The sequence below is a fragment of the Dipodomys spectabilis genome, unplaced genomic scaffold (genome assembly GCF_019054845.1).
Source record: "Dipodomys spectabilis isolate Male_0828 unplaced genomic scaffold, ASM1905484v1 ptg000147l, whole genome shotgun sequence".
NCBI classification, from domain to species: Eukaryota; Metazoa; Chordata; class Mammalia; order Rodentia; family Heteromyidae; genus Dipodomys; species Dipodomys spectabilis.
In genome coordinates this window covers 5,672,575-5,743,562 of record NW_024870824.1, presented here as the reverse complement: position 1 = coordinate 5,743,562, position 70,988 = coordinate 5,672,575, and the positions used below count along the sequence as shown (strand labels likewise).

General features: G+C 41.9%; 2 protein-coding genes and 1 non-coding gene across 3 annotated transcripts; all 3 read left to right on the top strand.

Moving 5' to 3' along the window:
- The first annotated feature begins 8,999 nt into the window (after positions 1 to 8,999).
- Positions 9,000 to 25,396, top strand: Hspa9 (heat shock protein family A (Hsp70) member 9). Its single transcript, XM_042691920.1, has 17 exons — positions 9,000 to 9,185; positions 10,582 to 10,640; positions 11,366 to 11,453; positions 12,756 to 12,937; positions 13,756 to 13,880; positions 14,753 to 14,826; positions 14,971 to 15,077; positions 15,805 to 15,967; positions 16,470 to 16,562; positions 18,164 to 18,373; positions 20,076 to 20,303; positions 21,100 to 21,204; positions 22,516 to 22,633; positions 22,975 to 23,069; positions 23,779 to 23,871; positions 24,009 to 24,149; positions 24,632 to 25,396. The coding sequence occupies exons 1-17, from the start codon at positions 9,105 to 9,107 to the stop codon at positions 24,707 to 24,709; spliced, it is 2,040 nt and encodes a 679-aa protein (XP_042547854.1). The 5' UTR covers positions 9,000 to 9,104; the 3' UTR covers positions 24,710 to 25,396.
- Positions 20,725 to 20,792, top strand: LOC122118288. The gene has a single exon (XR_006149322.1). It is a non-coding gene; the product is annotated as a small nucleolar RNA SNORD63 (small nucleolar RNA).
- Positions 25,397 to 37,183: 11,787 nt separating the features above from the next.
- On the top strand, positions 37,184 to 65,532 carry Etf1 (eukaryotic translation termination factor 1). The gene is made up of 11 exons (XM_042691917.1): positions 37,184 to 37,324; positions 37,484 to 37,587; positions 53,997 to 54,172; positions 54,363 to 54,502; positions 59,594 to 59,732; positions 59,936 to 60,126; positions 60,893 to 61,022; positions 61,587 to 61,742; positions 61,860 to 61,924; positions 62,831 to 62,978; positions 64,109 to 65,532. The coding sequence occupies exons 2-11, from the start codon at positions 37,502 to 37,504 to the stop codon at positions 64,189 to 64,191; spliced, it is 1,314 nt and encodes a 437-aa protein (XP_042547851.1). The 5' UTR covers positions 37,184 to 37,324; positions 37,484 to 37,501; the 3' UTR covers positions 64,192 to 65,532.
- Positions 65,533 to 70,988: the final 5,456 nt, after the last annotated feature.

Sequence of the window (70,988 nt, the reverse complement as noted above, 5' to 3'; positions counted from 1 at the left end):
TGATTTGAGTTCTGAACTGTAGCTTGCTTTGAGAGATATTTTATTTTTATTTTTTGGTCGGTCATGGGGCTTGAACTCTGGGCTTGGGCGCTGTCCCTGTGCTCTTCAGCTCAAGGCGAGCGCTCTACCGCTTGAGCCACAGCGCCACTTCCTGAAATGCAGCACATCTCTCCCTGTACCCTGCTAAAAAAAATAAAATAAAATAGAAACAAGGGAGTCAATGTAATAAACTCAGATATCTCAAGAATGAATAGGATTGTATAGACAGCAATTAAAATGACAAGCACATAGGCATGCAAAAATCTTTAAACAAGATAATGCTGGAGGAAAAAAAAACCTCACAAAGTGACAGAAAGAAAAAAAAAAGAACACAAAGTGACAGAAAAAATACTACTGAGATTTTCAGTAGTATAAAGCTAAGCGAAAACAATGAAACTCTAAGTAATTTGCTTTCCCAGTACCCTATCAATCAGAAACTAGACACTTATACATAGCTACTAACTGTCCTGAATGCAAGAATCATCCTGTTTCTCCCTGCCCTGAACAGCTCTGCAGTTTTTCCTTACCTGGCCTTCAAGAATATAGAACCATCACTATTCAAATACTTAAGTTCAGGCTGGGAAGGTGGCTCAGTTGTTGAGTGCTTGCCTTACATGCATGAGGCCCTGGGTTTGATTCCTCAGAACCACATAAGCAGAAAAAGCTGGAAGTGGCACTGTGGCTCAAGTGGTAGAGCACTAGCCTTGAGCTGAAGAGCTGAGGGACAACGCCCAGGCCCAGAGTTCAGGCCCCATGACCAACCAATAAATAAATAAATAAATAAAATACTTAATTTCACAGAAAAAAAAAGCTGAAAATGTAAAAAGTCTTTAGAGTAGGGATCAAACAATTACTTGTAAAAAATGGAAGGTAGGGGCTGCCTAGCACATATGAGGCCAATGTTTCATCTCCAGAATGTTCTCCCCAGCAAAAGAAGTACAAAAATGCTTTTTTCATTGTGTGAGAAACATACAAAGTGCTGAAAAAAGTGATACTTTAATGATTAATGCTAGTCTTGCAAGAGTGGATGTCTGCCTGCCAGACACTCAAAGCACTTAAGTAAGCATTTTATCCTCTTAGTGTGCAAGTTCCTCCCCTATTTCCTCATTGGCTGAGGGCTATGGGGTGTACAATCTTCCTGGATATCCCCAAAGTTTCCTTCCTCCTATCCTTCCTCCCTCCGTCCCTCCCTCCCTCTGTCCCCCCCACCCTCTTGCCAATCCTGAGACTTGAACTCAGGGCCTGTCCCTAAGCTTATTTTGCTCAAGACTAGAACTCTACCACTTGAACCACAGTTCCACTTCCAGCTTTTTCTGAGTAGTTGATCGGAGATAAGAGTCTCACTGACTGGCTGGGCGCTAGTGGCTCATGTCTGTAATCCTAGCTACTCAGTAGGCTGAGATCTGAGGATCACAGTTAAAAGCCAGCCTGGGCAGGAAAGTCCTAGAGACTCTTATCTCCAATAAACCACTAGAAAACCGGAAGTGGCACTCTGGTTCAAGTAGTAGAAAGCTCACTTTGAGCTGAAGAGCGCAGGGAGAACACTCAAGCCCAGAGTTCAAGCCCCATGACCGACAAAAAAATGGATTGCCAATAATTATTTCTTACAGTGGTATTGGGATTTGAACTCAGGGCCTGTGAGTTTGGTAGACTGGTGAGATACTACTAAGCCTCACCTCCAGTCCTGTTTGTCACTGGTTATTTTAGGATAAGGTCTCTTTTCCTCACCTGAACCTCAATCTACCTACTTTTGGGTTTTCCATAGTCACTGGGATCACAGACATGTGCCACTGAGTCCAGCTTCCCTATAGAGATGGGTCTCAGGAACTTTTCTGCCCAAGCTGGCCTTGAATCACAACCCTCCCCTTTTCAGCCTCCTAAGTAGCTAGGAATTCAAGTGTGAACCACCAGCACCCTGCCTTGGAGTGATTCTAAATAAGATATAGTTCTTAATCTCCACTCTTGTAGAATCCTCTGTGAAACTTGTTAAACATTCAGGCACATTGACTTACCTCAGATCTGTAGCATCTGAATGTCTATGAGTGGGATGCTTTGGCTCTCCATTCCTAATGAACTTCTCAGCAATTCTAACTTCTATTGAAGTTTAGAGACCACTGCTATAGAAGAATTAGAAAAGTAGACATAAATAAAGAAGTTGAGCTGGGGCTGGGGGTGCAACTCAGTGGTAGACTGCTTGTCTAACAAACCTGAAGCCCTGGGGTTGGTAGTCCCTAGCACCCAAACATATGTGCACACACACACACACAGAGTTCTTTACAATACCATCCTGGTCACGAATAAATGAAAATCCTGGAGTTTTATATTTTATTTTACCTCTTGAGACAGGGTTTTGTTATTGCTATATATCCTAGGCTGGCCTTAAATCACTATTCTCTCACCCCAATTTCCCGAGGTCTGGGATTCTAGGCATTAGGCATTGTGGCCAGTAAATAGGCTCTTAAAACTAACTAACTAACTACACACACACACACACACACACACACACACACACACACAAGGCCTCTACATCCTTAATGCTTGTGTGGTCCTTGGTCTGTCCTATAACCAACTGTTTTCCACATCTGAATGAAAACCCAGAGTGTGACTAACTGCTTTCTTCCTTTGCAGTGTGACTACATTATCACTGGAATGTAAACGTCCTATCTAATCAAAGAGACATCTTATTTTGATTTATTGCTGCCTTACTTTTCTTTCAAGATCATTCTCGAATTCTCCTTTCTTCTACCAGAAGAGGGCTGGCTGGTGAACAAAACCTGCTAATTGTCCCTACCCCAGGGGACAGAGGTATCACAAGACATAATACTTTATACATTCATTGGGGCAAACTCTGTTGAACTAGGCTTGAATAGAGCAACTCTGTGTAATATTCACCATAATATTCACAAAGCCCTGAAGAATACTACATTTTTATTTCCGTACGTGAAAGGCCCTGAGGAAAAGAGAATGATGGAGGACAAATAATATTGAAATACCTATATGCAAAGATAGCATAAGAAAACTCACTGAAAGCTACTGAACAATAGGGAAGTGTGGGGGAAAGAGAACAACACATAAGTTAACCTGACTAAATTAAAATTATAAAACATGCACTTACAAATCACCGTAGTGAAACCCCTTTTAAAATCAATATTTGTGTGTGTGTGTGTGTATGTGTGAGAGAGAGAGAGATGGGGGGGGGGGGAGGAGAGTGCCTGGTGCTGTCCCTGAGGTTTTATTTGCCAAGGCTTATCATTCTACCATTTCATCCACAATTCCACTTCCAGCTTTTTGGTGTTTAATTGGCGATAAGAGTCTCACAGGCTGGGAATGTGGCTTAATGGTAGAGTGTTTGCCCAGCATGCATGAAGCCCTGAGTTCGATTCCTCAGTACCACAACAGAAAAAGCCAGAAGTGGTGCTGTGGCTCAAGTGGTACAGTGCTAGCCTTGAGCAAAAGAAGCTCAGGGACAGTGCCCAGGCCCTGAGTTCAAGTCCCAGGATGAGAGGGTTACAGGGGGGAGCGCACACACCTCACAAACTTGCTAAGGATGGCTTCCAACTATAACTCCTCAGATCTTAGCTTCTTGAGTAGCTAGGCATGAGCCACCAGCTCTGGGCTTAATATATACTTAAAAAAACAAAATAAAATGAATCACAGGAAAGAACAGACTAAGTAGGAAGGGCAGGAAGCAGCAAGAGAGGGAAGGGCTGCTAGTGAAGGTGGATGTTGGTGATTATAGCTAAAGTAATTTTATGCCTGTATGAAAATAAAGAATGAAATGTTGAATTTTATTTTATTTATTTATTCATTTTGTCGGTTGTGGGGCCTGAACTCTGGGCCTGGGTGCTGTCCCTCAGATCTTCAGCTCAAGGCCAGCACTCTACCACTTGAGCCACAGTGCCACTTCCAGCTTTTTCTGCTTATGTGGTTCTGAGGAATCAAACCCAGGGCCTCATGCATGCAAGGCAAGCACTCTACCACTGAGCTACCTTCTCAGCCTGAAATGTCGAAATTGTTATAAGAAGGGGACGATGAGAAATGAGAGAGAGAATGAGAAGGTAATTTGATTAGAATACATTGTTTATCTGTATGAAAATGTCACAATGAAACTCCCATTGTATAACTAACATATACTAGTAAAAAATAAATATGGAAGAGGCCATAGCATGATATTAATCTTCTGAAAGATTGAATAAAAGCTGGGTGCTGGTGGCTCACACCTGTAATCCTAGCCTTATATGGTGGTAGCTGCTCCAGAGGAGTGCTATCTCAAGGTAAATTGTGGTTAGAGGCTGATTATTTACTGCCTTTACTACATGGGCCTAGTTGCCAGGAAAGGAGCATGCTAAGCTGGGGAAAGGGGAAGGAGCATGCTAAGCTAAAGGAAGGAAGCTCATTGGGCTAACAGTATGCTCACTACATGATCTCAAGTAAATACTGCTGGTATTCCCAATTTGCAAATGTGGAAAGTGAGGCTTATGTGAATCTGTGGTTACATAGCAATTGAATGGTAAAACTAGAATTCTTTTTTTGTTTTTGAGACAGGATCTCACTATATAATTCATGCTTGCCTCAAACTCTCAATCTTCCTGCTTCAATCTCACAAGTCCTGGGATTACAAGTGTGCACCACTCCAGGACTTACACTATTAACTGCTAGGCTTTGATATACTTCTGTTGTACTTCTGTGTTTTATAATGCTGGTCTAATCCATTATTAACAGCAATGGGAATTTTTTTTAGGCAATGGGAATTTTTTAAAGTTACAATACTTTAAAATGTTTAAATATAGTTTAGGTTCCAGGACAACCTTAGAGAAAATTTAGTACCAGGCTGTTGTTTAATAGTAGAGTGCCTTCCTGGCATGTTCAAGGTTCTGAGGTTCAGTCCTGAGTACTGCAAAAGAACAAAAAAAATTGAAAGTTCATTCTGTAATATAATTTATAGGATCAAGTTTTATATTTTTTGTCAGTTGTGGAGCCTGAACTCTGGGCCTGGGCGCTGTGCCTCAGCTCTTCAGCTCAAGGCTAGCGCTCTACCATTTGAGCCACAGCACCACTTCTGGCTTTTTCTACTTATGTAGTGCTGAGGAATCGAACCCAGGGCCTCATGCATGCAAGGCAGGCACTCTACTATTGAGCCACCTTCCCAGCCCATTGTTTATATTTTTAAAGAAAAGTTTTTAAACAGATGACATAGAAACCATTTTATTCACTTTTTTTTTTTTTGGTGTGGGGCTTGAACTAGGGGTCTGGGTGCTGTCTCTGAGCTTCTTCATGCTCAAGGCTAGCAGTCTACCATTTTTGAATCACAAGTCTACTTCTGTTTGTCTGGTGGTATTGGAGATAAGAGTCTTAGGAGCCTAGAACCTGTGGCTTACACTATAATCCAAGCTACTCAGGAGGCTGAGCTCTAAGGATCAAGGTTCCAAGCCAGCCCTGGCTGGAAAATCTATGAGACTATCTCCACTAAACTACTCAGAAATAAGTGGCACTGTGGCTCAAGTGGTAGAACAATAGCCCTGAGAACACAGAGGCTCAGGAACAGCACCCAGCCCAAGGACTGGGAGAAAAAAGTCTCATTTTCATGGACTTTCCTGCCTGAGCTGGCTTCGAACCCTGATTTTCACATCTCAGCCTCCTGAATAGCTAGGATTACATGCATGAGCCACAGCATTTGGCTGTGATTACTATTCTTATGACTATTAATGGCCAGAAATAAATTACTTTATCTTTGTTTTTTTGGGTCCGGTCATGGGGCCTGAACTCTGGGCCTCGGCGCTGTCCCTCAGCTCTTCAGCTCAAGGCTAGCGCTCTACCACTTGAGCCACAGCGTCACTTCCGGCTTTTTTCTTTTTGCTTATGTGGTGCTGAGGAATCGAACCCAGGGCCTCTGGCATGCAAGGCAAGTGCTCTACCACTGAGCCACCTTCCCAGCCCCAAACTACTTTATCTTGAAACCAGTTAGCTGTTTTAAAATACGTTTAAAATAACAATCATGCCTCTTAGAATATTATATTCTTATTATATTTCTTTTGGGAGGTACTGTAGATTAAGTCTGGAGTCTTGTGAGTCTGGAGTCTTGTGCATGCTAAGCATTCACTCTACCACTGAGCTGCACCCCCACCCCCAGAATGTTGTTAAAAATATAGTATGAACAAATATTGGAATAATCACCTGTTCTGTTTGCTGAATATTTATCCTCATACAAATTTTGTACCAGCTCTTTCCATTTCCTAGTGACAGTGAAATGCCATCAGAGGAAACTACAAAGCAGCATATTGAAGAATTATACTACTTGACTGTGAATCTGTCATTTTTATTCAGTCTTTATGTTTTCTTAGATTCATACTAATTTCTTCTAGCCTTCAGGCTGTAGGCCATGTTCATTTGCACAGCAGCCCATAAGCCTGTCCTTCACACTTACAAATAGGAGAGGCCCTCTTCTGGGGCTAGTATTAGAGCCCTCTTGTGGTCATGGAGAGTATTTGCAAGGAAACTGGAGCAATACATATAAATAGTCTATAGAATACTAATCTCATATTTCTTTTAGGGGAATCAGGATGCTGAGGATCAAACCCAAGGTCTTGCATCTTCACAAGTGTGTGATAGATTACAGAGATGCACCACTAACTGGGTTCAGACACTCTTGATTCCAGTGTTAACACTCTAGTTTGTTTTTTTTTTTGTCAGGTCATGGGGCTTGAATTCTGGGCCTGGGCGCTGTCCCTCAGCTCTTCAACTCAAGGCTTTTGCTCTACCACTTTAGCCACAGAGCCACTTCCAATACTCTGGCTTTTTAGCTAGAAAGAAGAACAAAAGTCCAACTCCTAACTCTCAAAGAAAAGAGACATGAGAATACAACAACTTCAATTATTTTTCACGTTTTCTTTTCTTTCTCCCTGCTGTGTACAACATAAAGATGTAATGTTCTCAACTTTTGCTTCCATATTTAGTAGTATTTGTTGTTTCTGTGTTCTCTTGCATCAACATATTGCTTTACAAATATAAATCTCCACAAACAGGGTCATGGATACTTTAACTTTGATGACCTTTAGGAAAACATCTTTGAGGGAATTCTTTTTTAAAGTATGCTAAGTAAATAAGTAAGGATAATAGCAGTTAATACTTGATGAAGTGGATTTTAAAAAAAAAACACAAAATTTTGAATTGTACTATTATTTTTGGCTAGTACTGGGGCTTGAGTTCCAGGCCTCATGTTCACATTTGGCTTTTCTGTTCAAGACTGGCCCACTACCACTTGAGCTACAACTCCACTTACAACATTTTGCTAGTTAATTATAGTCTTGAGGATTTGTGGTTTCCAGCTGCCATCCTCATGTCTCAGCCTTTTTATTTTTGCTTGTCCTGGAGCTTGAACCTGGGCCTACGTGCTGTCCCTGAGCTTCTTTTGCTCAAGGGGAGCACTCTACCACTTGAGCCACAGTGCCACTTCCGACTTTTTTTTCAATAGCTTATTGGAGATAAGAGTCTCATGGAGTTTCCTGCCCAAGCTGGCTTTGAACCGTGATCCTCAGATCTCAAGACTCCTAGGTAGCTAGGACTACTGACTTGAGCCACCAGTGCCCAGATTTAGAATCTTCGAAGTCTATGGCCAATGTTATGTTTGAATTTATTTTTTGTAATGCTAGAGATTAAACTTTAGAGTCTTACAATGTCAAGCAAGCACATCAGCACTGAATTACATCACCATCTCTGGTTTTCAGAGCCACTGACTCATTATGTAACACAAATCAGCCTGTACCTCCCGCTTTTCACGGATGCTTGGACTGGGGATTGCAGACAAGTATTGCAATGCCTATCTTTTTCTTATTCCAATTTCCAACTCGAGTGTAAATGACTCAGTTATCTTCCCTCCCAATTTCCCTCATTTCCTTCATAATTCACCACACAGTGATGATCACTAGTAATACAGTATTTATCTGAAGAAGGTAGAGACCTAAAGCATTTTTTTCCTCCTATTTTGAAAGAGGACAAATCTGTTTCATCTCCAAAACCAAATTCAATATCAGGCTTCTCACCAGTGAGCTCATGTTTTGCTTTTATTGAATTCCTATTGCCCCCCCCCACCTGATTAATAAAACATGGTAGTTTATTTTAATTACTAGAAACCCGACACCGGTCACAGGTTGCATGGCAACTGAATCTTGCAACCAGTAAGGTTAGAAAATGGCCAGAAAAAGAGCCCCTGGCCCAGCACAGATCTCGAGGTCACTTGATTTCCTCTAATGGTTGAGTAATTAGCCTTAAACCAACCTAAAGCTGTGTAAAGGAAACACTCCTTAAAAGGCTGGCGAACCGAGATTCCGTGGTATAACGCAGCTCGAATTTGTCCAAGGTGGGCAAATCCAGGTATATTAACAAACGGTGGAACCAAGTAACCAATGTTCTAACGCTCACACTTAAGTACGCCCCAGGACAAGATGGCGCCCTCCGCGAAGAGCTGGAGCCAAGGAAACCGTCCAAGCGCGCGCGCCACGTGTACGCGCCCGGGCTCGCACCCTGAAGCGTGCCGACCAAAGCCTGTGAGCTGAAACGTCCAATGACTGCCACGCCCCCCGCACATGCGCTCCAGAACTTTAGCGGGACACCACCTGCGCAGGCGCAACAGGCTCCACCTTTCGCGCAACTGACGCAAGGAGACTGTAATCCGTTCGCAATTTATCCCGTGTGACCTTGAGTCTTTCCTGCCACCGAGGACCAGGACTATCTGGAGTACTGCCTGAATGGTCTCGTCTCTTCGCGCTCTTTACTGAACCCACAGCCTATGCACGTATAACTAGAGGGTTGCAGTTTTCTACACTTCTGCTTTAGAGCTCATTACTGCCACTTTGTGGTACCAGAAGCGTAAGTAAAGTAGTTTTTTTTGATCAGGCTGTGCTGAGGACACCTTAGCGGAAAAGCGGGCCTTTGGGGCGCAGTGACCAACCCCCGCCCCCCCACCCCACGTGGTTGGAGGTTTCCAGAAGCGCTGCCTCCACAGTGCTGCGCAGCTCCGGGCCTACGAGGTGGTTTCTTGCCTCTAGAGCTCCATCCGTCCCGCCACCATGATAAGCGCCAGCCGAACCGCAGCAGCCCGGCTCGTGGGCGCCGCAGCCTCCCGGGGCCCCACGGCCGCCCGCCACCAGGTAAGGAACTTCCGGGCATTCCTTCGGAACTCAAAACCTCAGCCGTCAGCGGAGCAGGCCGCGTACGCCCTTCGAGGTCAATGAGTAGGAAAGGAAGAGAGCGAACCACATAACGAACCGCCTAACAGTTTGTGCTGCCGGATCAAGGCCTTCTTCAGAGTTCTACCGCTGTGCCTTGGGCCCTGCTGAGTCACACTCCTCCTGATGTAGATTCTAATAATTAGAAGATAAGTGGTCCTGGCAGCCCCAATCTGGAGGGTTGGATGGATTTTACCCCCAGAACAAAGATGAGTGGGAGAGCTAGTATAGGTTCTATTTTAACCTGAGAGTACGGTTGGCTTTTTCTGTAAAGCAGCGCCCCCGATGCTCTCGTTATTGCTATTAAAAGAGCGGGGGCGGGGGGGGAGCTCATTAAACAAGAAGTGGGAGATAGAGTCTCAGTCCGATTTTTGACTAAGGAGCATCTTTTCAAAACGTTTTCTGTGGGATAGTACCCATTGGCTATTTGGAACATGGCAGATTGGGTGAAGGGAGTTACCCGTTATCAAAGAAAAAAAGTGCTTCTTGGGGGAATGGGAACTGTAGCTCTCCAGTCAGTGGTGGGCATTGTGGAATGCTTGAGACAGTCAGGTTAAGTTGTGAAAGTAAGGGTTTTTATTCCGTGGAAGGCCACTACTTAATCTTTTTTGAATTTTTTAAATACTCCACCAAATTAGTAACCGTGGTTACTCTAAACTTGAGTACACACATGCAGGGTAAGATACACACTTCTACAAGGACAACTGAGAAGTATGTGTGCATTAGTCCCTAACCAGAAGTACTCTGTCCCCAGAGGCTTTTTGGCAAGGGCTTGAGATAAGTTATTGTGACTTGAGGATAATATATTCTAGCTTCTAGTTGAGTAGAGGTCATGGTTGCTTCTGAACATCCTAAAATTCAAGAACAGCCCCCACAACAAGGAAAAATTTGTCTTAAGATCAATAACACCAAGGTTGAATAAAGCCCTATTGTAATGTGCTTCAAGACAACTGTATTTACTTTTTACCTATGCTAAGCATTTTTGTCTGTGTGCTTTATATTGGCTGCCTACTCAGGATAATCCTGAGGAACTCAGTTCCTCTGGATAATAATTGGAACAAGCCAAAATTTCCTCATGTAGGGTTGGGAATGTGGCTTAGTGGTAGTGCTTGCCTAGCAATGCATGAAGCCCTGAGTTCAATTCCTCAACACCTGAAGTGGTGCTATGGCTCAAGAGGTAAAGTGCTAGCCTTGAGCAAAAGAAGCTCAGAGACAGTGCCCAGGCCCTGACTTCAAGGCCCAGGACTAACAAAACAAAACAAATTTCCCTTATGTAGTTGATAAATGATGACGTTTTTCTTTTTTTTTAATTTTTCAGGATAGCTGGAATGGCCTTAGTCATGAGGCTTTTAGATTTGTTTCCAGGAGGGATTATGCGTAAGTATAATTTCCTTTTCTTTTTGTTGTTGGTTGTGGGGCTTGAACTCAGGGCATGGTGCTATCCCAGACCTTTTGTGCTCTAGGGTAGTGCTTTACTACTTTGGAGCCACAGCTTGGCTTCAAGTTTTCTGGTGGTTAATTGGTGATAATAGTCTCACAGACTTTCCTGCCTGGGCTAGGCTTTTGAACCGCAATCCTCAGATCTTAGCTTCCTCAGTAGCTAAGATTACAGGCATGTGCCACAGGTGCCAGGCATAACTTTCCTTCCTTCCTTCCTTTCTTCCTTCCTTTCTTCCTTCCTTCCTTCCTTCCTTCCTTCCTTCCTTCCTTCCTTCCTTCCTTTCTTTCTCTTTCTCTCTCCTTCCTTCCTTCCCTTCCTTCCTTCCTTCCTTCCTTCCTTCCTTCCTTCCTTCCTTCCTTCCTTTCTTTCTTTCTTTCTTTCTGTCGACCATGGGACTTGAACTCTGGGTCTGGGCGCTGTCCTTGAGCTCTTAACTTTCTTTGAAGGAAAGTAATAGCTATTAAACATCCTCTCTCCTCCCCCCCCCCCCATCACTAGTCTCTGCATTTGTTAGTAACTGTTGCTCTCAATTACCCATTTATTTGTATTACATAATGTGTCATTATCAAGTCCCATATCAAATTTTCAGTATATTTTCTCTAGTCATTTTGGAGATAACTTTTAATATAACAATCATGATACTGTTTTAAATGTCTTATAGGTCAGAAGCAATCAAGGGTGCAGTGGTTGGTATTGATTTGGGCACTACCAACTCTTGTGTGGCAGTTATGGAGGGCAAACAAGCAAAGGTAAGTATGATCAGAAACTCTGAGTCACTTTCTTTAATCCAACATTTTGTACATAAGGGATTCTGAGACCTGATTGGCACTCTAAAAGCTACTTTGGGTTTGGATTTATTTTTGTTTATTTTACAGTATTTTTGAGATGCTGGAGGTAGAACTCAGGCCCTCATACATCTTAGATCAACTGCTCTAAATTGCACCCTCCTTCCCAAACCTTTGTGGTGCTGATAATCAGAAGCATTTTACTTCCTGGTATAGGATTTAAATGTATTTTCCTGAGATGAAAAGATACTGGAATGTCTTGCTCTCTATATAAAGTCTTGCAATTTTAGAGGTCACTTGGAACAGTTTTGGATGTGTGGACCAAATGGAAGTAGATTTCCATGTCTAACATGTTCCTGCTACATAGAGGTGAAGTGATGTACATGGAACTTTTATTCTCTGGATTGTTACTAAGATTTAGAGTACCTGAGACTGCAGTCTTGCCTCTTCCGTTTATGAAAGTTTAATGCTTCCTGTTTGTACCATGCCCTCCTCTGAGACAATCTGAGCTGTGTATAGGAATCTTACTGCACTTGGGTACCAAGCCAGAGTAATAATCCCTTCCTTAGTCGTAATTTATACTTTTTTGGCATTTTTTTCTATATGCTTGAAATTTGTAGCCACCACAAAAATGTGACATCCATATTGAAAGAGAACTTTTCTAGCACTGATTTTTTTGGCTTTTACTAAGGTTCAAACTCAGAGCTCTAGTGCTTTACTACCTGGTAGCTTTTGTGGTCCCCCCCCCCTTTGGTTTCTGTTATAATTTGTAAGTTAGGGAAAAGGATTAAAAACAATAAGATATATTAAATTCATATAGTCTTCAAAATTGGATATTTAGTGAATCTACATTTACAGTAACAAAACATCCAAATTAGTACTGTTATTCATAGGCATTTGTTTCATGGTTTAGGACCAGTTATATAACGGTTTTGTTTTGGCAATACTGGGGCTTGAACTTGGCCTTGAGCTTGTTAGACAAGGGCTGTACCACTAGACCCATATCCTCCCTCCTGCCCACCCCCACTGCTGCCCTTTTTATTTTAGTTATTTTTCAAATATCGGGTCTCCAGCTTTAGCTGGGAGCAGTCTCAGAACTTGATCTTCCCACGTTTTTCTCCTGCACAGCTGAGCTGGCCATCTTTAGCCATCTTTGATTTTCTTTTCTGTACCTTCCATGTGGCTGTTGCTTTGTATCCTAAGCAATTGCTATAAAGATGACAGTGATAGCTGCAAGCATATTTTGTCTTACTTTGGAAATTTTAGGTGCTGGAGAATGCTGAAGGTGCCAGAACCACCCCTTCCGTTGTTGCCTTTACAGCAGATGGTGAACGCCTTGTTGGCATGCCAGCAAAGCGACAAGCTGTCACCAACCCAAACAATACATTCTATGCCACCAAACGTCTCATTGGCCGACGATATGATGATCCTGAAGTACAGAAAGACCTGTGAGTACTAGCTGAATCACAAAATTTCAGTATTTTGAACAGGTTCCTGTTACACCTTAATTTAATCACTTTATTGTCCTTGGGGAATCTGCATATCTTTACCAAAGGATAATTCCTTAATAAAATCTTTTTGCTTTTACAGGTTAGGTCTTTATATTGACCTACATGATAGATCATATAGATAAGATATATGAAGGTAGTAAGGCATTCCTGACCTGAACTTTGTGGTCCATCCCATCCCAACCCCGCTCCCCACTTGGAGACGATGGGGATTCGAACTCATTATCTAATGCTTTATGCTCAAGCACCCACTGTGGGCCTGAATGCTGTCCCTCAGCTATTCAGCTCAAGGCTAGCGCTCTACCACTTGAGCTACCACGCCACTTCGGTTTTCTGGTTGTTTATTGGAGATAAAGAGTTTCACTGACTTTCCTGCCTGGTCTGGCTTTGAACCGTGATCCTCAGATCTCAGCCTCCTGAGCAGCTAGGATTACAGGCGCGAGCCCCTGGTTGCCAGACTTAAGTTAATTTTTGGTTTAAAAACCAACCAATGCTTGCTGGGCTCCGGTGCCTTGAGCTGAAGAGCGTAGGGACAGCGCCCAAGCCCAGAGTTCAAGCCTCACGACTGACAAAAACAAAACAAAAACAATGCTTGATCTGGGCACCAGTGGCTCATGCCTTCATTTTCCAATGGAATTGCCGGCAAGGTAGTTAAAATCTTTTTGATTCCTTTTAGGGTGGAAAATAGACATAGTATTATATGCTTGTCATAACAGATTATAGTAGCTAGCTTTCTCCATATAATTTGTGTCTTTCAGGAAGAATGTTCCTTTTAAAATTGTCCGGGCCTCTAATGGTGATGCCTGGGTTGAGGCTCATGGAAAACTCTATTCTCCAAGCCAAATTGGAGCATTTGTGTTGATGAAGATGAAAGAAACTGCAGGTGAGTTGACTTAATTCACGCCTGGGAAAAGTTCAAAGAATTGAATGGTTCCTGTCACGTTACTAGTTCTGTAGTGTCTTATAGATGAATCATTGTGCCTTGTGTACAGAAAGCCTAGGGATAAAAAAGTATATATATATTGTTACTCTTTAAATGTAGCCTGCAGAAAGAACTGAAGTTTTCCCAATGATACTTGGCATGTTTTTTTTCTTATTAAAAGAGAGGGTTCTATATTAAGAGCCAAAGGTTATACATTAAGCCTTTTTCCCTTAAAAACTAGCGGTTATTTCAGTCTAGATGTTACTGTATAACGGTGAACCTTCACTGAAATGAAGATGAGGTTTTTGAGTGTTAACTGATATGATATCCTGGGCTTTTTTGTGTGTGTGTGCCAGTCCTGGCCTTGAACTTAAGAGCATGGGCATTAGGCCTGAGCTTTTTGTGCACTCTGTCCACATTGGCTTTTTTTGGTGCTTACTAGGAGATTTAAGAGTCTCACTGACTTTTCTACTTGGTCTGGTTCAAACAACAGTCCTCAGATCTCAGCCTCCTAAGTAGCTAGGATTATAGGCATGAGCCACTGGCACCTGGCTCAAATCCTTTTTTACTGCCTCTGATTCAGCATTGGGCCTAATGCACAGTAGGCAAGGATTCTACCATTAAGCTATTCTTGCCTCTTTTCTCCTCCCCTCAGATGTTAACAATATCTTTACTGTTAGTGTTATCCTACAAGGTCTCCCTACCTGTTACTTTCTAACTGATTAATGATGTCTTTGGTTTCAAAAAGGATAACACTTGGTTATGAGGATACATATTGCTTATTTTACCTGGAATAATGCTGTGGTGAGCTTTATTCTTTGATTCTTTTCCAGAAAATTACTTGGGACATGCAGCAAAAAATGCTGTGATTACCGTCCCTGCTTATTTCAATGATTCACAGAGACAGGTAAGGCCAGTTACCTATCTTATTCACAGAAGATAATAGTACTTCTGACACAAGGGTGAAAGTGCTTTTTTAAAAAAAAAACAAAACCTATCTACATATATCTTATCAATCTATATATATGTATATAATCTCTATCTTTTCTAGGCTACTAAGGATGCTGGCCAGATATCAGGACTAAATGTGCTTCGGGTGATTAATGAACCCACAGCTGCTGCTCTGGCCTATGGTCTAGACAAATCTGAAGACAAAGTGTAAGTTTATGCTGTAAATTATGACCTGAGTTAAGATTAGGCAGCCCTAAGACTTAATTTAAGTCATTGCTTATTTCAAGACCATTCTACTGTTGAAACGTGGTAATTTTTTTTTTGTTAGTAAGCATATTGGCAAGTACCCTTCATAAACACTGGTTGACTGAAAATTTTGAAACCTGCCCATGTGCTGATAGCTCACGGCTGTAATCCTAACTAGGAGGCTGAGGTCTGAGAATTGTGGTTCAAAGCCAGCTTAGGCAGGAAAGTATGTGAGACTTTTTATTGCCAGTTAACCACCAGAAAACCAGAAGTTGAGCTGTGGTAAAAGGCTAGCCTTGAGCAAAAGAGCTCAGAGACAGCTTCTAGGCCCCGAGTTTAAGCCCACACCAACAACAATAACAAAAAATCTGAAACCTGGTTGCTCACACCTTTAATCCTAGCTACTGAGAAGACTGAAATCTGAGGATCCATGGTGTGAAGCCAGCTAAGGCAGAAAAATTCCTGACCCTCCTAGCTCCAAGCTAACTCCAAGCTGTAGCTCAATTGTAGAGTTCCAGCCGCGAGTGAAAAATTAAAAGCACTCAGGCCCTGAGTTCAAGCCTAATACTTAGGCAGTTAACATAATTATTCCTCGTGGAAGTAAAGAGGTTTATCTTCACTTGATGTTGAGCTTCATTTCCTCCTGATAACTTTTGTTCCTTAAAGTTTTTTTTCCCTTTCTTTCTAGCATTGCTGTGTATGATTTAGGTGGTGGAACTTTTGATATTTCTGTCCTGGAAATTCAGAAAGGCGTATTTGAGGTGAAATCCACCAATGGGGACACTTTCTTAGGTGGTGAAGACTTTGACCAGGCTTTGTTACGACACATTGTAAAGGAGTTCAAGAGAGAGGTCAGTTCAATACATAGGCATTGCAACTTTGATGATTTCTCTAGGCATTGCAACTTTGATGATTTCTCTATTCAGGTTGTTTTTTGCTTTCTTACAGTTTTTTGTAGTGAAATAATTACATTTCAAGTTCATGGGTGAATTGAACTATGCTGATTATTTTTTTTTGGGGTGGGGGTCAGGTCGTGGAGTCTAAACTCTGGACCTGGGCACTGTCCCTCAGCTCTTCAGCTCAAGGCTAGCACTCTACCACTTGAGCCACAGCACCACTTCTGGCTTTTTTTCTTTTTGCTTATGTGGTGCTGAGGAATCGAACCTGAGGAATTGATTCCTCAGAACCCAGGGCCTCATGCATGCAAAGCGAACAATCTACCACTGAGCCACCTTCCCAGCCCCTGTGGTGATTATTGTAGCTTGTGGTTGGCAACAAACACAAGACTGTTATAAAGTATAAATAGTACTTATCAGTTCACTAATGCTAGTATTGTGTGTCTTCATTTTGTAGACAGGGGTTGATTTGACCAAAGACAACATGGCACTACAGAGGGTACGGGAAGCCGCTGAGAAGGCTAAGTGTGAACTCTCTTCATCTGTGCAGGTGAGACATGGAAGATTCCCTTAGTCTTGATGTACCCATTTAGCCTGAGCGTGTGTTTATTTCCTTACTTCATTCTTTTCTTCCTAATTTCTTTCCTTCATTTATTTATTGGTGCTTATACTGAGGCTTGAGCTCCAGGCCTGGCCACTGTCCTTTAGGGTTCTTTTGCTGGTGCTCTACCATTTGAACCACAGCTATACTTCTTTCTGGTTATTTCATGATTAATTGGTGATCTCATGTGTTTGTTTTGTTTTTTTTATGGTCATGTGGCCTGAACTCTGGGCCTGGGTGCTGTCCCTCAGCTCTTCAGCTCAAAGCTAGCATTCTACAGCTTGGCCACAGCCCACTTCTAGCATTTTCTGCTTATGTGGTGCTGAGGAATTAAACCCAGTGCATGCAAGGCAAGCACTACCACTGAGCCACCTTTCCAGCCTTGCTTTTTTTTTTTTTTTTTTTGCCCCAGATCTGGCACCAAAAAAGAAAAAAAAATTATTTGTTCAGCAGGAGGTTCTTTGTGACTTTTTTTTTTTTTTTTTGGTCAGTAGTGGGGCTTGAACTCAGCTTGGGCGCTATCCCTGAGCTCTTCAGTTCAAGGCAACCACTTTACCATTTGAGCCAAAGCACCATTTCTGGTTTTCTGGTGGTTAATTGGAGATAAGAGTCTCACAGACTTCTTGTCCAGGCTGGCTTTGAACTGATTCAGACATGAGCCACCAGCTTCCTGCTCTTTTGTATTCAAATCAGTCTCACCTCCATCCCTCTCCTTTACTCATCCGTCTCCTTTATTCATTCCCCTTGAAAACAGTTTCAACTTTTTTGTGTGTGATGGGCCTTGAACTCAGGGACTGAGCTGTCTTGAGCTTTTTTACTCAAGGCTAGTATTCTACCACTTTGAGCCACAGCTCCACTTTGAGTTTTCTGGTGGTTAATTGGAGTCTCCTGAGGGCTGGGAATGAGGCTTAGTGGTAGAGTGCTTGACTAGCATGCATCAAGCCCTGGGTTTGATTCCTCAGTACCACAGAAACAGAAAAGACTAGAAAGTAGTGCTGTGGCTCAAGTAGTAGAATGCTAGCCTTGAGCACAGAGAGGCTAGGGACAGAGCCCAGGCCATGAGTTCAAGGCCCAGGACTGGCAAAAAAAAAAAAAAAGTCTCATGAACTTTCCTGCCTTGGCTGGCTTTAAACGGTACTTAGATCTCCGCCTCCTGAGTAGCTAGGATTACAGGCATGAGCTGCCCACGTCCAGCCATTGTTCTGTTTTCATACAAGAAGAATACCAGATTCATCCTTCCTTGCCTCCTCCCCCCACTTACTGGCCAACCCATCCCTCAAGTACTGACCCATAGTTCTTTATCTCTGAGGAATTTTTTTCTTTTGTCTACACAGGAAAAACTTGTAGGCATCATTAAAGCAGATTCTATACTGTTGATATCTGGAGTAGTAAGAGGTTGCATCTTAGGAGTAATTGCCTTAAAGTCTCACCCTTCCTGAGACTTTTTTTCAAGACATCGTAGGTTATGGTCGCCTTTTAACTGGAGTATTAAAGAAACTTAACTACCATTTGGCCTTCCCGCTGACATTTAATTAAACATTTCCTGACAGACTGACATCAACTTGCCATATCTCACTATGGATGCTTCTGGACCTAAGCATTTGAATATGAAGCTGACACGGGCTCAATTTGAGGGAATCGTCACTGATCTTATCAAGAGGACTATTGCTCCCTGCCAGAAAGCTATGCAGGATGCAGAAGTCACCAAGAGTGACATAGGAGAAGTGATTCTTGTTGGTGGCATGACTAGGATGCCTAAGGTATGGACCTAAGGATCCTTATCATGGAGGAAAAAAATGTACACAATGTATTCTTGGGACCCATTCTCTTTCCCAGGTCATCTTGAAAAGATGTAGTCCTAGTTACGCAGGAGGCTGAGATCTGAGGATCACAGTTCAAAGCCAGCCAGGACAGGAACGTCCGTGAACCCTTATAAATTCCAATAAACCACTAGAAAACCGTAAGTGGAGCTGTGGCTCAAGTGGTAGAGCGCTTGCCTTGAACTGAAGAGTTGAGGGTCAGTGCCTAGGCCTAGAATTCATAGGTCAAGCACCACGATTGGGGAAAAGAAAAGGGAGATGAGATTTTTGTCCCAGTTTTTAGCTTCATCCTTTAATTGAAGGGTATAAATAAAGGGTTTAGTAAGAGCAGAATGTCTTTAGATGTGGGAAAAGGGAGCATCCTGAACATGCATCTTTTAAGCTTTTAAGAATGAAAATTTGAGGCCAAAGATTATGTAAATAACTTTGTACAGTCAACTCCTAGAGGGGAGGGTATTTGGTCATAAGTCTTTTCTGCATAGTATGCATTTTATGTATTCACATCATTCTGAAAACTGTGCAGAAAATAATAGGCACACTTTTTAAAATTGTGCTAATACTGGGGCCTGAACTCTAGTCCTGGGTGATGCCCAGTTTTTCTTGTCAAGGCTAGTGCTTTAGCACTTGCCATAGCTCCACTTCTGGCTCTGGGAGTAGAAGAGGGTATTACTTGGAGATAAGAATCTCAGACTTTTTGTGACCAAGCTGGCTTCAAATCATCCTCATATCTCAGCTTCTTAACTAGCTAGGATTATAGACTAGTGGTGCCCAGATAAACATAAACTTTCTGAATTTCTTGACCCTAGGTTAATGATGTTGGCTTTTTATTAGTTTTTCTATTGAAATACATTGACTTGGGAAAGTAAACCCAGAGGGAAACCTGGAGGGAAAAGTGTCAAGGAGAATCTTTTTTTTGGGGGGGTGCGGGGGTGCGGTCTGTTGTGGGGCTGAACTCTGGGCCTGGGTGCTGTCCCTCAGCTCTTCAGCTCAAGGCTAATGCTCCACCACTTGAGCCACAGGGCCACTTCTGGTTTTCTGGTGGTTAATTGGAGATAAGGACTCTCATAGACTTAATTGCCTGGGCTGGCTTTGATCATGATCCTCAAATCTCAGCCTCCTTGAGTAGCTACTAGGATTACAGATGAGAGCCACTGGCACCTGTCTTATGTCCCCATTTTAACATTGTTTAACATATTTAACTATTAATGCTGTTTTAAGTTGGTTTTAGTAATGCTGTATAGAACAAGAGATAGCCCTCTCAATTGATAAGTCCCCTTGTCTTGTACCCTGTTTCACTTGATTTAATATATGGAGAAACATACTATATTTTCCAAATTAAAATAGACAATGAATAAAATATTCTATGACTAAATTGTATTACCAAAACATTTAACAATTCAACTGAAAGAAGTAATTTGAATAAATAATATTATCAATTGTACAAAGAAGTTATAGTTCCATAATTCAGGTTAGTACAATGCTTCTTGATCAGTGTTGCTCCTTCCATTATCCCTCCGAGTAAGCATTCTTCCATTTGAGTTAATATGTTGAGATCTGGCTGATATTTTAGGACACATTCTCTATCTTACTCTTCTGTGCCAGTTGCCCTGAGAGTTGAGTAACAGATTCTTCTTTATATTAGGTTCAGCAGACTGTGCAAGATCTTTTTGGCCGAGCCCCAAGTAAAGCTGTTAATCCTGATGAGGCTGTGGCGATTGGAGCTGCCATTCAGGGAGGTGTGTTAGCTGGTGATGTCACAGATGTGCTACTTCTGGATGTTACTCCCCTGTCTCTGGGTATTGAGACTCTAGGAGGTGTGTTTACCAAACTTATTAACAGGAATACCACCATTCCAACCAAAAAGAGCCAGGTAAGAACCATCCTTCATCCTCCTTGCAGAAGTGTTCTGTGAGTGATATGATTGGAGTTATTTTTACTTTGTTTACAACCCAGACAAGTTCTTAGCTTTGTTTCCCTTTTTTGTTCCTGAAAGTTACTACATCAGGAGGCAGCAATGCTTTTAGAATAGACATTGATAGTCATCTTCTAAACCATCTCATTGTTTGTATTCTCTTCTGTTCTCAAAGCAGGAAAAACACTGCTGTGGCTAGACTATATGAGACTGCTTGTTTTCTGGGTGGAATGATAGGGGTGGATGGTGTGGTGGTGAGCTATCAAACAGTTTTATGGGTATGGCTTGGTCTTGGATTAAAAATTATTTCAGCGTAGTGGTATATACTTTTGCTAACCAGTAAATATTGTACTGCTGAAATACTGTATTGCTCCTGTTTGTGCAGTGATGTTTTGTCAACACATCATTCTGAAAAAAGTATGTGGTGACTTTCTATAACTGAGCACATGATAAATCATCTACCTCTGATCCTTGTTTGCCCAGATTAGCAAACTTCAGTATTTATCTCCTTATTTTGATGCCTTTCTTTGCTACTGCTATTGCTTAGTTGAAACAATAGCTGTTATATGCCCTTCTAGTACACTAATCCTACTCTTATTCTCTGTAAAGACATTAGATAGGCCTTTGTTCTAAACATATTGTACATTAGGACCCAGTTAATGTAGGAATGAGACTGTAATTACTTCCCTGGTTTGTCTTCTATATAAAGAGCGTAGTTTAATCAGATTGACAACCCAAGAAATTTTCTTCCTAGGTATTTTCAACTGCTGCTGATGGACAGACTCAAGTGGAGATTAAAGTATGTCAGGGTGAGAGAGAGATGGCTGGAGATAACAAACTTCTTGGTCAGTTTACTTTGGTAGGTACTATGATAGTAATACTCTACACCTTGATTTCTTTGCTATAAAAGTTCCATAGTTTCCAACTCCTATAAACTCAAATACATACATACTATATTAAAATTAGAAATGCAGAAGAATTCTGTCCATGATTTCCATTATTACCTGGATGCCTTATTTAATGCATTAGAACTTCTGTCTCGTTTATAAGATTCTGTGAAGTGTTCAGAAACAGCATGAACTTAGAGAAATTCCTTATTTCACCTAAGAGATAACTCTAGCTGGGTGCTGGTGGCTCACACCTGTAATCCTAATTATTCAGGAGACATATCTGAGGATCATAGTTCAAAGCCAGCCCAGGCAGGAAAGACCATGACTAAAACAACCACCAAAAAGCCTGAACTGGAGCTGGGGCTCCAGTGGTAAGAGTACTAGCCTGGAGCAAAAAAGCTCAGGGAGCCGGGCTCTGGTGGCTCACGCCTGTAATCCTAGCTACTCAGGAGGCTGAGATCTGAGGATCGTGGTTAAAAACCAGCCTGGGCAGGAAAGTACAAGAAACTCTTATTTCCAATAAACCATTCAGGAAACCGGAAGTGGCTCTGTGGCTCAAGTGTAGAGCGCTAGCCTTGAGCTGAAGAGCTGAGGGACAGGGCCCAGGCCCAGAGTTCAAGCCCCACAACCAACGAAAAAAAAAAAAAAAAGTTCAGGGACAGCGCCCAAGCCCTGGGCTCAAGCCCCAAGATTGGCACCAAAAAAAAAAAAAAAAAAAAGATACATCTAATAATTATTAGTTTATTTGTTTCTTGTCAGTTATGGGGCTTGAACTCTGGGCCTGAGCGCTGTCCCTGAGCTCTTCAGCTCGAGACAAGCAATCTACCACCTGAGCCACAGGGCCCTTCTGGTCTTCTGGTGGTTAATTAGAGATACGAGTCTCATAGACTTTCCTGCCCAAGCAGGCTATGAACCATGAGCCTCAGATCTCAGCCTTCTGAGTAGGATTACAGGCATGAGCCCCCCTAATAATTAGTTTCTTATCAGCATTACTTACCAATTTTTGGTGAGCTATAGTGGGGAGTTTGCTTTTCATTCTCTGTGTCCCAAGGTACATCACCATTGTAGTCAATACAGCAAACTTTTAGCTATTTTATATCTTGTTAATTTTAAGCAGCAATGAAACTACAACCCTCAGTTAACAAACTTGCTTTTGTACATTAAGTGAAGATATTCCTTCCAAAAAGCAAATTATTTTGTTCACCCTAAGACCATATAGATAGGGAAATGGTAATACTGAACCAAATCTTTCATGAAGTTTACTCTGGATGTTATTCTAGATTGGAATTCCTCCAGCCCCTCGTGGAGTCCCTCAGATTGAAGTTACATTTGACATTGATGCCAATGGAATTGTACATGTTTCTGCCAAAGATAAAGGCACAGGACGGGAGCAGCAGAGTAAGTCTTCATTTATCAGACAATGAATAAGATGGAGGACATCTGTTGGTAAACAAACTCGTAGCATTATCTTTTCCCCTTCATTCTAGGGGAAGGATGAAATCTTTGCCCTTTCTTAGGTACCAGATTTGCTTTTGGAAGTGTGATGTTTGGGAGGAAGGAGTAATAATAAGTCTGTAGATTAGACAGGTTTCAGTAGGCAGGCAGACCAGTTGATCTTCCTATATTTTGGACTCTTGGTTTGATTATAGGGCAATAGGGAATTCCTTTCTAGGTAGAGGACAAAAGCTGAAGAGATTCTTCCTTCTTTCACCCTTTTTCCATCTCTTTTTAAATTACAGTTGTAATCCAGTCTTCTGGTGGGTTAAGCAAAGATGATATTGAAAATATGGTTAAAAATGCAGAGAAGTATGCGGAGGAAGACCGTCGAAAGAAGGTGATTGCTTTGGCCTTTCTTCTAAATTTAATATTAGTAAGACTTGGGCATGGGGCATAGATGTGAGTTTGGGCCATATCACTGATTTTTATTTTGCTTTCCTCAACCCCAGTTTACTATTCCTTCCCCTTATAACTGTAGAATGTCTGAGGTCTTGATATATTTATTGGTCAAGTTGGCTTCAAACTCCTGTACTCAACCCATTTGTTTAAGCCTACCTAATTAATAGCTGAGATTACAGACAAGCTACCATGTCTGGCTTGTGGTTTGTGTGTTTGTCAGTTTGTAAGTCCTGGGTACTATCCTGGGTACTGTCCTTGAGCTTTTTACTCAAAGCTTGAGCCATACTCTACTTCCAACTTTTTTGGTGGTTAATTGGAGGTAAGAGACTCACGGTCTTTACTGCCCTGGCTGGCTTGTGATTCTCAGAAGATCTCAAGACTCTTGAATAGCTAGAATTACAGAGTGAGCCACCAGTGCCCAGCCTTGTCGTATGTGTGTGTATATGTGTGTATGTGTGTGTGTGTTTTGGGGGGGGGAGGGGTGGTTACTTTGTTTTTGGTCTTTTAGAGTTTTATCAAAATTTCCATGTTACAGAATCTAGCTCAGATCTCTGAAAAGCCATTCTACCTCGAAGCACAGTGAATTCTCCATTTTTACTGTACCTGTATGCAGTAGGTACTAACTGCTTAAAACTTTTTTCTCTAAGGAACGAGTTGAAGCAGTTAACATGGCTGAAGGAATTATTCATGACACGGAAACAAAGATGGAAGAATTCAAAGACCAACTGCCTGCTGATGAGGTGGGTTATTTTTAAAAAAGAGCATTATCACCAATGGCATCAAAGCTTGTTTCAGTTTTCATTTTAATGTTTCTGAAAATTACGGTTACAAGTGATGGTGGTATGGGAAACTTATATTCTGATTTTTGTTTTTTAAGTGCAACAAGCTAAAAGAAGAAATATCCAAAATGAGGGAGCTCTTGGCTCGAAAAGACAGTGAAACAGGAGAAAACATTAGGCAGGCAGCATCTTCCCTTCAGCAAGCATCACTGAAGCTCTTTGAAATGGCATACAAAAAGGTAAAGGGAAGGACGGGCTGGGGTACAAGTAGCTCAGTGGTAGAGTATTAAAAGGTTTTGCCTTTCAAGCCCAGCACTAAGGAGGAAAGGACAAACAGGTGGCTCAAGTGGTAGAGCACTAGCCTTGAGCTGAAGAGCTGAGGGACAGCGCCCAGGCCCAGAGTTCAGGCCCCACGACCAGACCCAAAACAAAAACAAGTGTTTGGTTAGAACTTAATTCAGATTATAATTGGAATTGCTCTTAATAACTTGTCAGTCTCCCTTCATAATCAGATAGGGAATCGAGTATTATAGTTTAGTAAATCCCCTGCCCTCTTGACTGTTGGAGTGAGTCTAACTGGCAAAAGAAATCACAGGGAACACCAATAATGTACAATTGAGTCTAGAATTGTAGGATAGGATGTTTCTTCATTTTTGGTACTCAACAGAGAAAACAGCCCTACTGTGTAAGTTTGAATGGTTTTCAAATATTTTCTTAACAGATGGCATCTGAACGAGAAGGCTCTGGAAGTTCTGGCACTGGGGAACAAAAGGAAGATCAAAAGGAGGAGAAACAGTAATAGTTACAGTACATTTTGGAGTGGAGAGGACAGCATACTATGAAGCTTGGGAGTGAAGGGACTTCTGAGCAGAAATGAGCAAATGTCAGTCTTTTTACTGTGTTTTTGCAGTATTCTATATATAATTTCCTTAATGTAAATTAGCTAACCAATCATTAATGAGTGATAAATCTAACGGTAGAAAGTTCACAATGTTCTGTCCCTAGCCTGTCACTTTTAAGCATGTAAGGGGGTAGGGAGACAGTTTATTGATCACTTAACGATCAGTTTGTGCTGAAGTGGCCATATTTTCAAGGGATGAAAACATTTCATACAGAATGAAGGTAGTCTGCCATGTACCTAGCATGAGACCATATGGAAGTTAAGATCCTTTTAGTTGGCCAAAAGTGATACTGTAATGAATGACCTGTGTGTAAATGTGGTCCTTCAACTGAGGCCTTTGCAAAGCAAGCCAGCTAGCTATGCCACATTTGTAGGTGCAGAAGCTAGGTCAGTGGAAAACAAAGCTATTTATGTTAGGTTATAGCTTTTAAAACTAAGGTAGAGATGAAGTCCTGAATGTTCCCAAGGCATACTTTTCTAGCTATTTTCTTGGCCTGTGTCTGGCACCTACATCCTTGATGATTGTTCTTTTTGATCCATTCTGGATTTTTTTTTTAAAATAAATAAATTTGAAAAACATCTTGATGTTTGTCAGTGAGTGGTTGACTTTGGGACTATGACATGTCATACTTTCTATATTTCCCAATGGGAGAAGTTAAACAGGATTTTCTAACTGGCTAAAATGGAAACAAATTCAGGAGTTGAAAGGATTGGTGCAAAATGGTGTTACCAGCATAGACAAGCCTAGTTAGTTACAAGGCTCTTTTGAGATTTCTGTAATGTGAAAACTTGGGACTGACATTTTCAATTTATTTCTAGTTTTAATAAGCAAAAGACGCAACCAGAAATGTTTAATGAAACTTATATGCTGGGAGCTTTATGGCTCACTTCTGTAACCCCACCTACTTAGGAGGCTAGGATTTGGAGAAGTCTATGAGATTCCATCTCCAAAATATCCAGCAAAACAATGATCTGGAAGTGGCAGAGCACAAGCCAATCTCAAGTGAGGCCCCACATTCAAACCAGGATTAAAGGAAGAAAACCCCCCAAAATATTATTCATTAGTATAGATTAGTAAGATTTCAGTTAGTCAAAAATAACAGGAGGGCTTAACGGTAGAGTATTTGCCTAGCATGTGTGAAGCCCTAGGTTCAATTCCTCAGTACCACATACACAGAAAAAGCCAGAAGTGGCACTGTGGCTTTAGTGGTAGAGTTAGCATTGAGCAAAGGAAGCTCAGGGAGAGCTGGGCGCTGGTGGCTCAGGCTTGTAATCCTAGCTACTCAGGAGGCTGAGATCTGAGGATCGCGGTTCAAAGCCAGCCCGGGCAGGAAAGTGTGAGACTCCTATCTCCAATAAACCACCAGAAAACCGGAAGTGGCGCTGTAGCTCAAGTGGTAGAGCGCTCACCTTGAGCTGAAGAGCTGAGGGACAGCACCCAGGCCCAGAGTTCAAGCCCCACGACCAACCAAAAAAAAAAAGGAAGCTCAGGGACAATGCCAAGGCTCTGAGTTCAAGCCCAGGGCTGGCAAAATAATAGGAGCCCGGATTTTTTTCCTTTTGGTGTTTTTCCATTCCCCAGTGTGTTGGACTGTCCCAAATATTAACAAGCCAGGCCTGGGCTGGCTTCCACTTCTCATGCTGTATTACAGATACGGGCCACAAGGCCAGTAATATAGCTCTTACAATGCTAACAACCTCAGACAGAAAAGGTGGCTATATATCACCTTTGCATTTCAAATGATCAGAATTCTCACATCGACAACTTTCCCTGTCACAGACATGGAGAATGGGTTTAAACCACTCCTTTATATAGTGTTGCTATCTTTTAGTGTTTCTCGTGTGCATGTAGGTCCTAGGGCTTGAACTCGGGCCTAGGCACTGTCACTGAGCTCAAGGATCATGCTACCACTTGAGCCACAGTTCTGCTTGCAGCTTTTTTGGTAGTCGCACTTTCCTTCCTGGACTGGCTTTTAACTACAATCCTCAGATTTAGGCCTCCTGAATAGCTAAGATTATTACAGACGAGCTACCAACACCTGGCTTAAATGATTGTGACAAATTCTCAACATGTTCGCCTGGAACTTGCCATCCTCCTACCTACTTTTCCCTTCCCCAGGTGGTAGGATTATAGTTATGTACTTGGCATTAAATTCCTACTTAAAGTAGGAATATTTTTAAAGAACACACGCAGGAGGAGGAAAAAGATAAAGAGGGAAGGAAGAAAAGCAGTAATAGTGGCATCTTAGAGTTGAGGATATGGTAACATATCCTCATATTTGTCATATTTGATCTTTCAGCATGTAGAAAAATAACATGTCTGTCACTACCATCAAGTGAGGCTTTATGAAGAACAAGTGATATAAAAGTAATCTTTTACATAAGTAATCTTTTTACATAATCTTTTACATAAGTAATCTTTTACATAGGCTAAATCAGCAGATAGAAGTAATGAGTCCTATTTTTGTATATTTACAGATCCCTCCTTACAATAATAATTGTATAGGTATTAGATAATAAATGGCATTTAAAAATAAAGTGGAAACAAAAGTTTAATATTTTACTATGAAGTTTTTTGGGTTTTTTTTGGGTCCGGTCGTGGGGCCTGAACTCTGGGCCTGGGCGCTGCCCCTCAGCTCTTCAGCTCAAGGCTAGCGCTCTACCACTTGAGCCACAGCACCACTTCCGGCTTTTTCTTTTTGCTTATGTGGTGCTGAGGAATCGAACCCAGGGCCTTGAGCATGCAAGGCAAGCGCTCTACCACTGAGCCACCTTCCCAGCCCCTACTATGAAGTTTTATACAGTGACAGCTCAGTGTACTTAACACCCATATAAAAGATTCTTGGGCTCTCTTATGTGGTGACACCTCCCCTCCCCAAACTTTGGAGGTAAGACTTTAGGCTAGGATAGGCTACTTGGCAAGATTCTGTCTCAAAAAAAAAAAAGGGGGGGGGGTTATGTAAATCAATTTAGGCTTTCATCCTTAAGAACACTTGATGGAAATCTTGTAGAGTTATACAGTAATTCTTAATTATGAAGAATTTTTAATAGTATTGGGAGACAGTATTTCTGGTTGGCTGTCACCTGCTGAATGCATGTACTATGTCTCCCAGAATTTCTGAAGTACCCCAATTGAGTTACTGGCTTAGTTAAGATTCATCCTTGTGAACCAGGAAAAGGAACTAAGCATTCCCTGAAAAGAATCTGATTCTATGAGAAAGGAAGAGCTACTTGGCTGGGTAGGGGGAACAACAGTACCTGCCCTGTAGGTAGAAATGAACATGTAGCATTTTGCTTACCTGTAAAGTTGATAAAAGTGCAAATGGCCTTGAAAGATTTTTGTATATGTATATGTGTGTGTGTATATACACACACACATTTTGTAATTTACTTGGGGGTTGGGGGACAGATAGGGTTGTTGCTGGTACTGGGGCTTGCACTCCAGGCCTTGCAACTGCTCCTTTGGTTTTTCCCACTCCAGGTTGGTATTCCACCATTTGAGCCACACCTGTACTTCCAGTTGATTGGAGATGAGTTTCACACTTTTATGCCTAGACTGGCTTCAAATTGCAATCCTCAGATCGAAGTCTTCTGAGTAGCTAGGATTACAAGCATGAGCCACTGCTGCCTGGCCAGCTTTGAAAGTTTGTTAGAATTTTCCAAAAAAACACAAGACATACATTCAGTCAGATTTGGTGTAAGGAATTTGCTCACAATTATATAAGCAAATATCAAGAACAATGAATGATGTGGGTTTAAGGTTCAATGACAGACAAGTGTCAGCTGAATCAAGCATATTTGGACCCTTACCCCATTGGATGATACCCATACACACTGTAGAGAGCAAAGTACTTTGAAGTCCCCCTTTTATTTAGTTTAAAAAAGACTATTATTATAAAGGTGATATACAAAGGGATTACATAGGTAAAGAGTATTATTTCTTTTTGGATAATGTCACCCCTTCCCTTCCGCTCTTCCAGTTTTGAAGTCTCCCTTTTAATAGTGATAAATACTCCATCAGATCTCTAAAGTGCCTTCTAATTTTCCTTACTCTTACCCATTTCCCCCAGTACTGAGGCTTGAAGGCCTCAGCTTCTATACTTATGGCTAGCACTCTACCACTTGAGCCACAGCTCCACTTCTGGCTTTTTGCTGGTTAGCTGGAGATAGTCTCACATACTTTCCTACTGAGCTTGTTGGACTTTTAATACTTTCCAAGTAAGCTGCTTATGATTACTTCAAACAAAAACCTACAGTCAACAAAGCAAGTACGTTAAGAATCACATCTCCACTCCTACTTACTAAGTTATCATTTGTATTATACTTTTTTTTGTTGTTCGTTATGGGACTTGAACTCTTGGCTTGGGCACTGTCCCTGAGCTCTTCAGCTCAAGGCAAGCACTCTACCACTTGAGCCACAGCTCCACTTCTGGTCTTCTGGTGGATATTGGAATTAAGAGGCTCATGGACTTTCCTAACCTGGCTAGCTTTGAATCTCAATTCTCAGATCTTGGCCTCCTGAATAGCTAGGACTACAAGTGTGAGCCACAAGCACCTGGCTCAGCAAATTTCTTTTATTGTATTCTCTACCTTCTCTTGGATTATCTTAAATTCCAGAAACCATACTTTACCAAACTTTTAATTATGTACATCTACAGTGATTTCACAAAATGTAGCAAGCATATTACACCTAAAAATTTAGCATTTTTGCCAGTCCTGGGCTTGAACTCAGGGCCTGAGCAGTCTCCCTTTTGCTCAAGACTAACACTCCACCACTTGAGACACAGTGTCACTTCCGGCTTTTTCTGTTTATGTGGTGCTGAGGAACTGAACCCAGGGCTTCATGCATGCAAGGCAAGCAGTCTACCACTGAGCCACATTCCCAGCCAAAAATTACCATCTTAATAGCAAATAAATATTGAATACTTCATTTGTCCCAATAGTTTTATAACTTCTCAAAAATGTTTTATAAGGGCTGGGAAGTTGGCTCAGTGGTAGAGTGCTTGCCTTGCATGCATGAGGACCTGGGTTCAATTCCTCAGCACCACATAAACAGAAAAAAGCCGGAAGTGGCGCTGTGGCTCAAGTGGGTAGGGCCCTAGCCTTGAGCTGAATAGCTGAGAGACAGCGCTGAGGCCCAGAGTTCAGCCCCCATGACTGACAAAAAATAAAGATGGTTCCAAGGATCACATCTAGATTGGTTGGCATGTCTCCCAGTTCTCGTGTGTGTTTCTGGGGCATGAGCACTGCCCTGAGCTTTAGGTTCAAGACTAGCACTCTACCACTTGAACTACAGCTCTACTTCCAGCTTTTTGGCAGTTTACTGGAAGTTAAGAGTCTCATGGACTTTCCTGCCTGGACTAGCTTCAAACCATGATCTTCAGATCTCAGAATCTCAGAGTAGCTGAGATTACAGGAGTGAGTCACTGGGACCCACCCAGCTCCGCAATTCCTTTTTATCCTTTAATATACTAGGAACCAAATTCAAGGTTCTAGAGTGTGGTAACACACTTTAACACTGAGCTATATCGCTCAACTCTCTTTCCCACCCATCCCTCCTACTGCCTTTTTTTTTGACCAGCCCTGGGGCTTGAACTCAGAACCTGGGTACTATCCCTAAGCTTCTTTTGCTCAAGGCTAACACTCTTATCACTTGAGCCACAGCACCACTTCCATTTTTTGTTCATGTGGTACTGCAGAATTGAACCCAGGCCTTCATTCATGCTAAGCAAGCACTCAACCACTACCACTAAGCCACATTCCCAGCCATCCCAACTTTTTTTGGGGGGTGGGGTGGGGGTGAGGAGAGGCGGTCAGTCATGGGGCTTAACTCTGCGCCTGAGCACTGTCCCTGAGGATTTCAGCTCAAGGATAGATCTCTACCACTCGAGCCACAGTGCCACTTCCAGTTTTCTGGTGGTTAACTGGAGATAGGAGTCTCAAGGATTTTCCTGCCTGGGCTGGCTTTGAACTGTGATCCTCAGATCTCAGCCTTCTGATTAGCTAGGATTACAAGCGTGAACCACTGGTGACTAGCTCGCCACTTTTTTTTTTTTTTTTAAAGACAAGCTGGCCTTGAACTTATATTCCTTTAGCTTCCTAAAGTTGCTAGAATTACAGACATGCACCATTACATTTATTTTAATCCTAAGTTTATTTTAATATGTATGATTCCTTGCCTTTTTTCACCTTTGCATTTATCAGTTCAAGAAACTGGATCACAGGTTCTGTAGCAACTCTTTTATGGATTATTACATCCATGTAATGTTATTTAATGTGTTTCTCCATCCCTGCTTATTCTGATTAAAATTGGGTATTTTTTTTGTTTTGTATACAACTATCAGAAGGTAAATAATTCTGCTTTGGTCTTGTTATCAATATCAGCAGGTTCTGATGATCAATCAGACATATAATTTCATTAAATGCATGCTGGCAAGTGCTCTGCCATTTGAGTCTTGTCCCCAACCGCTCACTAGGCAAAGGTTCTAGCTTTTGATACAAACTCCTAGGCCTTTATTTTGCTTTTGAAAGATCTCACCTGTGCCTGCACAGGCCTCAAGTATGATTCTCCTGCCTCCAACTCCCAGGTAACTGAGATTTCAGACTACCACGACCACCACACCCAGTCTAGAGCAATCTCTTCCTATTGGCTGGTATCCGTTTAACAAGACCTCAGTAGTCTTTGTTAGTTTTGTTTGATACAAAAGGTGGTCCAGGTTAGCCTCAGTCTCAGCCTCAGGTGTAGCTGGGAATTCAGGTGTGCACCACTATGCCATTTTTTTCACTCTCAACACAGAACACTTCTTGATGAGATGTATGGGTTTTTCATAAATGGGAAATTCCCCAATTGTTTTCATACCAGCTAGGCATTCCACAGTTCAGTTCTAACACTATATACCTAGAATTTCAGTTCTAACATTATCTGTCTAGCTAGAATTACCATCAAGAGTTAGGGGCTCAGGGGGTAGGGTGTGGGGGGGGGGGATGGGAAGGGGAAACGAGGAGGCAACAATGCTTGATAAGAAATGTACTCATGGGCTGGGAAGGTGGCTCAGTGGTAGAGTGCTTGCCTTGCATGCCTGAGGCCTGGGTTCGATTCCTCAGCACCACATAAAGAAAAAAGCTGGAAGTGGCGCTGTGGCTCAAGTGGTAGAGCGCTCGCCTTGAGCTGAAGAGCTGAGGGACAGCACCCAGGCCCAGAGTTCAGGCCCCATGACCGGACCCAAAAAAAAAAAAAAAAAGAGGGGTTCAGTCTTGTAAGACTACCTCCACTTCAGATGCCTATCACAAATTTCAGGTTGTAACCCATGCTTTCTTCTTCTTCTTTTTTTTTTGTTAGTCCTGGGGCTTGAACTCTGGGCCTGGGCACTGTTCCTGAGCTTCTTTTGTTCAAGGCTAGCCCTCTACCTCTTAAGCCACAGCACTACTTCTGGCTTTTTCTGTTCATGTGGGTACTGAGATATTGAACCCAGAGCTTCATGCATGCAAGGCAAGCATTCTACCACTAAGGCACATCCCAGCCCGACCTGTGCTTATTTTTTTCCCCCAGTCATGGGGCTTGAACTCTGAGCTCTTCAGCTCAAGGGGAGTGCTCTACCACTTGAGCCACAGTGCCACTTCTGGTTTTCTGGTGGTTAATTGGAGATAAAGAGTCTCACAGACATTCCTGCCCGGGCTGGCTTTGAACTGCAATCCTCAGATCTCAGCCTCCTGAGTTGCTAAGATTACAGGTGTCAGCCACTGGCACCCAGCTTGTGACCTGTGCTTTTAATTGGATATAAACCAAACCATGTTCCTTGGGTTTGATAATTTGCTAGAGTGGCTCACAGAATTCAGGGAAACACTTTACTTAATGTTTACCCAGGCACTGTAAAGCCTACTATATAAAAGGAGGACAGTCCATAGATAGGTACATGGAACAAGCCCCAGGAGCACAAGAGCTTCTATTACAGTACTTCACGCTACTTGCACATGAATGCATTAAAATTCAGAAATTCAGCAAACCATGTTTTTCACGAGTGTTTTAGAATTTAGTGTATCTTAGTCTCTAGCACTTCCCCCATTCTCCCAGAGGTCATTGGGTAGACTAAAAGTTCCAACTCTCTAACTACTTGGTCTTTATTTGTTATTAACTCTTTTCAGAGGCATCTAAGTGCTCCCACTCTAAATCCCCAAGCTCACTAACACAAACTAAGGGGTAAACAGAAGAGGCTCATTACAAATAACCAAAGACACTCCAGTTAAAATTCCAAGAGTTTAGGAGCTATGTCAGGAACTTGAGAGAAACCAAATAAATACATAACTATATAATATAATAACTATATAATACTTAAAACACCACTTCTAAGAAGCTCAAGTTTTTAATTGTTACATATCAGCCTCTTAAACAGAACAAAATATCCCTACTATTTTACTGATGCCAACCTTACAACAAGAGAAACAAACTCCTAGGAATTGTACTTTAGATTTGTTCCATCCTAGTCTCTTTTAATTTTAATTTCTGCTGGAGAATGATATAGTGAGTAGTACTTCAAGGTCTCAATAGACTTACAGATTATAGTGGAAAAGAACAAATTATTAAAGATATAGCTCAGTGGTCACTTGTGTACTTAGAATGTACAAGCCCTGGATTAGTTCTCAAGCATTGCAAAAAAAATGTAAAACAAAAAATTAAGGAAACTAACATTTATTAATAACAAAAAGTAGTATTAGGCACTTAGTCTATCATTAATCCAACTATCAGCCCTTAAAGCAAGCAGTATTTTACAAAGAAAAGACAAGATTCTCCTAGCTACTCAGGAGGCTGAGATTTGAGGATCACAGTTAAAAGCCAGCCCAGGCAGGAAAGTCCATGAGACTCTTATCTCCAATTAACCACCACCAGAAAACTAGAAGTGGTGTTGTAGCTCAAGTGGTACAGTGCTCACCTTGAGCTGAAGAGCTGAGGGACAGTGCCCAGGCCCAGAGTTCGAGCCCCACGAGGGGAAAGGGGGAGGGCACTAATTGTAGAAATCAATCCTATAACAACATACTTTCAAAAGAACCAAAAGTATTGCTCTTAACTTTCACTGCTTTCCTCATCTTAGCTACTCATACAATGGCCTTCACCTTCTTCAGAAACCACTTACTTAATTCTGTACCTAACAGCACTGTGTCCTCAAGTTGGTAGTTGTGCTTTCAACTTCAAAATTTGTAATAATCCATCCCTTTTCTTTCTTCTCTATCCCCATTCATTAAATAGGAGTGTCATCTATATTCCACTATTATCTAACGTAGGAAATGAGAAGGAAATTCTGAGATCACTAACAATTCCTTCATTTTTTTCAAAGAATCATTGCCTACAGGTTATATATTCTATTCTCACCCTACAGCAGTTTGAAAATACTGAATCACCCTTGTATCACAGAAGTTTCCTCCTCAACACGGAGTGGGCATGGCCCCACTTAGAAAGCATTTACCTATTTGAAGATCTATTCCATTCCTCCCAAATTCTTTTGTCTAGAAATCTATCTCTGCCTTTGCCTTTAATGTACTGAATTTCTCACTTAAATGCAGAGATACAGTGATCCCTCACTTACCACGGGAGTTACATTCCAGAGATCCCCACAATAGGTGAAAATCCATCAAACAGCAGTGTTATATAGTCATCCTGGCTATATCACAGTTCACTTATTGCTACTTGGTGGGTTTTCACCTATTGCGGGGGGCCTCTGGAACATAACTTCCAAGATAGGTGAGGGAATGAAACATCGAGTGAACCACAATATAGCAAGGGACTGTAGTGAATTTACAGTAGCTACACCAACTTTTGCAGCTACAGCTAAATGGCCTGGGTATGCAATATTCTAAAAACAAACAAGCTTCAAAAATCTAAAGTTGAAAGCCGGGCACTGGTGGCTCACGCCTGTAATCCTAGCTACTCAGGAGGCTGAGATCTGAGAATCGCGGTTCTAAGCCAGCCCGGGCAGGAAAGACCGTGAGATTCCTATCTCCAATAAACCACTAGAAAACCGGAAGTGGCGCTGTAGCTCAAGTGGTAGAGCGCTCGCCTTGAGCTGAAGAGCTGAGGGACAGCGCCCAGGCCCAGAGTTCAAGCCCCACGGCCGACAAAAAAAAAAAAAAATCTAAAGTTGAGAAACAGCAATCTCACCTGAGAAGTGATCAGCATGACTCATATACAAAAAGTCATAAGATCTAGAAAACATGGAGAGCCTTCAAAGCATAGAGGAAACAACACCGTAAACATAAACACAACAATGAGAAAGAAAGGCAGAGCAAGGCAATCTTTATATAGAAATAGGAGACAGTAAGGAATGGTTCAGGAGATATGAAGTAGAGAAAAACTTGGTACACAGTAGTGTCCCCAGTCATTAAGCAACAGTATTCATGACAGAACACAGCAGCACAATATTTGAGTAAACTCATGCTTTTAAAATTACAAAACAGAAGATGAAGAGGACCCATAAAAATTCATTTTCTGGGGGAGAGAAGACTTGTCCTGTAGTAGTTTTGTTTTTGTTTTTGCCAGTCCTGGAGCCTGAACTCTGGGCCAGGGAGCTGTCCCTCAGCTATTCAGCTCAAGGCTAGCACTCTACCATCTGAGCCACAGCACCACTTTCTGCTTATGTAGTGTTGAAGAATCGAACCCATGGCCTCATGCATGCAAGGCAAGAACTCTACCACTGAGCCACCTTCCCAGGCCTCTGTATTAGTTTTGTCCCCACCCTATGGAGACACAAGATATGAATCTGAAACATAAGAGTCAGGCACCCAAAAATTTGGTGACTGAGCAAGATCGTTTCGTATTTTAGTTTTCCCATGAATGAAAACTCCAAAATGTAGACAAAGTTGAGAAAACATGCAAAGTATATCCAAAATCCAAAGAAATTCAATTGTATGATGGACATAACTACTTACATGTTCCGTGAGCAACCTGAAACTAGCCATAGGTGTTAGATGTTGGAAATTGAACCCAGCATTCCTATTCCCTGTTACTTCAAACTTAACAGAGCCAAAGATAAAATTCTCAATGACCATCTACAAAACCTGTTCCTCATATTTCCTAACTCAGTAATAGTAGTCTCATACTTTCGAAGCAATTCTTGCCATATAAATCCATTATCGATCCAGTGCTATCTATCCATTCTAGCCTTCATATATTATTCATTCACTTCTATTGGTACTGTCACTACCGTCTCCTAAAATACAATTGTCTTTTTCACATAAGAGAGGCTTCCATTTTTGCCCAACAACCCAAGCAGGGCTGTTTTTGTAGTTGCTCGAAATATGCGACGCTACCTCCTGACAAACTCGTATTCATCCCTTTAGGGTTCACTTTAATTGGGTCCCTCTATCACACTCCCAGAACACTGTGAATTACTTGTACAATTCTTTAACAAAAGTACTAAAAAAAAATCACAAGTGGTTCTAAACCCAAATAAGACTGTAAGCTCCGAGTGTGCACTTTATCGGTACGGTTCACCTCTGTTATCTCCTGGAAAACAAGATGTAACACAATCTGGACTTCAAACATGCAAATGAACCCAACTGAGACGAGAAGCAAAGCTAATTAAACACCTTAATTCGAAAAGGAAAAGTCTCAACGTACACAGCTGCCCATTTTGCTTCAACGCCTTCCCCACTTTCACTCCATAAGAGTTCAGACCAAAACCACACATAGAGTCCAATACCCCAGGGCTCCAACCTCAGGTAACCCCTCCTTTCTTGAACCCCGGAAAGTCCCAAGTCCACAGTGACTCCACATTAGCACTAGAGCGATATGAAACCTTTCTCCTCGGCCCCCGCAGGGGAGAGCCCCGGCCTAGCCCGACGGAGGCTCCAACACCCCGACCCGCTGGCCGGGACTCAACGTGACGCTCACGGGCCTCAGCGCTTCGTCAGCAAAGTCGCTCCGCGCGACACGCTTCTTTGAGGCTTCTCCAGAGACAGTCAACGCGCGCTCTGCGGCCGTAATGTCCAGTCCTTGCACCGCCAAGTGTCAAGACGGCCACTCTGCTCACGGAGGAGAAACGGAAAATCCGACCCCCTCGTCTCGCCCTTTAAGAACAACACCCCCTCCCCCCCCATTAGAGCCTGGCGGAGTTCAAGTCAATCCTCGCGAGAGCTACCGGCTTCCGCCCGCTTCCTCCTTTCGGCTCGCCGGGACGGAAGGAAAGCGGAATTTCCCGCCCCCGATCCCTACCTCACAAGGCAGCGCGGCCCCCTCTGCGACCAATCAGCGGGCCCGTTGTAGACCGCGACGCCGAGGACCAATGGAAAGTCGCGGCGCGCGCAGAGCTTCCCTTCCTCCGCGCCGGCCCACTCCCTTCCGCCCGCCGCCTTCCACTCCGCCCCTAGCTGAGGAAGTGAGATCACAGGCCCCATGTGAGCGGATTGCAACACATGCAGCTGCCTGGAGAGAGGGAGCCGGTGTCCTACGTCAGAGCCGCCGCCGCCGCCGCGGAGCCGCCGCCGGGGAGAAGCAGCCGCCGCCGCCCAGGACTGGGCCCTTAGGTGAGGCAGGACAAGGAAAGGCCAGCAGCCTACGCGGCCTGCCGCTTTGGCCAGAAAAGGAGGGCCTCTCGGGGGTGGCGAGGAAGGGGGCCGCTCTGCCCCAGCGGCGGCGCTAACTCTGTGGTCTTGGTGTCTCCGGGCCCCGCCGGGCCGCTCTAGGGAGGAGGAGGCGAGAAGATGGCGGACGACCCCAGTGCTGCCGACAGGAACGTGGAAATTTGGAAGATCAAGAAGCTCATTAAGAGCTTGGAGGCGGCCCGCGGGTGAGCGCCTCGTCCGGCCCCCCTGTGCCCTCTTGGATTCCGGACCCCTCAGGATGGCCGCCCCCGCGCCGCATGGAGGGATTGGGAGAACCAGGCACTAGCCAACTCCCGCCTTCTGGACCTCTGGGTAGTAGCTTCTGACTTGAGGGTGTGAGTCGGTACGGCGGGCCAGAACAGGGTCCTTAACACCTCTTGGGGGTGTGGGGCCCGCTCTTCCAAGGTTCAGACTACTCGGGCACCCTTCGTGATTGAAAAGCCGCCGCTACTTTTGTACTTCCCTCGGGTCTTTAAGTCCAGCTCCTCCTCCTTCTGGCCCTTGGTACTGCCACCGACTCGGGTGCTTTTGGAAGAGGGAGTAGTCAGTCGGCTTTCTTTCACGAATGCCCTTCTTTCCCTGATTTCCTTTCTTCCCCTCCCTACACCTTCAGCCAAGCCTCATTAAAATGGCCTCCCCCTTCGGGACTTCTGAGTCCTCTGTGGGTGAAGTTTGGAAGGGATAGGAAGGAAAGGTGACATCCTTCTCCTGGTGCCCCCTGTCTGATTGCTCTGCATCTTCTACTTCTCCCAAGATGACTTCCTGAGTCCTCTAATTACCCCGGAGCTTCCTGGTTTTAGCTGGTCCAGGACCCGCCTATAAACTGAAAATGCCAACGTGTGCTGGGGGGAAGGGGGGGTGCGGCGCGTATTGATTTTAGTTGACTTAGTTGTATGTATATTCAAGAGAAATACACCTAATGAACTCATAGGTGTGAACCAGAATAGAGGATCCTATTGGCTTTTCTGTGAAACTTCTTGGGATATCAATGTGGAGGTGCCTGGTGTACTACTTGTTCAAGTTCAGAACTAAATTAAGTAAGCGCTCAGTCTTCTCTTGGTAAGTTTTGATAAGAAACTGTAGGTGTGTCCATTCTGGCAAGAGTAAACTAGATTTAGAATGGCTGTTTGTGTTATTTTTTTATGGTGCTCATTTTAGGAAGGTGTGCCATAGGATTCCTGTTTCCTCGGTTTGTGTCTTACCCATTTAGAGAAACTTTTTACTTGCCAGAAGTGGCCACCATACATACATATATGTATGTCTGAGTGTTCTTAACAACTGCCCTCAGACCATGTGGAAAGTTGATTTCAGCACAAAATTTATACTTTCTGATTTTCACTATAAGGTTGTTGTGGATTTGCAGTGATGGGATGAACACCTATCTAAGCTCCTTGCTACTTTAATGAAATGGATTGTGCATGATTTTGCCAAAAGCACAGGGTTAGCAAGGTAGTTTTGCCATGGTGTTTTGTTACTAATAAATTAGCAAAGGTTTCTGTTAGGGATTAGGCTTCTGAAAATTTGCCCTTGTTCAGTGTCTTGGTCCTTTGCTCGCTCCTTTGGCGTACTGAAGAAAAATATGAAGGTAGCACCTTAATTTTTATTCCTTAGGTTTTTCTTTAGATTTAATAGAATATGCAGGCCTACTTATTATCATGAGAACTTCTGCCACATGATAGTGAAAACTTGCCATATGTGAGAATGCTATGGAGAGATTGTATATAGGTCATGAGCCATGATGGTACCAAGAAATAGCTAGGTGCTCTTTTCCTCCTGGGATTTTGGATTTATTACATTCTCCTAAAGCAGCTTAAAATTCAAATTTATCACTGTAGTTTGCCTGTTGTCTGAAGTACATTGAATATAACACAAGTAAATTTCTTCCTATTTGATGAAATTCATCTTTAAATTTGTTTTTAGATTATTATTTAACCACTTGAAAATTTTAAGCCCTGCTTTTTAAGCTTTTTGAAGGCTTTGTCTTCATTTAGCAAAGTTCAATAAAGTTTGAAGAATGCTAAGTTCTTCGGCACAGTCTGCCTTCCAAGTGATAATTTGAGCATTTTAAAGATGATTAAGCTATCTAAAATAGCTAAGGACTCCTCCTCCAAATAGTGTGGTTAATAATTGTGTCCTGCTTTGCTTTTAGTTAGAATTTGGTTGTGTCTTGAGCCCATGAAATCTTTAAATCTTGGCGTTTTTTTTTTGGTAGGGGGGTGGGGATTGGTCATAGGGCTTGAACTCTGGGCCTGGGCGCTGTCCCTGAGCTCTTTAGCTCAAGGCAAGCACTCTACCACTTGAGCCACAGTCCCACTTCTGGCTTTTTCTGAGTGGTTTGTTGGAATTGAGAGTCTCATGGACCTTCCTGCCCCAGCTGGCTTTGGACCATGATCCTCTGCTCTCGTCTTCTGAGTTGCTAGGACTACAGGCATGAACCCCAAGTGCCCAGCAAAATCTTGGCCTTTTTGACCAGAGTCTCAAAAGTGTATCTTAAATGTTTAGACATTTCCTTGCATAGACAAATTTCTTTTAGAGAAAAGCAGAATATTATTTTCATTGCTGAGTTGTGGTGTGATGAGCTTTAAAGACAAAAGGGCAAAGTGAATCTGTGCTTGGGGGTATACTGTGTAGTTTTGGAGAGAAACTGAGGCAGGATAGTGAAAAGCTGATGGAGTCACAAAATAATTTTGCAAATTAAAAAGATACTTCCACTAGCAATTTCAAATTCTGGGCTTGAGAATTAAGGATTATTTGGGGGATTTTTTTGGATTTTTTGTTTGTGTTGGTTCTGGGGCTTGAGCTCAGGGCCTGGGTGCTGTTCCTAAGCTTTTTTTTCTCAAGGCTGGCTTGTGAGCCTTAGCTCCACTTCCAGCTTTTTGCTGGCTAATTAGAGGTGAGAGTCTCAAGGACTTTTCTACCTGGGCTGGTTTTGAATCGCCATCCTCAAGATCTCAGTGTCCTGAGTAGCTGGGATTACAGGTGTGAGCCACCAGCACCCAATTAAGTGGGGTTTTTTTTAATTTGTTTGTTTTTTGTTTTTTTTGTGTGTCCGGTCGTGGGGCCTGAACTCTGGGCTTGGGTGCTGTCCCTCAGCTCTTCAGCTCAAGGCTAGCGCTCTACCACTTGAGCCACAGCGCCACTTCCGGCTTTTTTCTTATGTGGTGCTGAGGAATCCGAACCCAGGGCCTCAGGCATGCACGGCAAGCGCTCTACCACTGAGCCAACTTCCCAGCTCCAAGTGGTTTGTTTTTAACAGTACATTTTAGTGTTTGCTAGAATAAGGGTAATTTTGTGATTTAGTTAAGGTATTGTTATCTTTTGATATATAGCTCAAATGTAAGAACTACCTGTAAAATAGACTCACTCACAAAATGTAATTAAGCAGAAAGAGGTAGCGGAAAAACGTATTGAGCAATTAGTGTATTACAGATTCTTCAAAGCAGTGTCAATCTTCACAATCATAAATATTCCACTATTTAGTAGATAAGGCAGCTGGGGCCATGAGGTTAGATAACCCACCATCCAAAATATCACATAGCAAAACCACAACAAAGTCTAGTCATTGAACCCATGTGTTAATTTTCTAATTGGGTAAAGTGTACCTATTTTGGTTTCACTTAAGTGTTTGTTTTTTTTTTTTGTCGGTCGTGGGGCTTGAACTCTGGGCCTGGGCGCTGTCCCTCGGCTCTTCAGCTCAAGGTGAGCGCTCTACCACTTGAGCTACAGCGCCACTTCCTTTAAATGTTGTTTAATGTTAGTAAAGTAACCAACCAGTTCTTTTACTATATATCAGCTTCAGTTAAAGTTGATATTAGTTTATTTCTATTTGTGATTGTTTTTGGTATATTCTCCACAGTTGGATTAGGAGGACAAATGTATACTTAGCCAAAACTGGAACTAGGACTATGTGAGTTGAACCATGGGTGGTTTCAAATAAAGAAAGCAGGTTATATTAAAAGAAAGTAAGTGGGAATATTTTTTCCTACCTGAGTAAGCAAAAGGTAGCCCAAGAAATAGTGTTGGAAGTTTTTTAGTTTTCAGATATTAAAATAACTATAGTCTATTTTAACCAAGGACAATGGTAAATATAACCAGAAAACTTTGGTTGTGTCAGGAAGTCTTCGAATATTTTTTTGCCTACCTTCACCAGGGAACTTTATATATTTTAAATATAAATTAATTTTATACATACTTTGAGTAAGAGTATGATAAATGTGTTTGAGTATCTTCCCTAAGTGAAGTCATTGATTGATCATCACTTAACTTACTGTAAAAAGAATATTCTCAAACCATTGGTTTTCAGGCACTTTTATTTTTCCTTTATTTTTGAAGGGCTGGAGTTGTATGTGTTTGGCTTATAATCCTCAGAACCAAAGAAGAAAATCCATGAATTGATATGTTGTAGTCCCCTGTGCTAGGACAGTGTTTCGTTGTGAAAACCTGAAATAGTTAGCTTTACAGCAGAGTTAAATGGTCTTAGATCCTGTTTGAAGAGCAGGAAGGAAAAATTTTCCTTCCTATTGCTGGATCTATGGACCTGAGAACTTGGACAGCAGAAATTTCTACTGAGTCTAGCCTATCGTCTATAGATCACAGAATGGAATCTCCTAAATATGTTCTATAGGTGTCTTTTCATTCTTCAGTAGTTTGCTATCCTAGGGAGGGAGAGAAGAGATCAAAAAAGTCTGGACTCTTGCCAGTCCTGAGGCTTGAACTCAGGGCTTGGGCACTGTCCCTGAGCTTCTTTTGTTCAAGGCTAGCATTCTACCACTTGAGCCACAGCACCACTTCCAGCTTTTTCTGTTTATGCGGTACTGAGGAATCAAACTTAGGGTTTCATGCATGCTAGTCAAGCACTTCTCTTTCAACAGGGTAAAAATTAGGAGGATGAGACCTTTTCTCACTGAGGCATTATCTTCAAAGAACATGTTAAAGGTGCCTCTGATAATAGCTTTATCCTATCCCTAACACATTTTGGGCCCTTCCCTACTGTCCTTTTCACAATCCTTCCTACCAGATTCAAAACATGGTAACTGCTTCTTGACTTGTAGGTAACCTGGATGTGGGCGTGCGTGCGTGCGTGTACACATTACCCAACTAGCACAGTAGTCTTCTAATTTCTTCCATTGTTTCCTTTAAGTAAATATTTCTTCTGTTCTTTTCCTGTCATATCTTTCCGTTTGCAGCATTAGTAGTCATATGGTCTACCCCATGCTAAGCAAGCATTCTACCATTGAACTACACCTCTAATCTCTGTGCCATGTATGACCTTCAGTTTAAATTTTTTCTGTGAAAATGTAAGCCTGTGAATGCACTTTGACTATTAACTAGTCATCTAACAAGCTTCATCAAACATGTGCTAACAGGCTGGCCTAAAAAACATAAAGCTTTCATGCGTGTTGATTTGTTTCATTCTTATTTAGTCTTAGGAAGTAAATCCAGGATATGGTAAGCACTTACTCTAACAGAGTTACACCCCCTCAAACTTCTGTTTTATTTGGGGAGTTTGTTGGTGTTGGAATCAAATTGGTTGCTAGAGCTTCTTGAATGTTGGGCAGAAAGAATACAACTGAGCTACATCCTTCACTCCCAAAATTCATTCTTGATTAAAAATCCGTCTACAGTTGGATCCAGAAGCTTTATAAAAAGTAGTTGAGGTAGTTGTTGGTTCTCCGGATAGTCAAATAGTACAGAGCAATTACATGTATTCTTTGTTGGTCAGGTTGGCCTGACAGAATTTAAGACAGTGCCATTCAGTACAAGTTTCTTCTCAGTCTAAATTAGTAAGAAATAAAAGTGTGAGCTTGGAGGTGTGGCTAAAGTGGTGGAGTGTCCGTGTGAGTGGAAAAAGCCAAGTGAGTGTTCAAAGCCTCTGAGGTCAAGCCCCCAGTACCAGCACTAGACAACAAAAATAAATGAAAATATATTTATTTTGATCTTCAAACTAATGTTTCTGGTATTTTTAGCTTTTCACTGAAAAGTTTGGTGCTATTTTCTTTTATTCCACTTGAGAGAAGAGCGATCAAGAAAAAACATTTAGAGGTCAAATAACATTTTTTTTAAAACCCCTGATGGTAGTGGGGATTGAACTCAGGATCTTAGACTTTTTTGGACAGGGGAGGTCGGTCATGGGGCTTGAACTCTGGGCCTGGGCAATGTCCCTCAGCTCTTTAGCTCACATGTGAGTCACAGCACCACTTCAGTTTTCTGGTGATTTATTGGAGATAAGAGTCTCATGGACTTTCCTGCCTGGGCTGGCTTTGAACCACAGTCCTCAAATCTCAGTCTCCTGAGTAGCTAGGATTACAGGCATGAGCCACTGGCACCCAGCTTGGGTCTTAGACTTTTGGGGGGGGGGGGGTCCGGTCGTGGAGCCTGAACTCTAGGCCTGGGCGCTGTCCCTCAGTTCTTCAGCTCAAAGCTAGCGCTCTACCACTTGAGCCACAGTGCTACTTCCGGCTTTTTGCTTATGTGGTGCTGAAGAATCGAACCCAGGGCCTCTTGCATGCAAGGCAAGCACTCTACCACTGAGCCACCTTCCCAGCCCCTGGGTCTTAGACTTTTGAGGCATGCATTCTACCAGCTGAAACACGTGTGTGTGTGTGTGTGTGTGTGTGTGTGTGTGTGTGTGTGTGTGTGTGTGTGTGTGTGTGTGTGTGTGTGTGTGTGTGTGTGTGTGTGTGTGTGTGTGTGTGTGTGTGTGTGTGTGTGTGTGTGTGTCAGCCTGGGAGCTGTCCCTGAGGTGTTTCTACCACTTGAATCACTGCTCCATTTCTGGGCCTTTTGGTGGTAGTTTATTAGCGATAAGGATCTTGTGGAATTTGCTGCTGGGGCTGGCTTCAAACTGATATCCTCAGATCTCAGCCTGCCTGAGATTCTAGGATTACAGGCATGAGCCACTGGTGCCCAGCATTTTTTGCTCAAGGCTGGTGTGCTACTTCTTGAGCTATGGCTCCATTTCTGGCTTTTTGGTGGTTAATTGGAGATAAGGGTCTCCCAGATTTTCCAGCCTGGGCTGACTCTGAACCACGGTCCTCAGATCTCAACCTCTTGAGTAGCTAGGATAATAAGCATGAGCCTGGCCCCCTAGCCCATTTTTTGCTTTGCTTTTCAGGTAGGAGCTCACTTTTTTGCTGGGGCCAGTCTCAAACTGAAATCCTCCTACCCATGCCTCTGGTAACCTCTGGCATAACTGGGATCACAGGTATATGACACCACACTGGGCTTGTCTATTGTTTTAAAGTATTTATTTATTTATTTATTGGTCTGGGTGAGCCACAAACCTTAGTCCTCCAGAATAGCTAGGATTACAGTCACAATCTGCTTCACCTGGCTAGCATGTATTTTTGCCATCTCGTTATTGATCATTTCATGAATGAAGAAATTAAAGTCCAGAGGGAGTAAGTCATTTACCCAAATCGTAGCCCATTTAAAAGGCAGTATCTGGTTCTTTTCTCACTCAAAAGTTGTGAGCCCATTAGCAAACTGCCTTGGCTCTTTGTTTCTTTTGCTAAGTAGACTCATCTTTTCTTTTCTTAGAGGAGGGTTTTGTCCAAGGAGATTTCTAGAGGGAGCAGGTATGTGAAGACCAGGAGCAAAGATAAAACAAGCATGCTTTTTGCACATCTATCCTACAAAGAACTTGGGTGTGAAACATGTTTATTCTTAATGAGCACTGACGGTGATGAAAGGAATGATTTACTGCAAAATTCCTCCTACAAGCTTAGTTGTGTATTAAAAAGTTGATTAACAGGATGGTTATGACTTTAGTTTTGTTTGAAAAATATAAAGTCCTGTGTAGGACATAGGTAGTGAGTCCCCAACATAGGTTGTGATTATTATCTCCTGGCGTGAACTCTTGTGAGAAAAATAAGAGAAATTTTCCAGCTTTCTTCTTCCTGATGGAATATTCCACTAGGTAGTTATGTGAAATTCTTTTAGTTAGATGCCTATAATTGTAGAAAAGTGCCTTTCTACTACATGTACTTTTTTTTCTTAAGATGACTGAGTAATTGTGTTTTTTAGAATAAGATTTTTGCAAAGTTTCTGCTGAAAAACGTGCTGGAAAAAGCACATTTGGCTTCTGTACAGGGCAGACTACTTAATGTTTTATTGTTTGACTCTTGATATTTCTCCTAGCTGGTGGTAGTATCTAATCCTAAGGTCACTCAAACCAATTTTGGCAAATCTTGTATTTCCTTTGAAGAGTTAAGAGAACTTTGCCTCTTAATTGGATATTCTTCGTGAGCTTTTATTAAAAAAATAAACAAATAAAAATAGTCTCAGGGAGCCGGGCGCTGGTGGCTCACGCCTGTAATCCTAGCTACTCAGGAGGCTGAGATCATCACGGTTCAAAGCCAGCCCAGGCAGGAGAGACTGTGAGACTCCTATCTCCAATAAACCACCAGAAAACCAGAAGTGGCGCTGTAGCTCAAGTGGTAGAGCGCTCGCCTTGAGCTGAAGAGCTGAGGGACAGCGCCCAGGCCCAGAGTTCAAGTCCCATGACCGACAAAAAAAAAAAAAATAGTCTCAGGGGCTGGGAAGGTGGCTCAGTGGTAAAGTGCTTGCCTTGCATGCATGAAGCCCTGGGTTCGATTCCTCAGCACCACATAAGCAGAAAAAGCTGGAAGTGGGGCTGAGGCTCAAGTGGTAGAGCGCTAGTCTATAGCTGAAGAGCTCAGGGACAGGCCCAGGCCAGAGTTCAGGCCCCATGACCGACAGAAACAAAAAAGAAGAAAAATAGTCTCAGCCTTCCCCTACTAGCAATAGTGGAAATGAGGTGGCATTAAGGTAAGGATCAACAAAAACTTCAAGGCCAGCCTGTGCTATCTGTGTCATGTGTTTATAAGAATATATACTATAGGCCAGCACTGGTGGCTCAAATGCTAGAACACTGGCTTTGAGCACAAACACTCAGGGTCAATGCCCAGGACCTAGCACTGGGCTAAAGGGAAAAAAAAGAATATATAGTATATATGTGGCTCAAGTAGTAGAGTGCCAACAGTGAGTAAAAAAGCTAAGTGAGAGCAAAGTTCAAGCCCCAAATTTGTCTCCCCCCAAAAAAAATTCAGTTAGCTAGCCTTTGATAAGATTTTAATACTGTATAGTGCTCATTACCAGTTTATTAAGCCAGGTACTAGTGGTTCTTGCCAGTAATCCTAGCTGCTCAGGAGGCTGAAATCTGAAGATTGACTATTTCCGTTTAACCAGAAAAAAACCAGAAGTGGAAGTGTGGCTTAAGTGGTAGAGGTTTAGCTGTAATTGAAAAAGCTAAGGGAAGGCATGAGGCCCTGAGTTCAAGCCCCAATATAAACATTTTCTCTCTCTCTCTCTCTTTCTATCTCTCTCTCACACACACACACACACACAGGTATTTATAGGGAAGTATCTATTTTTGTTGTCAGGATTACCTTCTAATTCTTCAAATGTTTGATCTTCAATATGTACTATAATAGTTTTTGCCCTCAAGGGCCAGGTACAGTGGCTCATGCCTGTAATCCTAGCTACTCCAGACTTGCTGGGTTCTAAGGATGTAGGTTCCAAGCTAACCTAGAGAGAAGAAAACCTATGAGACTCTTATCTCCCATTAACCAGTAAAAAGCAGGAAGTAGAGCTGTGATTCAAGTGGTAGAATGGCAGCCTTGAACAGAACAAGCTAAGGGATGGCACCCAGGCCCTGAGTATAAGCACCACTACCAGCACCAAAAAAAGCATACATACATACCTAGTCTAAATAATGTGTTTCACTGTTTTTTTTTTTTTGCCAGTTGTGGGACCTAAACTCTGGGCCTGGGCGCTGTCCCTCAGCTCTTCAGCTCAAGGCACGCACTCTACCACTGAGCCACCTTCCCAGTCCAGTGTTTCACTTTTTGATACCTCATGAAAGAGAAAACAAAAGTCAGATATCAAGCCTCTTTGAAGCAACTGATACAAGTTAGTGACCTTGGGTATATAAAAATACTGAATCCAGGGGCTGGGAAGGTGGCTCAGTGGTAGAGTTCTTGCCTTGCATGCATGAGGCCCTGGGTTCAATTCCTCAGCACCGCATAAGCAAAAAGAAAAAAGCCAGAAGTGGCACTGTGGCTCAAGTGGTAGAGCGCTACAAATGTAGGATGAAGCCACTTAAGTTTGGTTTTAGGTTTTGTTTTCTGTTTCAGGATTACCTTCTAATTCTTCAATGTTTGATCTTCAATATGTGCTATAATAGTTTTTGCCCTCAAGGGGCTGTCCTCAGCTCTTCAGCTCAAGGGAAGCGCTCTACCACTTGAGCCACAGCACCACTTCTGTTTCCTGGTGCTTAATTGGAGTCTCATGGGGACTTTTCTGCTAGGGCTGGCTTTGAACCTTGATCCTCAGATCTCAACCTCCTGAGTAGCTAGGATTCCAGGCGTGAGCCACTGGCACCTGGCTTTTACTTTTTGCTGGAAGTAGACATACATACAGTCTCTTGGATTTGTCTCTGCAGATTTCGAGCAGATTTTCAAACCTGGGGCAACTGCTTTGTTAAAGTTTCTAAGACAGCATGTGAGTCATGCTGTACCTCAGTTACTGGCCTCCTTATAGTGATGAGGTCTACTATGTACCCCAAAGCCACAACTCTGGATCTGAAAGCTTTTTGATTTTGGAATGGGATAATGATAGCCAAAAGTAGAGGAAAATTACTAAAATGAAAGGAGGTTGTACCTTCATAGCCAGCTGCTTGTTAATGAGAGCTTTATTTCTCATTCTCCTTTCAGAAGTATTAGCTGTTCTTTTAACATTAAATATATTCAACTTCCTTAATTTTATTTTTATGTTTTTACAAACTGGTCTAGCAACTTTGATTGTATTGCCTGGACAGTAATGAATGTATCTTGTTTGGAAACTTTCCTGGAAAAAACTTTAATCTCATAATAAACCAAATATACAAGCATGGGGGGTTATTAAAGTAGCCTTTAAATTTTCTAAATGAAAGCTATGTCTTTATGAAACAGAATCTCATTCATGTATATAGCCCTGGCTGGCCTAGACCTGTTCTGCCTCTTGAGCCCTCAACCTCTTACAAATTTAAGGTTTGCCCCAGATGATAGGAAAAGGTATGCGGGAAAACTGATGAAACTGTCTAAAACTGAAAACGAATGAGTCCAAGACTTTTAAGTAGTGTTTCAGATTTAGCAACATGGTAGAAATCTACCAAAAAGTTCTGACAAGTTACACATTTCAACTTTTTTTCTTTTCCTTTTTTGGTACCAGAACTTGAACACAGGGCCCTCCACATTCTTGCTTAAGCACTAGAGCTGGCATTCTACCACCTCAGCACTCCTCCAGTCCAGCAGTTACTAGTTAATTGGAGATAATTGGATAGACTTCTGCCTGGGCTGGCTTTGAACCTCAATCCTCAAACAGCAGTCAGTAGCTAGGATCACAGGTGGGAGCCACCACCTGGCTACACTTTTCAACTGTGTAAAAGATACAATCCTACAGGATGATTTTGTTAGGTTTGTTTGCTATTTCATCATTACACAGGGGTGTAAGTGTAAGGTTGCCTAACTGTACAATAGAATAAAAATGTTTTATCAAATGTTGATCTTAACCTATCTACAGTGGAAACTAAATACCTGTTTAAGGTCATTGCTTTACTTCCAGCATCATTATCTTGCTTTAAGGATTGCTTCCAGGCATTTTGGGTTGCTCAATTCAAACCAACATTCTCTTCAGTCTCATATTTTCCAATCCTTTGGGATTTTAGTGCCTGTTCTCTCCTCAACTCTGAGCCTTCACCCATTAGTCTCAGAGCCCATTTTCATTCTATATACTACTGGTTACCTTTTTACCAGTTCCATTTCTTAGGAAGCCACTAAATCAGAGCTAGTTTTTTTGTTTTTTGTGTGTGTGTGTGTGTTTTTTTTTTTTGGTCGTGGGGCTTGAATTCAGGGCCTGGGCACTGTTCTAAACCTTTCTGCTCAAGTCTAGACCTTACCACTTTGAGCTACAGCTCTACTTCTGGTTTTCTGGTGGGTAATTAGAAATAAGAATTTCACAGACTTTCCTGCCTGAGCTGACTCTGAACCACAATCCTTAGATCTCAGCCTCCTTAGTAGCTAGGATTACAAATCTGAGCCACCAGTGCCCTGTGGTTTATTTATTTATTTAATTTAACCTATTTTAAGAAAATTCCTTTGGCCATAAAGATTCCAAGTCTCCTAATATAAAGACTATTTATCCTTGTGTGAATTGTTTAGCAGAAAAGGACAAGCTAATAAATTAGTATTCAAACTTGTATCCCCCCTTTTCCCTTCTTGTGCATTGTCTTATTCTCCAAATGCATGAATTGCCCCTGCACAGAAAATAGACTTTATGTATAATTTAGGATGGCTTTGTTTGTATAGTAGAGAGTGAACCCTGGCCTCAACCATTATGTGCGGTCACGTGTGTCTTGTGTGTTGGTCTGTTTATGTGTATGTCAAGTTTCCCTAGGTAGCTTAGGCTAACCTTGAACTCTTCATCTCCTGCTTCATCTATAGAATTATGAAAAATCTAAGATTGTATGTGCCACCACACATGGCTTGCCTGAGTTTCTTTTCTCTCCTAGGCCTTTTTTTTTTTTTTTGGTTGGTCATAGGGCTTGTTTGACCTCTGGGCATGGGCGCTGTCCCTCAGCTCTTCAGCTCAAGCACTCTACTACTTGAGCCACAGTACCACTTCTGCCTTTTTCTGTTTATGTGGTACTGAGGAATCAAACCCAGGGCCTTAAGCATACAAGGCAAGCACTCTACCACTGAGCCACATTCTCAGCCCCTCCTAGACCTTTTTTTTGGGGGGGGGGGGGAGGATCCGGTCGTGGGGCCTGAACTCTGGCCTGGGCGCTGTCCCTCAGCTCTTCAGCTCAAGGCTGGCGCTCTACCACTTGAGCCACAGCACCACTTCCGGCTTTTATCTTATGTGGTGCTGAGGAATCGAACCCAGGGCCTCGAGCATGCAAGGCAAGTGCTCTACCACTGAGCCACCTTCCCAGCCCCCTAGACCATTTTTTTGAAGTTAAATTTGCCCAATATTTTCAGCCTGTCCAAAACAAACTCCTTTTCTCCTCCTTAGTTCAGTAAAACTACAGAAAGGTTTTTGGTGGGTTTTTTGTTTGTTTGTGCCAGTCCCTAGTGCTTGAGCTCTAGGCCTAAGCGCCATCCTTGAGTTTTGGTGCTCAAGGCTAGCGTTCTGCCATTTAAGCCACAGCTCCACTTCTGGGTCATTTTTGTTGTTGTTTTTGAGTAGTTGATTGGAGATGAGAATCTTGCATACTTTCCTGCCTGGGCTGGCTTCAAACCATGATCTTCAGATGTCAGCCTCTTGAAGTAGTAACTAGGATTATAGGCATGAGCCACCAGTGCCTAGCTACAGAAAGATTTTTATAAATTTTGTTTTAAAAATCCAGCAAGTATTTGTGAAGCTACATATCATACATACCTTTGATTCCTTGGCATGGTTAAAATACTTTCCTATCCAAGGGGTGGCAGCAAAGTACTATACTCTTTTGTGTCTTTGATCAACTTGTAGAGTGAAGGAGAAATGATCACAAAGGTTATGAACTAAACTTTTAGGTTTTAAGATGACCAACAGCAACAAAACTGGTTTAGGAGGTACAACTTTGGTTGACAGTCTGAGAGTAACTTTTGAACAGTATAAGTAGATAGCCAGATTGTCTACTTGTAAAGAAAACTATCTTAAGGACCTCTGGGATTTACTAGTAATAGTAAATCCAGGCAACAGGGTCTCCAGTAAATGATGTACCTTTTCTAATGGAAATACTGAAGGAAACATGCATCATATTGCTTACTTACGAAGTTAACTTTATATGTGAAAATCTGTTTCTCAGAACTGAATCTTCAACATTTTCAGTTTTCAAACTAAAATTAGAAATAAAATTAAAATAGGGTGTTCCTCTAACCCCTTCACAATTCTTCTTTCCTTCCTTATTAGGTTACTTGGCACATTTGCCAATTTAACTTGACAATCCCAGCCTCCTAACTTTTTTCCTGCAAACTTCTACTGGACCAGAAGTGGAGCTGTGGCTCAGAGTGGTAGAGTACTAGCCTTGAGCAAAAGCTCAGAGACAGCACCCAGGCTCTGAGTTCAAGCCCTACAACTGACAAAAACAAAAAAGGACTGGGGGGTAGAGGGGTGTTGTGATTGAAAGCCAGTCCAGAATGAAAGCTTGTGAGACTGTCAATCTATCAACCAGCAAAAAGCCAAAAGTGGTGCTGTGCCTTAAATGGTAAAGAACCTGCCTTGGGGGGGGGGAAGCTTTATTGAGAAATAATTTACATGCCATGAAATCTATCCCCTTTGAAGTGGTTTTTCACTGTTGTACAATTGTTTAACACTAATTTGTAAATATTCTCATCAATCTGGAAAACAAACTTCACTGTTTTTTTACATGCAGGTTTTTATGTTTATTTTATTCTTTGTTTTGTTTGAATGCCAATACCGGGGCTTGAACTTAGGGCCACGATTCCCCGTTTTCCCCCCTCCCCCCATCCTGGAGCTTGAACAACCAGGATCTGGGCACTGTCCCTGAGCTTCTTTTGCCTAAGGCTAACACACTACAACTTGAGCCACAGCACCACTCCAGCCTTCTGTTTATGTGGTACTGAGGAATCAGTCAAACCCAGGGCTTCTACCACGAAGCCACATTCCCAGCTCCAAGGGCCAGGACTTTTCTGACCTGGCTGGCTTGGAACCTTAATGCTCAGATCTTAACCTTCTGAGTATTAGTATAATAGGCATGAGCTATTAGTACCTAGCTAGTTTGGTTTCTGGTTTAGTTTGGTTAGCTGAGCTTTTATTAGTTATGCAAAGGGATTTTCCCCACCTCCCACCCATTACATGTAATGTTCTTTTTTGGGGGGGGGCGGGGTCAGTCATGGAGCTTGAACTCTGGGCTTGGATGCTGTCCCTGAGTTCTTCAGCTCAAGGCAAGTGCTCTACCACTTGAGCCACAGCGCCACTTCTGGTTTTCTGAGTGGTTCATTGGAGAGAAGAGTCTCACAGACAATTCTGCCCAGCCTGGCTCTTTGAACCATGATCCTCAGATCTCAGCCTCCTAATTAGTTTAGGATTACAGGCATGAGCCACCAGCACCCAGCTGCAGTATTCCTTTTTATTATTGTTGTTATTGTGAAAGAGAAGTACAGAGGAGTTACCGTTACATAAGTCAGGTAGTGAGTACATTTCTTTTTGAACAGTGGCACCCTCACAGCAAGTCCGTTAGTCTTATTTTTGATTCTTTAATCAAGCCCCAATGAATTAAGGGCCTTGCATTCTGAGCTTAGTTTTTTTGTTTAAGATTAACAGTATACCACTTGGTCCACACCTCTGCTTCCATCTTTCTCTTAGATTTGTCTGCCCATCCTGATTTTAAACCACAATCTTTAGATCTGAGCCTCTTGAGTAGCTAGGATGGCAGGCATGAGCCACAGCACCTAGCTTTAATAAACCTTTAAAATCAAATCACTGGGGCTGGGAAGGTGGCTCAGTGGTAGAGCGCTTGCCTTGCATGCCTGAGGCCCTGGGTTTGATTCCTCAGCACCACATAAGCAAAAAGAAAAAAGCTGGAAGTGGCGCTGTGGCTCAAGTGGTAGAGCACTAGCCTTGAGCTGAAGAGCTGAGGGACAGCGCCCAGGCCCAGAGTTCAGACCCCACGACACAACAGGACCCAAAATAAATAAATAAAATAAAATCACTGCAGTTGAAGCATAAAATGTATTGCCTTTGAGAAGTACAGGAAGAGAGAAATCTTATGATTAGGATATTTCTTAGTTCTAGTATCATCTTGTCTTATTGTCATCAAAACACTTGGGGGGGGGGGCGCACTGGGAAGGTGGCTCAGTGGTAGAGTGCTTGCCTTGCATGCACAAAGTCCCGGGTTCAATTCCTCAGCACCACATAAGCAGAAAAAGTGGAAGTGGCGCTGTGGCTCAAGTGGTAGAGCGCTAGTCTTCAGCTGAAGAGCTAAGGGACAGCGGCCAGGCCCAGAGTTCAGGCCCCATGACTGACCAAAAAAAAAACAGGGTACTAAATTAATGCTTGTAAATTTTCATGACAAGCTTGAATTTTTTTTAATGGAGAAAGATTATATTAAGTGATATTTTATCTAGATTTGAAGGACTTGTTTAATAGTCTTGGTATAATGTCTTCCACTGAAGAGCCATGATTCCAAGCCTTTTGTTACAAACAGGCTTCATTCTGCAACTTCCAGCTTGTTGACCCTCCATCATGACCTTTCTTTTCTTGGGATATTAGGTCTTTTCTAAGCATCTCTTCAAGTGTCTTCCTTATGAGTAAAGTCAATACTCTTTCAAATAATTGAGCAGCTACTATATCTTGAATTCTGCCTGTATACTTTAGAGTATGATATACTAACATAGTCTTCCTGATCATCTTGAGAGTGGTTTGTTTCTCTTATTTGAGGGACAACTAAGGAGGCCACATTCAATCTTCAGTACTAGGGGAGAAAGGTAAAGGAACATCTTACCCTAACTCATTTTACTTAGGATAAACATAGATTTAAATTCATTTCTTACAAATTTTAGCCTCTAATAAGTTACTCTCTCTTCCACAGCAATGGCACCAGCATGATATCATTGATCATTCCTCCCAAAGACCAGATTTCACGAGTAGCAAAAATGTTAGCAGATGAATTTGGAACTGCATCTAACATTAAGTCACGAGTAAATCGCCTTTCAGTCCTGGGAGCCATTACATCTGTACAACAGAGACTCAAACTTTATAACAAAGGTAAAAAAACTTAGGAGAAAAACAAAATTCAACAGTCTGTTCAACATAATTGAACATATTTTTAACCATTCAGAAAGCATTTCAAGAATTTACAGCCTTTTGTATTATGGTAAACATTGCTAAAAATTTTGTTCTATTTAAATTATAACTAGGACATATAAAGTGGAGAAATTGTTTGTTTTTTTTTCAGTACCTCCAAATGGTCTGGTTGTTTACTGTGGAACAATTGTAACAGAAGAAGGAAAGGAAAAGAAAGTCAACATTGACTTTGAACCTTTCAAACCAATTAATACGTCATTGTATTTGTGTGACAACAAATTCCATACAGAGGTAAGTTTGAGCACAAAATGTTCATTCTAAAAAGGAAAGCTATATCCATCAACAGTTACTCCTTATCTCCTCAACCTTTCCCAGCTCTAGGCAACCAGTGATGTATGTCTATGAGTTTGCTTATGCTGTACAATTTATATGTAACGGTATCCTAACTTGTGATCTGTTTGATCAGCTTCTTTCACTTTTTTTTTTTTTTTTTGCCAGTCATGGGCCTTGAAATCTGGGCCTGGGCTCCTATTGCTCAAGTCTAGCACTCCACTACTTGAGCCACACTGCTACTTCAGGCTTTTTCTGTGATTAATTGGAGGTTAGAGTCTCATGGACTTTCTTTTTTTCGGGGGGCGGGGTGATGTCCGGGCTCTGGGCCTGAGCACTGTCTCTCAGCTCAAAGCTAGTGCTCTACCACTTGAGCCATAGCGCCACTTCCGTCTTTTTTTCTTATGTGGTGCTAAGGAATTTAACCCAGGCCCTCAAGCATGCAAGGCAAGCGTTCTACCACTGAACCATCTTCTCAGCCCTCTCATGGACTTTCTTGCACAGGCTGGCTTCAAACCACACTCCCCAGATCTCAGCCTCCCAAGTTGCTTAATTACAGGTATGAGCCACCGGCGCCCAGCTTATTTCTTTTACTTTTGTGTTAAGATTTGTTCATGTGAGCCGGACACCGATGGCTCACACCTGTACTCCTAGCTACTCGGGAGGCTGAGATCTGAGGATCACGGTTCAAAGCTAGCTGGGGCAGGAACATCTGTGAGACTCTGAGCTCCAATTAACCATCAGAAAACGAAAGTGGCGCTGTGGCTCAAGTGGTAGAGTGCTTGCCTTGAGCTGAAGAGCACAGAGACCGCACCCAAGCCCAGAGTTCATGTGATAGCATGCATCAGCACTCTTTAATACATTTATTTATTTGTTTATTTACTTACTTAAAGAAAAAAAATGCTTGTTTCCATTTCCTGGATCTCTAATTTCTTTAAATTACCAAATAACCATAGCATTAGACGTACCACATTTTATTTAGGTAATATCAGTTGATTTTCATTTGGATTTCCAGTTTGAAGTATTATGAAAAGATATTACTAGTTCATATACAACGTATTTGTAATGATATGTTTTCCTTTTTGTAGATCATATATCTACAAAATTGGAATTAAAATTGCTAGGTCATACACTAATAATGTTTAGTCATCATCATGTTTAGAGAGTACTTAAACAATTTGAAGAATAAATAGAGCTTCTTGATCTCCAACAAAACAATTTGTGGGTTTTCAGCTAATGATTGTAAACATTTTTTAGTAACAGGCTTTTCTTTCCTTTTTCTTTCCCAGTGAAATTTTTGAGTGGCAGAGCTGCTATACATGAACTTTTAGTGGTGGAAAGAAGCCTCATTAAAGTGACCTAAATCAGTCAACAGTAAAGCAATCAGGAATTCACAGCTTGCTCTTAGTTGAGTCTCTTGCCTTTCATCAACCTAGGGAAAAGGCTCAGTGGAATTAGAACTGACATTTGTCCACACCGTTTTCAGTGGATGATTTTGCTAACTTGGCAGGAAGTCTAATTCCGGTTGACGCTTGGTCAACTGCATGGGTGAGCCAGCCTCCTTCCCTTCACTGTTACAGTTTCCTAGAAGAGACCTGATTGGCTACTCTTGTCTCACTTGCCAGTTCGTGGTTTGATGAAAGAGTTTGAGCCTTGCTAGGCACCTATGACTCACGCTTGTAATTCTAGCTACTCAGGAGGCTGAGATCTGAGGATCACAGTTCTAAGCCAGCCCAAGCATTGAAAGTCTGAGATTGTTACTTCCAATTAACCAGCAGAAAGCTGGAACTAGAGCTCTGGCTCAAATGATAAGAGTGCCAGCCTTGAGCAAGCTAAGCAACAATACCCAGGCCCTGAGTTCTAGCTCCAGTACTAAACACACACAAAAAAAGATAACTTGTAGAAAAAATGATTTTGAGAAGTACCTAGTGGTACCTGTCTGATTTAAGCTCACATATTAAGCTAGCTAACAGTAGTTTTTTCTAAATCTTCAATTCTTCCTCTAAGGTACCATTTAACTTTGGTAGCATTGTATATTTTGGCTTTAGCCAGTATGTCTTTAACTAAAAATGACTTAGTGAGTCAGGAAGTAGTGGCACACTCATTCACAGCAGTGAGGAGACTGAGACAACAAAGAGGAAAATTGACAGTATTATAATGTATATCATGATTTATGTCCTAATAAGTGTTCATTATTAATTTTTAATTTTGGGCTGGGAATAGGCTTAGTGGTAGAGTGCTTGCCTAGCATGCATGGGGCCCTGGGTTCATTTCCTTAGTACCACATAAACAGAAAAGGCCGGAAGTGACTCTATGGCTCAAGTGGTAGAATACCCAAGCCGGGCTCTGAGTTCAAGCCCACGACTGCAAAAAAAAAATAATAATCTTGCCAAACACTGGTGGCTCACACCTATAATCCTAGTTATTCAGGAGACTGAGATCTAAGTATTACAGTTCAAAGCCAGTTCCAGCAGGAAAGTTCAAGAGACGCTTATCTCCAATTCACCACCAGAAAACCACAAGTTGAGCTGTGGCTCAAAGTGGTAGAGCACTAGGTTTGAGTAGAAAAGCTTAGGAACAGCACCCAGGCCCTGAGTTCACCTGACAAAAATAATAATTACTATTTTGTTAATAGATAGACTTGTTGGAAATCTTAATAGTACTTAATAGGTCATTATGATACAATGCCGTTTTAGTTTAGCCTTTGGATGCTAGGAATTTAATCCATGGCTTCATACATGCTAAGCATGTCATCTGTCACTGAACTGTATCCTCAACCTACAGCTATATTTTTATCATGTAATATTTATGTCTTATTTGTAGGAGAGTTTTGTTGTTGTTTGTTTTTTGTCTATCATGGGGCTTGAACTCAGGGCTTGAGCACTGTCCTTGAACTCTCCTGCTCAAGGCTAGCGGTCTACCACTTTGAGCCACAGCTCTACTTCTGGTTTTCTGGTGGTTAATTGGAGATAAAGGAAAGCTATTTTGTTAAGCTAAAGTAGAATAATTTTACTTGTGTATGTATATGTGCATGTTCATGTGTCTGCTGGCCTATATGCCTGCATGCTTGAACTTAAGGTTTGGGTGCTGTCCCTGAATTTTTGTGCTCAGGGCTAGCAGTCTTATCACTTGAGCCACAGCTCTACTTGTGACTTATTTTAGTAGTTAATACGATATGACTCTCACAGACTATGCTTCCCTGGCTGGCTTTGAACTGCAATCCTCAGATCTCAAGACTCCTGAGTAGCTAGGATTACTACAGACACGAGTCACTGTACCCAGATAGAATTTTTTTTTGGGGGGTACACCCGTGGGACTTGCATTCAGGGCCTGGTTACTGTCCCTGAGCTCTTTTGCTCAAGGTTAGCACTCTGTTTTTGAGCCACACCTCTCCTTCCATTTGTCTGGTGGTTAGTTGGAGATAAGAGTCTCATGGAGCCAGGCACTGGTGGCTCACACCTGTAATCTAGCTGCTCGGGAGGCTGAGATCTTGAGGATCGAGTTCAAAGCCAGCCCAGGCAAGAAAAGTCTGTGAGACTTTTTTTTTTTTTTTTTTGAGGGGGGTGGAATCAGTCGTGGGGCTTGAACTCTGTGTTTGGGTGCTATCCCTGGGCTCTTCAGCTCAAGTCCAGCGCTTTACCACTTGAGCCACAGTGCCACTTCCGGTTTTCTGAGTGGTTTATTGGAGATAAGAGTTTCAAGGACTTTCTTGCCTGGCTGGCTTTGAACCATAATCCTCAGATCTCAGCCTCCTGAATAGCTAGGATTATAGGCTGGAGCCACTGGCATCTGGTTCTAATATCTTTAAAACTGAGTTTTAATGTTACTCAAGACCACAGGAATTAGATTAAATATTTCAAGATTAGAAAATGATTTTAAGAGATGTAGAAAATTTCTGAGTTTTCATTTCCTTCTGCTGTAGAGTTTATACTGTCTGATGTTTGAGTTATTAGTAACATAAAAGGCCAGATTTGCTATGCACAGGTGGCTCACGCCTGTAATCCTAGCTACTCAGGCGGCTGAGATCTGAGGATCATGGTTCAAAGCCAGCTCAGGCAGGAAAGTCTGAGAGACTCTTCTCCAATAAACCACCAGAAAACAGGAAGTGGTACTGTGGCTCAAGTGGTAGAGCACTAGCCTTGAGCTGAAGAGCTGAGGAACAGTGCCCAGGCCCAGAGAGAGTTCAAGCTCCACGACTGACATAAAAGGGGGGGGGAGCAGATTTTTTTTTTTTATATTAATGGTGGTCCTGGTAGTAGACCACTTACCTTGTGTTCATGAGACTCTCCAAGCACTGCCCTGAAAAAAAACAAAGTCAGCTTTTAGAAGTTAGATCCTTAGTTTGAATGTTATATTTCATGAACTACATGTCTAAATCAAATGAAGAAAACTAGGGGGGAAAGATGGAGCCTGTAACTTGTGTTGATTTGGTATGTAGTGGTAGTTAGCTTCTTGGGGTTTTTGTTGTTGCTGTTGTGCCAGTCCTGGGTTTGAGCTTTGAGTCTGGGAGCTGTCCTTGAGCTTTTTGCTCAAGGATAGTATCTTGAACCACACCTCTGCATCCAGCTTTTGGGAGGTTAATTAGAGATAGAGAGTCTCTATCATGAACTTTCCTGCCTAGGCTGGCTTTCAACTGAGATCCTAAGATCTCAGCCTTCTAAATAGCGACTAGCTAGGGCTACAGGTATGAACCACCAGGACCAGCTGTTGGTTGTTTTTTGACACTGAATCTTGCAGTCTATTGAAGATATGTACCACCATATCTGGCATGAGGTATGGGGATTGGATGGTTGGGACTTTTATTCATTTTTTTTGTTATCAAATACATATAAAGTAATTATAATATCAGTAGAAGTGGATTCATAACGTGCAAAAACACCACCAGCCATTTCCATTACTTTATAAGACTATGTTGTGTAAAGTTTTGTTTTGTTTTTTACTATGTAGAATTGGGTAAAGGGCTCACACATGACCTTTAGGATTGTTTGCCTTGATCTTGCAAAGCTTTGGCGCTCATTAGATGGTACTTGTGGTTTTTGTTTTTGTTTTCAGGCTCTTACAGCATTACTTTCAGATGACAGCAAGTTTGGCTTCATTGTAATAGATGGCAGTGGTGCTCTTTTTGGCACACTCCAAGGAAACACAAGAGAAGTCCTACACAAATTCACTGTGGATCTCCCCAAAAAACACGGTAATGTAGGAAGAAAAAACGTGAGCCTTTTACTTTGTATTTAGCAGTAAAACCGTTTCACGTAAGCAAATTACAGTTTGTGCTAAACCATTAAAGAAATGATCTTCTTTTTGTCCTTTTGAGTAATGACTTAATTATTTTAAATTCACAAGACATTTTGTACTTTTAGTAATTATCTCTTTCTTGCCACTTTTGTGTCAAAGGAAGAGGAGGTCAGTCAGCCTTACGATTTGCCCGTTTAAGAATGGAAAAGCGACATAACTATGTTCGGAAAGTAGCAGAGACTGCTGTGCAGCTGTTTATTTCTGGTGACAAAGTGAATGTGGCTGGTCTCGTTTTAGCTGGATCAGCTGACTTTAAAACTGAACTAAGTCAGTCTGATATGTTTGATCAGGTAAGTGAGAGAAGTAGATTTTTCATTATATGAACCTCTGAATTAAGAGTAGGTAAATCCCCTATGTAAGCTCCTGGATATGCCCATATCTGTATCATTAGAAAAACTTATTTATCATTAGAAAAACATACCTCTGTGGTCTGGTGATTGTAGCCCAATGATAGAGCACTTGCCTAGTATGCACAATCCCCTAGTTTCAGTTGCAAACCTCACTAAAAAACAATAAATTCACCTCTGAGTTAAATGGTATATCAAGTTTATGAGTATTTGTTAGGGAACATTCCCTCTCTATTGAAATCAACTATTTCTAGGTGGGATTCTAATGGATCCTGTGGAGGTACAATGCTAGTGTTTGTTGCCATAATTGGCTTTAAAATGGTTTGATTCAGAGAATCTTAGAAACTATTTTTACCTTGTTTATTTGGGTGTTTTGGTTTTTTTTGTACTGTCTTTTGCTAATTTATTTCTGGAGGTAAGTAACGCATTTAATATCCAGAGGAACTTCTGGCTTATGACATGACCTCAGCCATAACACATTCCCAAAGTATTTTTCATTACCTGTTTTGCAGGAGCCAGTGGCTTTCCCTTCATAAGCCTATTTTTATTTGCATTTAATGAGTTACCCTACAGTAGGTGTCATAGAATAAGTTGGGCACCTTACCCATATTTAGATTTCAGAGATAATGCTAGAGCTTTTCTGCCATTAAGATAGTAGGTGTTGGTAAAGGTGTTTTGAAGTCTAATGTTTTTGTTTTTTAATTGTCAGAGGTTGCAATCAAAGGTTTTAAAATTAGTTGATATATCCTATGGTGGTGAAAATGGATTCAACCAAGCTATTGAGTTATCTACTGAAGTCCTCTCCAACGTGAAATTCATTCAAGAGAAGAAATTAATAGGTATCACTGAAATGCAACTATTTTGCTTATTATATGAAATGTTTGTATATATGTTTCAAACAGGACACTGAGAAAAAAGGAAGAGAATTTAATATTTAAATAAAGTTTCGGCCTCCACAAACATCATGTTTAACCATTAGACATTAGATCTAATAAGTGTGTATATCCATGAAAATGTATAGTCATCCCTCAGTTATCTACACAGAGTTGATTTCAGGATCTTTTGGATACCCAAAATCCACAGGTGCTTAAGATCCTTTTAAAAAATATGTGGTATTTACAAAACTATGTGGTATCTCATGTACTTTAAATTGTCTCCAGATTATAATACCCAACATAATGTGAATCTTACTTTTTAAAAAAATGGTTATATTGTGTTATTCCGGTTATAATGACAAGAAAAGGTCTGACCCATGTCTAGTTCAGATGCAGCCATCATAGACCTAACTACGTAATACACATCCTCAAAAGTATAACCTTACCTCAATAATTTCAAGCCATGGTAGGGTAAATTCATGGATATGTTGAGCCAGTTGTATATTTTATTCTATCCCAAATTTACAGGACGATACTTTGATGAAATTAGCCAGGACACCGGCAAGTACTGCTTTGGAGTTGAAGATACACTAAAGGCTTTGGAAATGGGAGCTGTAGAGATTCTAATAGTCTATGAAAATCTGGATATAATGAGATATGTTCTTCATTGCCAAGGCACCGAAGGTAAAAAGAATTAGAGACTGGGGTTGGCTCTTTGTTTCTTATTCAGGAAACCTGAGGAAAGGATAGGTATATATAAGAACCAAGTTAACGTATTTTTGTTTTCTTTTAATACTACAGAGGAGAAAATTCTCTACTTAACACCAGAACAAGAGAAGGATAAATCTCATTTCACAGACAAAGAGGTAAATGATTGTTTTCTTTGGTCATCCTTGCAGGAAATGTTAAGAGTGTATTTTAGAGCACTGGAAACCCAGTATCAGCCTTAGGAAATTAATACTCATACTGATTAGGTGGTCTGCAGTCACTGGTCAACTCGTGTCTGCCACTAACTGATTCCAAGAAGGAAGCCACATCATGTTACCACTCTTTTTTTCTTCTTCCTTTTTCCTTTTTTTGGTAATATTGGGAGTTGGACATAGTGTTATATACCCCTGGAACCATACAGCTGGCTCTTTCATTTGGGACTCTTTTTTAAGACTGGAGGTCCTGCCTCTGGAGTAGCTGGGGTACTATGTACATTATCACGCCCAATTGCAGATCGCTTTTCAGTAGTAAATCCATCAGTAAAACATCCTTAGAATAACAGAAATTTTAATTTGAATAGCACTGTGCCTTCACTTTTCAACTCTTCCACTGCAGGGGACTTTCTCAGTTTAGTCTTATTACATTACCACAGTTTAAAATGTTACCTTCCTGAGATGTCAATAATTGCCAGTGTACTCAGATTCTGAGTTGGAGGACTTTGCCCTTGAAAGGCTGCTCCCAAAAGCAGTTGTGGTATGTTTCTTCTAGGCTGTTGAATTGTTTGATAGAGACAGTATAAAATCGACAATAGGAATCATAAGTTAAGAAATCACTAAGTATGTGTTGATATTTCATAACAGGGTAGAGTTAGAGACTGAGGAAAAATGATCAGATTTTCTCTGCTGTTACATTACCAAAAAGAAAAAAATTACTTCATTTCATAAACATGGTGCATAGAATCAGCAGGATTATTGATGATGGTTAGCAAGGAGATTGAGAGAGGCATTCTGAGCACTGATATATCTTAATCCCATTGCTTTTGTATTTCATGGTTGCCCTTGTAGACAGGACAAGAACATGAGCTGATTGAGAGCATGCCCCTCTTGGAATGGTTTGCTAACAACTATAAAAAATTTGGAGCTACATTAGAAATTGTCACAGATAAATCACAAGAAGGATCCCAGTTTGTGAAAGGATTTGGTGGAATTGGAGGTGAGTAACAAATCATCAAACAAAATCAAAAAACAGTTTCTCAGCCGGGCGCTGGTGGCTCACGCCTGTAATCCTAGCTACTCAAGAGGCTGAGATCTGAGGATTGCAGTTCAAAGCCAGCCCGGGCAGGAGAGACCATGAGACTCCTATCTCCAATAAACCACCAGAAAACCGGAAGTGGCGCTGTAGCTCAAGTGGTAGAGTGCTCGCCTTGAGCTGAAGAGCTGAGGGACAATGCCCAGGCACAGAGTTCAAACCCCACGACCGACAAAAAAAAAAAACAAAAAACAGTTTCTCAGCCAGCCTCTCCTGGCTAGCCTGAAATGTTATTTCAGGTGAGGCATGCTTATGTAATCTATTTAAGACAAGTGGTTAGAATGGTGGACGACTAAAGTCACTGATTTGGACCGGGCCTGTTTTGCTGATGCTGAGGTTTGAACTCAGAGCTTAGAGTTTAACCAGCTTGCTTGCTGACACTCTACTACTTGAGCTATGCCTCTAGTCTGGGTTTTTTTATTGGGCACTCATGAGCTTTTGGGGGGGGGGGGGGGTTGTTTTTTGATTTGTTGGTTGTAGGGCTTGAAAGCTAGGCATGGCCTCTGTCCCTGCACTCTTCTGCTCAAGGTGAGCATTCTGCTACTTAAGCCACAGTGCCACTTCTGGTTTTCTAGTGGGTTATTGGATTAAGAGTCTCACGGACTTTCTTGCCCGGGCTGGCTTTGAACTGCGATCCTCAGATCTCAGCCTCCTGAGTAGCTAAAATTACAGACGTGAGCCACCAGTGCCCGGCTTCAAAGCTAGTCTTGAAGTGTGAATCCTAGTCTAGATTTTAGCCTCCTGGGTGGCTAGGATTATAGGCCCAACCAATTGTCACCTAGCCTTTGTTTTTTGTTTGGTTTTATGACACTTAGTAGACCAGATTGGCTGGGACTTACTTGAATTCTTAATCCTCCTGCCTCAGTCTTCCCATTCATTGTTGGGCTTACAAACTTGTACCACCACACTCATCTTAATATAAATTATTTTTTAATCATTACCTCTGTAATTCTGCAGGAGCCTGGGCATCCTGCTTTAGAGTGATCCTTTCCCATTCCTTGAACACAGGTATTTAATCCTTTTTGTTTCTCCAGGTATCTTGCGGTACCGAGTAGATTTCCAGGGAATGGAATACCAAGGAGGAGACGATGAATTTTTTGACCTTGATGACTACTAGGTAGTCGACATGGGTCCGGCAAAATGTGCCTCACCCTCCAGCATCCAACCCAAGGAGCATACCCATGATGGAATCCAAACAGATCCCTGCCTTACAATTGGAACATTTCCAGAACTTAATCCATGAGCATTGGATACTGAAAAGAAAAACCGAAACAAAACCAGACCCAACCCTACACTTTGGTTTGTCATGGTGTCAGCGCAGCAGCCTACAACTAAGTTCCTAAATTCCACTTTGGACTAATTTAAAAAAAAAAAAAAAAAAAGAATCCCAGTTTTTACTTTTACTCGATGGTGAAATTGGTTGCTCTTGTATTTTATGAAAAAAAAAAAAGATTTTTTTAACCTTCATACATAGAAGCAAAAATACTTTAACTGCTGTAAACCTTCAAAAGTTAATAGAAGTGAGATCATACTGGTTTGTTATTTTGATCGGATAAAAATTAAATTGCTGCATTTCGCAGTGACCCATTTACATGGCATTCTCAGCTTAGACTGCATAAGAAGAAATATATGTGGTGAAATGTTGGAACCATTTCTCTCTTGGTCTCTGTTTAATGTTGAAAGGGTGAGCTAATAGGAAGCAGTTTCAACTTCACTCCCTCAGAACTACTCCCCACTCCAGACTGTTGGTTTCAGGGATGCAGATTGCATTGCAAAGTCAAATTGATGAAGCATTGGGGCCAGTGCACTGTTTACTTCCATCTGCTTGACAGGCACATTTGTACCTGAAATTTGGGAGCCCTTTGTATCACTTGCTTTGACAAAGGTCCCCATAATCTTAGCCTACTAGAAACCAATTGGGGATGGATATGATGGGGCTTCTGTGCTATTGCTGGGATTGGGAGAAATAAAACCTGCAATTTAAGTGGAAGCAAAAATATTTAAAGGTTATTTTATTTTGCTTGGGTCTAATCTTGGTAAAAGGGAGGTGGTGTTTCCTTGTGTTGGATGGCATGAGATTATGTGAATGCTTTGATTCTTTTTTTTTAATGAACCACAAGATTTTTCACAGGAATGACAGATGACATGTTTGACCGTGCATGTAATTATAATCCCCTGGTGGGGTTGGAGCATCTGTTTCAAATATGGGACTTAATGAGCACCTCTCAGATGAGAAATTATGGGCAGAGGGTGGGAAGGGCAGGGGTGGGAAAGGGATGGGATATGGCTTCTGGCACCATGGATTAAACCATGTTGGATCTAAAAGTTGGCCTAAAAACCTGAAGCTTATGCTTCGTAAGTTGGGCTGTAGGTCAGACTTGAATTTAGCTAACATGCAAGGTCATGGTATGCTCTAGGTGGTTACAAGAAAAGTGTAGGATGTGCCCAGTGGTAGCAATGGAAAAAGTACATCAAAGGGACTTTGAAGGACCAAAGGTTTTAAAAGTCAATTGTTATCCCACACCAACTAGGGTAGTGGGGTATATTTGGTTTTCAAATTGAGTACTTTTAACACTTTAGTGCCTGACTGCTGTTCTTCACTGACTTGACTCAGTCACTTGTAGCTTTATTGGTCTGAACCAGCTCCTTGTTCCCAGGTTACAGACCCACCTATCGTTCCAATAATCCTGTTTCACTTGAATGAAGGGAGTATGTCTTAAATGTAACGCTTCTGATTCTCACACTGTACTCTGAGGTCCAAACGACTGTCTGTCACATAACCTGATGTTCAACTCCTACCCCATAAGAAGAGGCTTTGGTTGTTTTTTTCTTTCTTTTGTGTGTGTGTGTGTGTGTGTGTGTGTGTGTGTTTTCACCAACATGGGAAGCTTCACTGGAACAGGCATCTGTCTGGGGCTCTGCAGTTTCTTTGCAGAACACCCAAGAGTAAACAACACGCTCTCTTCACAGCAGTACCTTAGGGTTTTGCCATTGTAAATGGGTCTAATGTGATATGACAAGACCAGAGAAATTGGATGTAAATTTACATTTTTGAATATGCTTGTTGTTTCACATGATACATTTAGGGTATGCAGCTCCTTTTGTAGTTTTTATTTTTACTATTTAAGTTTGGAGATGATGCCAAATTTTTGTATTTCTTTAATCAATGTGTTCTCTTCAGTGATATATATTGCATTATATATTGATGTGTGTATCAATATATACTGATATGTATTACACTTACACATACAAACACATAAATAAGAGGGGGTGAAAACCATAGCCTTTGCATTCTCTAGCCTCTGCAGAAAGATCGTAAGCAGCAAAATCTTGGTGTTGTGATGTACAGAAATGGAGAAGAGTATTAAACCATATTTAAGAATATACTTCTGTGTGCTTGAGATTTTTTAGGACTGTTCCTAGAAAGTTATGACTGTAGAGATGGTGAGTTTTCAAAAGACTGTCAGATCAGACATACCTAATAAATTTTCAGCCCTAAGTTATTTTTACTATATTACCTACATAAAGGATGTCTTGAGGTCATGATCCCAAGCTTACATTGGAAGAGCATCAAGCTTCTGGGACCAGTCAGTTTCTATCTTCACCCATCCCACATTCTTATCTGGGAAAACTTGTGCTTTAAAAAAAGAAAAGATATTTTAACTTTGTTATTTCCTGTCTCCCAACATTCCATTGTAGCAAGTGGTCCACAAGGAAACTACCAGAGACAAAGAGGTTCAGTGCCTTTTTTGTTGTTGCTTTTGTTTTTTTGGTTGGTTAATTTTTGTGTGTGTGCCAGTCCTGGGACTTGCACTCAGGGCCTGAGTGCTCAGGGCTAGTACTCTGCCACTTGAGCCACAGCACCACTTCCAGGTTTTTCTGTTTATGTGGTGCTGAGGAATCGAACCCAGGGCTTTGTGCATGTTATGCAAGCACTTTACCACTAAGCCACATTCCCAGCCCTCAGTATCTGTCCTTTATGGATAAAGTCAAATTTTGTCCCAAGTCTAATTTCAAAGTTTATTCCCTACCTCTGCTTGCCTTTGAGTGCTACAGTAGAATGGCCCAGATGGAAGAGCATTATACAGGCACTTGGCTATAAGAGTGACAGCAACACCCAAAAAGTCACACTGGTCAAGGTAGAGCAAGGCTTCTAAACCAGATTAAGAACAGTAGGCTTTTTCCTTTTACTTTCCCCAGAGGTCCAGGTACTTGAAGTCACTACTTTTGGGCAGCTGAGGAACAAAGGTGGTACATGTTTTGTTCTTCCCAGATTTGAGAACAAGTGTTGACTAGCAATGGTGTTTTTCTGTCACTTGGCTTTTTCAACACACTTTTATGCATTTCTTTATCTGATCTATAAGATTCCCTATTAACCAATCAAGAAAGGGACAAGCATCCTGTGTAGTTGAGGGTGTAACTTTCCTCCTAAGGGCATTTCCTAGGTGATGTTGAAGTCAAATCACTGGAAGGCAGCATAGCAATGCCAGATATGTGTAGGTGGAGCCACTTGCCTGTCTGGGCCTGTAGCACTTGTGATCTTTTGTTCTCCGGATCCAGTTCCCAAGCATTGTCTCTCGGACAGGCCTTGGAGATGCAAGGCTAACTGCCAAGGTAGAATTTAAACTTCATGCCAGCTTCTCTTTTGTAGCCAACTTGAGTGAGTGCCAGCTGGGACTCCTTTCTGCCAAATCCCATCCTGATGAGGCCTGATGGCAGTTCAAGGGACATAGAAAATGACCAGCCAATGGGGGTAGTAGCTTGGTTTGTTTGGATATGGATGAATAACTGGACTCGTGCAGTTTCTCTCTCTAGGGTTCTATAAATTCTGTTTTAGGTAGGGCCATCTGCAGAAGTCCTACCCTGACCTTGCATAATAGGTTTACCTCAAGACTCAGATAAGACCCCTATCCTAACCAGTCTGGTGGTGCACACCAGTAATCTCAGTACTTGGGACTGAAGCACAAGTACTTGAGTTGGAAGCCAATTTGGGGTACAAGTTCAGGACCTTTTAATAGATGAGCTTGTGACTAAATCCTTTCCTAGCCTTCAGTTTCATTATCAGTAATAGGCCCTAGATCTGATGGGCCTCTCCAGCTATGAAAGTGGGGAGCAGCTATGGTAGGAAGCAGAACTTCACATCTGAACATCAATCCTGGCTATCCTTGAGAGACTGGTAAATTATTCCATGTTTCTGGGTGTCAATTTTTCCACCGATTTATGGGCCGAGATACAGATTAAATAAACAAAAGGTATAAGAAGTTTGTAGTATAGTGTACTTCCAACACAGCTCCTATGGAAGTGGTTGAGTTTATGCTGCCGACCACATGGTGGTGCTAGACCACAAAAATGCTAACTGTGGAAAGAGGGCCCACTAGCATCTAAAGATGCCTGGTATACAGGCCTAACAAAGTAGGACTTGAGTTCAAACCCCAGTACCCAAAAAGAAAAGGGAAACAAAAAGACCTAGGACAGCTCTGCCCTTAAAATATGGAGAAATCTAGTCAATCTTTACAGAAAATAGGAATGTGTGAACACAAAGTCCAGGGACCTCATTTCAGCTCAGCCCAGTTTTAACAGTCTGAAATCTGTTTTGATCTATCCATCAGCAAACTAGTCATTGACACTTGAACAGTTATATAATCTCTGGAAATGTTTAGTGAAGTGGATAGTGTCTTAGATTGACAAGCTAAGTGCCAAAATCTAGGACTCAAAGTCAGGTTTTTTGGGTTCCAAAGCCAGTGAGTGATATGCAAATCATTCCTTACTCTATAAGCAAATAGGTGAGCATCAATGGCTCACCCTGTAATCCTAGCTATTCAAGGAGGCTGAGATCTGGAGGATTGATTTTTTGTTGTTGTTGTTGGTTGTGGGGCTTGAATTCTCTCTGGGCCTGGGTGCTGTCCCTCAGCTCTTCAGCTCAAGGCTAGCACTCTACCACTTGAACTACAGTGCCACTTCTGGTTTTCTGAGTGGTTTTTGGAGAAAAGAGTCTCATGGACTTTACTGCCCAGGCTGACTTTGAACCTCGATCCTCTGATCTCAGCCTCCTAAGTAGCTAGGATTACAGGCGTGAGCCACTGGTGCCCGGCTTGGAGGATCAAATTTTGAAGCCAGTCCAGGCAGGAAAGTCTATGAGACTAATTATTCAGCAAAAAGCAAGCTGCAGGCATTGCCTCCAGTGGTAGAATACCAGCTATGGGCAAGAATGCTGAGTGAGAATGCCATGCCCCATGTTCAAACCTCAGAACCAGCAAGATAAATAAAAATAAGTCTTGCCTTGCCAAGTCAGGGACAAATAATAGCTTGACTTGTTTCTCAAAGGCACCCATTAATATTTCTGTCCTTAAGACATTTTGACTGATCAGCTCACATATCCAGTTAGCTTGTTGAGGGTGAACAAAAGGGACTCTAATGGCTCTCTAGGAGTCTTTATAATTTATCCAGCATCTTCACAGAGCGGACACATAGCACACACAACAGAATTTCTCAAGTTACTAGAGTGGCCCTGCTTTTGTGTGTGTTGATAGTATTGGTGTTTGAACTCAGGTCTTTGCACTTGCCAGGTAAGCACTCTATTACTTGAGCCACGCCCCAACCCAGTTTTGCTTCAGTTTTTACTTTTAGTTACTTTATTTGCTAGTACTGAGACTTGAGTGCTCTTTTAGCTTTTGTTTTGCAGTGCTAGGACTTACCTCCTGGCCACTGAGCAACATTCCCACTCGTTTTATTACTTTTTAAACAATGGTGGTATTAAAACAAGAGGAGGAGAAGTGTGAGGGGATGAGTGTCAACAGGCACATTGTATACATGTTTGGACATATTTAACTCTCTCTTGTACAACTAATTGGTGGTAATAAAAAAAAAATGTGATAACATAGCTAGGCACCAGACTCATGCCTGTAATCCTAGCTACTCTAGAGGCCTGAGACCTGGAGGGTCTCAAGACTATCTCCAGTAAACAACCAAAAATATCAAGACTAGCCAGCTGCCGGTGGCTCATGCCTGTACTCCTAGCTACTCAGGAGGCTGAGATCTGAGGATCACGGTTCAAAGCCAGCCCTGGCAGAAAAGTCCCCATGAGACTCTTATCTCCAATTAACCACTCAAAACCCAGAAGTGGAGCTGTGGCTCAAAGTGGTAGAGTGCTAGCCTTGAGCAAAAGAGCTCAGGGACAGCGCACAGGCTAAGTTCAAGCCCCACAATCAACAAAAAACCAGACTGGAGGGATGGCTCAAGCAATTGAGCAGTAGATGTAAGGGAAAAGCTAAATGAAAGCACTAGGTCGAGTCCAAATCCTGGTAGAGGTACACACACCTGCACACAGGCACACGTGTTTACCACACACATATTCAGTCACTAGTAAGATAACACGAACTATAGATAAAATACTGAATGTTAAATCTTCATAACTAATGTGGTTATAAGAGGATATTCTCAAGAAATAGATGCTGAAGTATCAAGATGTTTAAAAAAGGCATATTTATTAAACTCTTTGAAATGTCATTTAGCTAAAAAGGGTTATCGAGTATTCATGAACAATGTGATATAGTATGTATTTTAACTGGTCCACAAGGTTCTTAAAACTGGTTTGAGACCAGGCATGATAGCTTGTATCTATAATCCCAGCTACTGAGAAGGCTGAAATCAGGAAGATGGCAGTTTGAAGCTAGCCTGGGCAAAAAGTTGGCAGACACCCATTCCCCCCACTCTCCCCCATATACCTCAATCAATCAGCCAGACATGGTGTCTGCACCTGTCAAGCCAGCAGTGCAGAAAGGCCATAAGTAGGAGTACTATTTGAGGCCAGCTCCAGGCTACCTAGAAAATAAAAGTAAAAAGGGCCGTGAGAGTTTGACTCTAGTGGTAGAGGACCAGGCTACAAAGTGCCAGTCCTTGAGTTCAAATCCCAGT

Excerpts from the sequence above, each read along its gene's own strand:
- Hspa9 (XM_042691920.1), top strand. The coding sequence starts at position 9,105 with ATGATAAGCGCCAGCCGAACCGCAGCAGCCCGGCTCGTGGGCGCCGCA. Across the intron at positions 15,968-16,469 it reads TAAAGGAGTTCAAGAGAGAG|ACAGGGGTTGATTTGACCAA; the intron begins GTCAGTTCAATA and ends TTCATTTTGTAG. Across the intron at positions 23,872-24,008 it reads ACCAACTGCCTGCTGATGAG|TGCAACAAGCTAAAAGAAGA; the intron begins GTGGGTTATTTT and ends TTGTTTTTTAAG.
- Etf1 (XM_042691917.1), top strand. The coding sequence starts at position 37,502 with ATGGCGGACGACCCCAGTGCTGCCGACAGGAACGTGGAAATTTGGAAG. Across the intron at positions 37,588-53,996 it reads AGCTTGGAGGCGGCCCGCGG|CAATGGCACCAGCATGATAT; the intron begins GTGAGCGCCTCG and ends TCTCTTCCACAG. Across the intron at positions 60,127-60,892 it reads AGTCTGATATGTTTGATCAG|AGGTTGCAATCAAAGGTTTT; the intron begins GTAAGTGAGAGA and ends TTTAATTGTCAG.